At 37.3% G+C, this 72089-nt stretch overlaps 3 protein-coding genes and 1 long non-coding RNA gene across 4 annotated transcripts; 3 read left to right on the top strand and 1 right to left on the bottom strand.

Annotated features, from left to right (window-relative positions):
- Nucleotides 1-46331: 46331 nt before the first annotated feature.
- Nucleotides 46332-47827, top strand: LOC131011359 (zinc finger BED domain-containing protein DAYSLEEPER-like). The gene is made up of 3 exons (XM_057939155.1): nucleotides 46332-46688; nucleotides 47279-47600; nucleotides 47689-47827. The coding sequence occupies exons 1-3, from the start codon at nucleotides 46368-46370 to the stop codon at nucleotides 47763-47765; spliced, it is 720 nt and encodes a 239-aa protein (XP_057795138.1). The 5' UTR covers nucleotides 46332-46367; the 3' UTR covers nucleotides 47766-47827.
- A 1628-nt stretch (nucleotides 47828-49455) lies between these two features.
- Nucleotides 49456-52832, bottom strand: LOC131011358 (zinc finger BED domain-containing protein DAYSLEEPER-like). The gene is made up of 4 exons (XM_057939154.1): nucleotides 52715-52832; nucleotides 52162-52265; nucleotides 49683-50004; nucleotides 49456-49594 (listed from the first exon to the last, which is right to left on the bottom strand). The coding sequence occupies exons 2-4, from the start codon at nucleotides 52249-52251 to the stop codon at nucleotides 49518-49520; spliced, it is 489 nt and encodes a 162-aa protein (XP_057795137.1). The 5' UTR covers nucleotides 52252-52265; nucleotides 52715-52832; the 3' UTR covers nucleotides 49456-49517.
- Nucleotides 52833-56344: 3512 nt separating this feature from the next.
- Nucleotides 56345-57954, top strand: LOC131011357 (zeatin O-xylosyltransferase-like). The gene has a single exon (XM_057939153.1). The coding sequence runs from the start codon at nucleotides 56388-56390 to the stop codon at nucleotides 57753-57755; it is 1368 nt and encodes a 455-aa protein (XP_057795136.1). The 5' UTR covers nucleotides 56345-56387; the 3' UTR covers nucleotides 57756-57954.
- Nucleotides 57955-60326: 2372 nt separating this feature from the next.
- On the top strand, nucleotides 60327-66747 carry LOC131011356 (uncharacterized). The gene is made up of 5 exons (XR_009096871.1): nucleotides 60327-60500; nucleotides 60836-60958; nucleotides 61318-61364; nucleotides 65905-65968; nucleotides 66508-66747. It is a non-coding gene; the product is annotated as an uncharacterized LOC131011356 (long non-coding RNA).
- Nucleotides 66748-72089: the final 5342 nt, after the last annotated feature.

Here is a 72089-nt window from a genome sequence, read left to right as displayed (position 1 = left end):
GATGATGATATGGTCTAGTTAAGGTGCCAACTATTAATTTCCTTTGTCAAAAGGTTAAGTTGACATGGATGGAAATTAAATAACTAGGTAAATAGTCTGGTTAAGGAGTTCGTGTGTAAACGTCCACCCAACGTGGCTTGCACATGGAATTCTTTGAGCCGTTGGAGGTTTCATTAATATTGTTTTATCAAAAGGTTACAATATTATTGTTACGAACTATATGCGTTTCATGTTCTTACATGTTTATTTGTTTACTTTCAGATATGTCTATGTCTCCGATAATTAACATTCTAGCAAACAATCCTCTCATCGGTCCTAATTATACCGAATGGAAACGCCATATAATGTACATACTTGACGCTGATGAGCACAGTTTTGTGCTTACCACTCCACGTCCCGCGGCCTTAACTGATGAGTCGACTGATGCGGAACGAGAGGCGCATAAAAGGTGGCACAAGTCGAATAATATGGCCAAGTGCTATATTATGATGACTATGTCGCAAACTTTGCAACTCCAGCATCAGGTCATGGATGACGCAGCGACCATCATGTTAAACCTCAAGGAGGTTTATGGGGAGTCCGAGAGGTCTGCTCGCTTTAACTTGATGAGAGAAATCTTATCTTGTAGGATGAGCGAGGGCAGTCCTGTGCACGATCATGTCATGCATATGACAAATTTGTTTGACAGGCTTGATCTGCTAGGAGGGGGTATCGAAGGCGAAGCCAAGGTCGATATCATCCTCAACACTCTCCCCAAATCCTATGAGAACTTTCGTCTCAACGTCGTTATGAGCAAGGCCAACTATACTCTCAATGAGTTATTGAATGCTCTAGTTACGGCGGAGGGAGTCATGGGCACGCGCAATGGGAAAGAGGTCCTTGCTGCTGCCAAGGGATCTGCTTCTTCGTCGAAAGACGGGAAAAAGAAGTGGAAAGGTCCAAAGGGCAAGCATGACCATGAAGCTAGTGGGAGCGGTAAAGCCAAAGTAGATGGCCCTACCGGCGGCGTGAAGAAGCCAACGGCCAAGGGAAAGTGCTTCAAGTGCGGCAAGGTTGGGCATTGGAAGAAAGATTGTCCAGTGCTCAAGGCAAAGGGACAAGGTACGTCACAAGTTTTAGTAACTGAAACATGTTTAGCTTCGTTTTCTACTCATTCGTGGGTAGTGGATACGGGGGCAACTGACCATGTTTGTTACACCTTGCAGGGCTTCAAGCCAACAAGGGAGCTAGCAAGTGATGAGATCACCATCTCCATGGGCAATGCGTCGAAGGTCGCAGCTGTTGCTATTGGAGATTTATCTTTATGTTTTGGTGATGACATTTTAGTTTTGAGAGATATTTTGTATGTGCCGGAGTTTCGGCGGAACATAATTTCTGTTTCAAAATTGTTTTTGAATGGATATTCTGTTATTTTTGATAGGGGTGTTTCTATCATGAAAAATAACAAGACTATTTGTTCTGGAATTTTGAACAACTCTCTCTATACTATTACATGTCCAATTAACAACTCTGTCCATGTTGCATCTACATCACAAATCCTTCCAAATCCGAATAAGAGGAAGCATTATTCTCATGAACAATATACACATACTTGGCACCTAAGATTAGGCCACATCAATCTAAATAGGATCCAAAGGCTCGTTTCAAATGGAATCTTGAAAGATTTTCAAGCGGTTCCATTTAGAACCTGCGAATCCTGTATAGAGGGAAAGATGACGGCAAGGCCTTTTAAGGCAAAGGGGAATAGGGCCTCGCATGTGTTAGAATTGGTTCACTCTGACTTGTGTGGACCGATGTCCACTAGAGCTCGTGGAGGGTATGAGTACTTCATCACTTTCATTGACGATTACTCAAGATATGGGTATATTTACCTACTTCAACGCAAGTCTGAATGCTTTGAGAAATTCAAAGAATTCAAGGCGGAGGTGGAGAAGAGAACGGGTAAATCTATCAAGTCATTGCGGTCTGATCGCGGTGGCGAATACCTCGGGAACGAGTTTTTGCAATACTTGTCAGATTTTGGGATTACATCCCAATTGACTGCACCGGGTACTCCCCAACAGAACGGTGTAGCAGAGAGAAGAAACAGGACTCTTATGGAAATGGTACGATCTATGATGAGCTATGCATCATTGCCTATTTCGTTTTGGGGATATGCCTTGGAAACAGCGGTTTATTTGCTGAATCGGGTACCGTCCAAATCGGTTCCTAAAACTCCTATTGAGTTATGGTCAGGGCGTAAGCCCAGCTTGAATCATATAAAGATATGGGGTTGTCCTGCATACGTGCTAGACAAGGAAGCGAGGAAATTAGAGCCGAGATGCGAACTAATGCTGTTTATAGGATACCCTAAGGAAACGAAAGGTGGTTATTTTTATAATCCGAAGGATCAGAAGGTGGTTGTTAGCACCAACGCACGATTCATGGAACACGATTATGAAAATAATCACAAGTCTAAGTCCGAGATTGTCCTTCAAGAAATCGAAGGCAATGGACAGGCGATTCCATCACCCCAGCCAAGTGTGCAAGTGAATGCACCACAAGACACTGCACGAACCATTGTCACAGCTGTACCACGACCGCTTCGTCATAGTGGGAGGGTTGTAGTTCAACCCGATCGATTTATGTTCTTGGGAGAATATTCGGATCTACTTCCTGTTGATGAACAAAAGGATGTCGACCCTGATAACTATAGACAAGCGATGAAAGATCAAGATGCAGATTCTTGGTACGAGGCCATGGTTTCTGAGATAGAATCCATGGGTGCTATGGATGTATACGAGAAGACCGAACTACCAGATGGCTTTTTAGCTATAGGTAGTAGGTGGGTATACAAGAGAAAGAGAGATTCGGATGGCGAAGTCGCAGCTTTTAAAGCTAGATTGGTGGCGAAAGGTTATACCCAGGAACAGGGTATAGATTATGATGAGACCTTTTCGCCGGTTGCCATGCTCAAGTCTATCCGAATACTCCTTGCCATAGCAGCCCACATGAACCTTGAGATTTGGCAAATGGATGTCAAGACCGCTTTCCTAAACGGTTTCCTTGAAGAAGGAAGGGACATCTATATGCAGCAACCTGAAGGGTTTGTGAAGAAGGGCGAAGAGCATCTTGTGTGGAAGCTTAAGAAGTCCATTTATGGACTTAAACAAGCTTCGAGGTCATGGAACAAATGTTTTGACGAGGTCATTAAATCCTTTGGATTTACTCATTGTGAGAACGAAAGTTGCGTGTACCGTTTAGATGCCAATGGTGACGTGGTTTTCCTTGCACTTTATGTAGATGATATCCTCCTCATTGGCAACAATGTTGAGATATTATCGGACATAAAGAAGTGGTTATCCGAACAGTTTCAAATGAAAGACTTTGGAGATGCAGCGTACATCCTGGGGATCAAGGTTGTTCGTGATCGCCAGAAAAGGATGTTGAGCTTATCTCAAGCGTCTTACATTGATACTGTGATTGCTCGTTTTAGCATGCAAAATGCCAAGAAAGGCTTGCTACCTTTTAGACATGGCATTCCTCTGTCGAAGGACATGTGTCCTAAGACGCCTAGTGAGGTTGAGGAGATGAGGAAGATACCCTATGCTTCCGCCGTAGGTAGCCTCATGTATGCGATGCTATGCACGAGACCTGATATTTGCTATGTCGTTGGCATGGTTGCAAGATATCAGTCGAACCCTGGACCAGGACACTGGACTGCGGTAAAGCATATTCTCAAGTACCTGAAACGGACTCGAGATTATAGGCTAGTTTACCAGTCAGACAGTCTATTTCCTTTGGGTTACACCGATTCGGATTTCCAGGCTGACCGGGATGAGAAGAGATCTACCTCTGGTTATGTGTTTACCTTGGGAGGTGGAGCCGTATCATGGCGGAGTGCAAAGCAGAAGTGCATTGCAGACTCCACCATGGAAGCCGAATATGTAGCTGCTTCGGAAGCTGCTAAGGAGGCTGTATGGTTCCGGAACTACCTCTTGGATCTAGGAGTGGTCCCTAATTTGCCTAAGAGTATCATAATTTATTGTGATAACTCGGGTGCAGTGGCAAATTCTAAGGAACCCAGGAGCCACAAGGCGTCAAAACACATAGAGAGAAAGTACCACATCATACGAGAAATCGTAAACAGAGGAGATGTGCTAGTAGAAAAGATTGACACATTGGAGAACCTAGCTGATCCTTTCACGAAAAGCTTACTGCAAAAGACCTATGAGAAGCATGCTCGAGGGATGGGATTGCGGTTGATGCCACCCACTTAGAGAAAAACTTTCAGTATAAGTGGGAGAGATGAAGTGAAGTTTTTGTAATAGCTAGTATTTAGACACATTGTATACTAAAAGTTTTGCTTTAGTATAAGTGGGAGATTGTTGGATTTGTATACTGAAAGCAAGAACTTTATGCTTGTATACAATGATTCCTGTTTTCACTATTCTTATCTCCTATCTGATTGTGTTCATGATTGCATATGTATGTTCTTTATCTCTGTATAAGTAGATTATATGGTGTGTTGTAGATCACAGAAGACCATATAATTGGAATAACCTTAAGAGATATAATATGATCACAGCCGAAATAACTCTAGGACAAGTTATTGGTTTAGGCTGCAGTATAGATGGAAGTAGTTTGTCTTGGCTACTTGTCTATACTGGTACGTCATTACGTATTGATAGGACCACAGTTTGAGATGTATTCTTCTATCTGACTTAAGTGAAGAATCAAGATCTCGGTGACTTATAAATCTTAATACTAATAAGTATTCAGATATATATGTTAACTCGTATATCACTTTGACTTACTATGGGTGAAAGTTATATACTAACTCGAGTACTCTGTATCTTGGGTGATAGCGGTTAATATATGATACTTGATTATCTGTATTAGTACCCGTATCCGGTATAGGATAATGACATCCCCTTAAGGAGCTCAATAAGGTTTATTACGCTAAACCCTGCAGGTTGATTAAGTTCAGGCGTAATAATAAAGTTTGAGTGGTACTGCTTAAGGAATTATTAAGAGATTAATTAATTTAAGCTGTCAGAGCTCTAATTAATTAATGGATGTCGGATATTTTAAATACGGAGATTTAATAAGTCTAAATACAAGCCCCGACTCATCACCGGCAATAAAGGGGTAAGTCAGTATCGGTTCTCTAGTGGAATGAACTGATATTTATAAATTAATTATGGTCTGGACTGACCATAGATAAATTAATTTATTTGAGGCCCATCAATGTCTCCTAGCCCAAGTAGGGCAGATTTTCGGCCCTCACATAGAAACTGGCGCCCCCTCTCAGTTTTCTGTATTATTAAATACAGCTGTCAGCTCTCAGAAAAATACACTGATAAAATTAGGGTTTTTGAGAGCAGAGAGAGGCGCAGGAACATGAGGTGATTTTTGTCTTGGGAATTTCCATAGCTCGTTGTCCATCCAACGTTGGGAATTTAGCGGGATACAGTCGAGAAGATCAAAGCTGGAGTCAGATTCTTTCGACACGATCATTAACAGCTTGTGCATCCGATTCTCAAGTAAGTCTTTCCTAACACCTATGTGCAGCTGTTAAATTCATAGGAGCATATTAGGATTTAATCGTTGTATGATGAATTAATTATAATCCAAGAAACGATCATCGGGCAAACGGAGTATTAATTCAGTTTAATATTCCTTCAGAGCTGACTAAACTCGACTGAGCTGACTTTCACTCGCCAGAACTAGCAAGGCCGACAGAGCTTGCATTCATTCGTACAGAGCTCAAGTTCCAGAGCTACCTACGCCAGCACTGGCCATAGTCAACACAATTCCAGAGCTGACTTCCAGCTCTGCCATGACTCGCCAGAGCTGCCAAGACTGTTCCAGAGTTGACTTCCAGCTCTGCCATAACTTTCCAGAGCCGCCTACTTCTTCAGAGATACAACTCCAGAGCTGACTCACCAGAGCCGTCTACGTCTCCAGAACTGCCGTTACTTGCAGAGCACGCTTCCAAATCTGACTTTCCTTTGCAGTTATGATTCTTTTCCAACCTGACTTTCCTTTGTAGTCTTGATGGATTTTAGGGTTGATAAAGGCTCTATAAGAAGGGATGAACGTGCATGATCAAGGGACACTCTTCTGCCTCCGGCATTCAGTTAGACAATCTTTTCTGCTTCCGGCACTTAGTTAATCTTAGGCATCAAAATTACTTTACGGTTTTTATTGCTTTCATAGTTCTTTAAGTTTTCCAGATTTCGTTCTAGTTAGATTTCAATTCCAATTTTAGTTAGTTCTTCGTTTAGGGCTGTAATCAAGTGACATATTGCTTCTCGAGACTATTTATGGTATTTCGTATTTAAGTTAATTTCTTTGCCTCGTTTTAAATTGTGTTTTACTTTCAATTATGCAATTTCATTTATGCCTAGTTAGATTAGAAGCTTTTAATTAAAGTTATTTAAATTCAACTCGCCTAGTTAATTCCTTTATTTTATGCTTTTAATCATGCTTAGGTTTAATAGTTTAATTATGCTTAAGTATTTATGGTTTGTTCTTTTCTGCCTAGTTAATGATTCTTTCTCGCCTAGTTAATTTAAGATTAAGTTTTAGTTAAGTTTAATTTAAAAGCATTAGTTTAATTCCTTTTCCGCCTAGATAATTCTTTAGTTTAAGTTTCTAGTTAAGTTTTAATTCTAAGCTTTAGTTAATTTTACAGCTTTCAATCTGATCTTTACTGCTTTCTTGTGATATAATTAGAAGCCCTTTAAGATCTTCCTTGAGAGACGACATTGGGTCAACTTACCATTGCTAGAGTGTCCTTCTCCTATTGCAAGTCAATCTAGAGGTGTTTTAGGTTGAGTCAAATTTTGGTTGATTTATGCTTAATTGTTCGTATTTTGGAGGTTTGATTGCGCTAAATTTGAGTTAAATATTCTGGAAGTTGGTGCGTTTATGGTTTGTTTAATGCTTTGTAGAAGATTTTGATAAAATAGGATGAAGAATGCCAAGTTGGAGTTTTTGGATAAAAAGTCGCGTATTTAGACTCAAAGTGGCGTGCAGAGCTGACCTGTGTAGGGCTGACTTGTGCAGAGCTGACCTTGTCCAGAGCTGACTATCTTCAGAGCTGCTACTGCGACAGAGCTGACCAGAGTTGACTATTTCCAGAGCTGGCATTCATGTGACCAGAGCTGACTATCTCCAGAGCTGACTTTCACTCGCCAGAACTAGCAAGGCCGACAGAGCTGGCATTCATTCGTGCAGAGCTCAAGTTCTAGAGCTACCTACGCCAGCACTGTCCAGAGCTACCTACGCCAGCACTGGCCAGAGTCAACACAATTCCAGAGCTCCAGCTCTGCCATGACTCGCCAGAGCTACCAAGACTGTTCCAGAGTTGACTTCCAGCTCTGCCATAACTTTCCAGAGCCGCCTACTTCTTCAGAGATACAACTCCAGAGCTGACTCACCAGAGCCGTCTACGTCTCCAGAACTGCCGTTACTTGCAGAGCACGCTTCCAAATCTGACTTTCCTTTGCAGTTATGATTCTTTTCCAACTTGACTTTCCTTTGTGGTCACGATTCTATCTCTTAGGCCTAGCTTGGCTGGGCCGTTCTTGATGGGCATTTAGTTAGACAATCTTTTCTGCTTCCGGCACTTAGTTAATCTTAGGCATCAAAATTACTTTACGGTTTTTATTGCTTTCATAGTTCTTTAAGTTTTCCAGATTTCGTTCTAGTTAGATTTCAATTCCAGTTTTAGTTAGTTCTTCGTTTAGAGTTGTAATCAAGTGACAGATTGCTTCTCGAGACGATTTATGGTATTTCGTATTTAAGTTAATTTCTTTGCCTCGTTTTAAATTATGCTTTACTTTCAATTATGCAATTTTGTTTCTGCCTAGTTAGATTAGAAGCTTTTAATTAAAGTTATTTAAATTCAACTCGTCTAGTTAATTCCTTTATTTTATGCTTTTAATCATGCCTAGGTTTAATAGTTTAATTATGCTTAAGTATTTATGCTTTGTTCTTTTCTGCCTAGTTGATGATTCTTTCTCACCTAGTTAATTTTAAGATTAAGTTTTAGTTAAGTTTAATTTAAAAGCATTAGTTTAATTCCTTTTCCGCCTAGATAATTCTTTAGTTTAAATTTCTAGTTAAGTTTTAATTCCAAGCTTTAGTTAATTTTACAGCTTTCAATCCGATCTTTACTGCTTTCTTGTGATACAATTAGAAGCCCTTTAAGATCTTCCTTGAGAGACGACATTGGGTCAACTTACCATTGCTAGAGTGTCCTTGTCCTATTGCAAGTCTATCTAGAGGTGTTTTAGGTTGAGTCAAATTTTGGCACCGTTGCCGGGAAAGGTTTTAGGCTTTTTAGTTGTGTCACATTTCTTTTCGTTTTTACTTGTTTTATTTTTCATTTTTCTTGTTCTGGTTACTTTTTCTCCCGCCGGTGCGTTTAATCCGTGTGTTTAGTGTTGTGTATGCAGGGACGCCGTAGTCTGAAAAGAAAACTAACGTCTCCTCTGGATAACACTCGCACGCGTGACAGAGCAGACGAATTCTACTCTGACTCTGGCTCTGGATCGAGCTCTGTCTCTGACTCTGTCCATACAGAGCAGACCATAGAAAGGAAGGAACAAGCCGATTCTGACTCTGACTGTCCAGAGCAGACTTTAAATCAGGAAGAAGAAGAGATGGCGTAGAATATTCCACAATACATGGGAGACTTCACCAGGCCCGTCATAGAGGACATGAACACCTCGTCTATTGTGCTCCCTACCGCCGTCAGAAACTACAACTTGAAGCCGAACGATTCAAGTTTGTTACCTCTTTCCCACGGGATGCCGAGCGAGGATGCCCTGCAGTTCATCCGCGATTTTTGCACTCAAGTGCAAACCATCCCACTGCTGAATCTCATGGAGGATCAATCAAAGCTCAAGTGCTTCCCTTATGCACTTAAAGATCGGGCCAGGACGTGGTTGCTATCTCTGCCACCCAACTCCATCACCACTTGGGGAGAAGCTTGTGAGAAGTTCATGCTGAAATACTATCCGAGTCACAAGACACAGGAGATCAGAGCTTAAATCATGGAATTCACCCAAGGAACGGACGAGCCTTTTCATGAGGCTTGGGAAAGATTCCAAGAACTCCTCCGCCAGTGCCCGCAACATCAATTTACCAATGTGATGTTGATGCAATTTTTCTACGATGGGCTGTTGCAAACTGCCCAATTCATGGTGGACAGCACTGCAGGAGGGAACATAGCTAGGAAGACTGCAGACGAGCTAAAGAAAATATTCAAAACTCTAGCCGAAAGCTTCCAGCAGAAATATCTTCGTGGAAAGAAGGTTAAGGCCAGCGCTGTATCACAGACCGGCGATCTGCAGAAATAGTTAGCTACACTGAAGCGCGAAGTACATCAGCTCAAGATGAGCAATATGGAGGGTGCAGCTGAAGTTTATACGGCGTAAGGATTTCAGAGCAGACCGCAATTTGGGCAGACTTACGATCAAGGCCAACACTTTTCCCAACAATATCCACTGAGGTACCAGCAGCACGGGAATTTCCAGCTTGCTCAACAATTTCAAAATGCTCCACAGTACCAAAAGCAACACTCGGGACCTTCTTTAGAGGAGACGATGCAATCGTTTATGGAGATGAGCAAGCAAGCTATGGAGGCTCAAAGTGCTACCATTAAGCGTTTTGAGACTACGGTGGGGCAGCTATCGGGAACTCTGAACCAGCTCCAGCAGAAGCAGCAGTAGCTTGGGAAAACAAATCAAGCTCTGGCCATTACTGCTTCGCCAGAGCAGACATCACCGCTAGAGCTGACTAGAGCGCCAGAGCTGACTAGAGCGCCAGAGCTAACCAGAGCGCCAGAGCTGAATCTTCATAAGTCTACTACGCCATATCGACCACCAAAAGCTGTCCAACGTCCCAGCCCGCCTCTGCCACCAATGATTGTAGATCCAACCAAACCACTACCGAAGCAAGGAGATCCAGGGAGCTTCATCTTTGGAATTGGTTTGGGTAGAGCTGGAGAGGTCTCGGGCATGTTAGATTTAGGTGCGGCAGTCAATTTGATGCCGTTTGCTATATTTCAGAAATTGGGCAGGAACGAACATAAGCTTAAATGTACTAATATGCGACTTCAGCTAGCTGATGGTGCAATTTGCAGCCCCCGTGGACTTTTGGAAGATGTCGAAGTCACAATGAGAGGAATCAAGGTGCTGGCAGACTTTGTGCTGCTCGATGAAGGGAAAGGCATTACAGGAGAGAACGACCATTTTGTGTTGCTTGGTCTGCCTTTTATGGCCACTACCCAGACTCGCATTGGGTTATGGAACTTTGTGTTTGGCCAGGTCAGGTAGATCGGTAATGTTTTCTATTTTTGATAAGAAGCCGGCTGTTTCCACTTCTGTTTTGCATATCTGTTCATACGCTGAAATTTCTGACCTTGTGGAAAAAGTGGAAATTTTCAGTGCTGACAATCTTTTGCCAGCTCTGCCCAGTGCGCCAGCTCTGCCCAGTCCGCTAGCTCTGAACAGTCTGCCAGCTCTGCCCAGTCCACCAGCTCTGATGAGCACTTGCCAAAACGTTGCTGAGGAGAAATTGATGAGCACCAGCCCGGAAGAGGACGAAATTATGCAGAAGTTTCTTGATAACCTGCTAGATGAGGAGGCCATTGAAGACGAATTTTTGGCCAAGCTTCCACTCGACGTTAATGCAGAGCAAGAAGTACCGACTAACGTGAAAGATGATGCAACCGTTGAGAAAGAATGGGCTGATGTGCTCAAATGTAATGATGGTGTCGTGTAACGAGTGCAAGGTGTAATGCTCGTGGAGGAGAAGAAAGAGGAGAGCTTGCGATCCTGCTATTGGATGGAGAGAATGTTGAATGTGATGAGCACTGCTTGCTCATTAAGAGGACCCGCAGCTGAAATGGAGGAGGACGTGTTTTCACAAGGATTAATTCAGCTGACGTTTCATAGTGATTTTGGTTAAGGGTTTCTCTAAGTCAGGGTGGCGACTTTAAAACTAGCGTTGCATGGGAGGCAACCCATGTTGTTTTTCTTAGTTTGCTTTTCGTTTGTTTTTATTTTATTGTTTCTTTGCTTTCTTTTGTGTTTTGTTTGTTTTGATGCCTTTGGTCTGGAGTGTTCTTGTTTATGTTAGGCAGAAGAGCCATTTTCCAGCGCTGAACTTACTCTCTAGCGCTGAACTTCCACTCTAAGCTGCCAGCGCTGAAGAGAGCCACCAGCTCTGACGCTGTCGCCAGCACTGCCGCAAACCCTACTTTTCGCCGCCTTTCACCGTGCTTCTGCTTTTCATCGCCAATGATCAGGGACGTCTTCTAACTCTTTTTATTTTGTGCCCTGAGGACATGGCATACGTTAAATGTGGAGGGGGGGTGTCTTGTTTTGTTGCATGCTTTCGATTGGGCGATTGGTCTCTCTATTCTTAGCTTATTCTCGGATGCTTGCTAATTGTTATGAATTTGTGGAAGAGAAGATAGTTTTCGATGTGAATTTCAGATGTTTGTTTTTATTTTATTGTTTCTTTGCTTTCTTTTGTGTTTTGTTTGTTTTGATGCCTTTGGTCTGGAGTGTTCTTGTTTATGTTAGGCAGAAGAGCCATTTTCCAGCGCTGAACTTACTCTCTAGCGCTGAACTTCCACTCTAAGCTGCCAGCGCTGAAGAGAGCCACCAGCTCTGACGCTGTCGCCAGCACTGACATTTCCCCTCTGCCGCAAACCCTACTTTTCGCCGCCTTTCACCGTGCTTCTGCTTTTCATCGCCAATGATCAGGGACGTCTTCTAACTCTTTTTATTTTGTGCCCTGAGGACATGGCATACGTTAAATGTGGAGGGGGGGTGTCTTATTTTGTTGCATGCTTTCGATTGGGCGATTGGTCTCTCTATTCTTAGCTTATTCTCGGATGCTTGCTAATTGTTATGAATTTGTGGAAGAGAAGATAGTTTTCGATGTGAATTTCGGGTTAGTGATTGAATGGTGGTTATTCTTATTTTACTATTGATATATGTTTCTTGATTGTGCAAAGAATTATGAGTTTTGTTGCAACACTGTGGTAAGCAATTAAAACGTGATTTGTCTGGTAGATGCTAGAAGTAGTGTTGTCATTGTGATTGCCTACGATCATATCCTTATTTAAGAAATGTGTAAAATGTTGGACGAATTGTCAGCTCTGAAAAGGCCAACTCTGAACTGGCCAGCTCTCAAAACGACAGCGCTGAGTCTCTGCTCCTCTAGTTTAACTATGAGCATGGGAAACCACGTGAAAAGACTTTGGATTGCATCCAAATGGTTTTATTTCATGAATTATGGCTCAACTGTCGAAATTTAAATGATTAAGCACACAAAGTGTGAAAAATTGAGATATTGATTATAAAGGCGATCACTTCTAGCGGAGAATTGGGTCTGATCGAATTATTTGCATTACCTAAATGTTGCTTCTTAAACTTTAAATTACTTGCATGATCCAAGAGATGTGTATTGATTGGAAAATTTGAATCGACTTGTGAATGTTGAATGGAAATAATCATCGTTGAAACGCTCTTTTCCTAGGATTCATACTAATTTTGCTTGAGGACAAGCAAAAGGTTAAGTGTGGGGGGGTTGATTTATGCTTAATTGGTGTTATTTTGGGGGTTTGATTGTGCCATGTTTGAGCTAAATATTCTGGAATTTGATGCGTTTATGAGTCTGTTTTATGCTTTGCAGGAGATTTTGATCTTTGGAACAAGATTAGCTTCGACCTTAGGCAATCAAAACAATCTTAGTTTTAATTCTCGTTTTAGATAACTCTTTAGTTTCGAGTTTTAGATAGTTCTTAGTTAGCTTTCAATTCAACTTTTAGTTAGTTCTCCGTTCGAGTTGTAATCAAGTGACAGATTTGCTTCTCGGCGATTTCGATATTTATTTTATTTACGTTTATTTACTTGCTTCTACTTTAATTATGTTTTGCTTTCAATTATGCAATTTTGTTTCTGCCTAGTTAATTCCTTTACTTTATGCTTTTAATTATGCCTAGGTTTAATAGTTTAATTCTGCTTAAGTATTTACATTTGTTCTTTTCTGCCTAGTTAATGATTCTTTTCCACCTAGTTAATTTTAAGATTAAGTTTTAGTTAAGTTTAATTTACAAGCATTAGTTTAATTCTTTCTCCGCCTAGATAATTCTTTAATTTAAGTTTATAGTTAAGTTTTAATTCCAAGCTTTAGTTAATTTTACAGCTTTCAATCCGATCTTTACTGCTTTCTCGTGATACAATTAGAAGCGCTTTAAGATCTTCCTTCAGAGACGACATTGGGTTAGCTTACCACTAGAGTGTCCTTGTCCTATTGCAAGTCAATCTAGAGGTGTTTTAGGTTGAGTTAGTTCCTCGCGTAACGTGCAGGTGTAAATCTAATTTTAATATAAAATCAAACATTATATAATGACAGTCTAACGCGATAAGAACATAATCATACCGTTTAAATTGTTGCCACCGAGAGCTAAGTTCTGAAGAGATGTTAAGTAGCCTATTTCTGGAGGTATCTCTGCCCACGAAAGGAGTTGAAAGAGAGTGACAAAGTCGCAAGTTGTTGGTAGTGATGACCAATTATACACGTAAGCATGGGAGTGAATGTCAACATATATGTTGAGGAGGGGCTCGAATGCAAATAGTGGTGGAGATGTTAGTTTTATAACTAACTCAGCAGCTGTGATACACATACATATTATGTTGTATATATAGCTTATTAAGTAAGCCAAAGAAAGCTGCTGCTAGTTTTACTTCTTTTGCGTGAGTTTGTTTCACTGGTTAGCTGAAGAGAAAAAGAGAGTGAAAGAGAGTAGTTTTCTGGTTTTCATCTTCTTTGAGTGAATCATTGTATCTTGTAAACTTTTTCAGTTTCATAGTGAATCGGGGTGACTCTGCCGTGGATGTAGGTTCAATTGAACCGAACCACGTAAATTGGTGTTTCTAGCTTAGGTGTTTAATTGTTGTTTGTGTACACGATCTGTTCTTGATTTCTGGTTATTGATCGAAGTCGGCACAACAGATTGGCGCCGTCTGTGGGAATCGCAGCCACGATGAGTACACTCAAATTCGACACCGAGAAATTCAACGGCAAAAACGATTTTGCCTTGTGGAAGATCAAGATGCGTGCCATGCTGGTGCAGCAGGGACTGGCAGGAGCTCTTGAGGGAGAAAAGGGTTTCTCTGATGACATCAAGAAAGCAGAGCGCGATGAGAAAATGCAAAAAGCGCATAGCGCGATCATTCTTTGCCTCGCCGACAAAGTGCTCCGGGAAGTTGCGAGAGAAGAAACAGCCGCCGCGGTGTGGAAGAAGCTGGATTCCCTTTATATGGTAAAATCTCTAGCAAATCGCCTTTATATGAAGCAACGTTTATATTCATATAAATTCTTGGATGATAAAGCGATTGGTGATCAACTTGACGAATTCAATAAATCTATAGATGATCTCGAAAATATAGATGTTGAATTAGATGATGAAGATAAAGCGATACTTTTATTGAATGCATTGCCAAAGAGTTATGAGCATCTGAAGGATGCGATGTTATTTGGAAGAGAAAACTCCATAACTCTTGACGAGGTGCAAAATGCATTGAGAGCGAAGGAGTTGCAGAAATCCAATGAAGGGAAGCAGGAGACATCAAATGAAGCTTTGAATGTCAAGAAGTTCAAAAAGAACAAAGGCAAGAAAGCTCAGTCAGATTGGAAGAAAGGAGGAAAGGAAAAAGATAAGGACACCGATGCAAAAGAAACTCGCAAGTGTCATTATTGTAAAAAGGCTGGACACCTCAAGAAAGACTGCTTCTCCTGGAAGAAGAAGCAGCAAGCAGACAAAGCTACTCCCAGTAACACCACAAATACAACTGAAGAATTTGACACTGCAGAAGTGTTAAATGTGATGGATGGTGATGTAAATCATCATTGGATACTGGATTCTGGATGCAGCTATCATATGTGTCCAAACAGAAGCTGGTTTACAGATTTTCAATCAAAAGAAGAAGGATCAGTAATGTTGGGGAACAATGAAGTGTGCTCTGTGAAGGGTATTGGAAATATCAAATTAAAAATGCATGATGGATCCATTAAGGTGCTATCTGAAGTACGATATATTCCCAAGCTTAAGAGAAACCTAATATCTTTGGGTACTCTTGAGCTGAAGGGTTTTAGTTGGAAATCAGAAAGTGGAAAGTTGTATGTGATGAGAAATTCTGAGATCATCATGAAGGGGGTCAGAAAGTCAAGCCTGTATTACTTGGTGGCTGAAACTTTGATTGGAGAATGTGAGTCTGTGGTTAAGGAGGATTATATGAAGTGGCATGCCAGGCTTGGGCATGTGGGAGAAAGAGGTTTAAATGAGCTAATCAAGCAACAAATGATAAGCTGTGTTGGCAAATGTAAAAAGAATAGCTGTGAGCAATGTATTCTTGGTAAGAATCATAAGCAGCCCTTCAACACTGGGCAACATTTGTCAAATGCACCTCTGGATTATGCATATGCTGACCTTTGGGGGCCAGCGAGAGTTGAAAGTTTAGGTGGAGGTAGATACTTCTTATCTATCATGGATGACTATTCAAGGAGAGTTTGGGTTTATGTTATCAGAAACAAGAGTGATGCTCTGGAGAAATTCAAAACCTGGTGTAAGTATGTTGAAGTTGAGAAAGGGTGCAACCTCAAGTTCTTAAGGATAGATAATGGCCTTGAGTTTCTATCAACTGAGTTCAATAACTACTGCAAAGAGAAGGGGATTCAAAGGCACAAGACAGTACCGGGGACACCCCAGCAAAATGGAGTTATTGAACGCATGAACAGAACACTATTGGAACGAGTCAGATGCATGCTTCTAAGTTCAGGAGCCCCTAAGGAATTTTGGGGAGAGGCAGTGACAACTGCAGCCAAACTAATCAATAAGTGTCCAAGTTCTGCCAAAAACTATCAAATACCAGAGCAATTATGGCACAATAGACAACCAAATTACTCTAGAATAAGAGTATTTGGATGTCTGGCATATATGCATTCAAAGCAAGATAAGCTTGGAGCAAGGGCTCTGAAGTGCACCATGTTAGGATATGAAGATGGTACAAAAGGTTACAGGCTGTGGTGTGGAGAAGATGGCATGAATAAGATACTTATCAGCAGGGACGTTGTCTTCAAGGAAGATACGATGCCATTTCTCATGAAAGGTGCAACGTCTGATAGAAATTCTCAGCCAAAGAAAACTGATGGTACAGGAGTTGAGGTGGAGCATATCCACAAAGCAAATGGGAATAAACTCAGAAATGAAGCTGATCAGGAGATACACCAGATATCATCAGAAGATGAAGAAGAAGAGCCAAATACTAGTTATTTGAGTGATTACATGCTAGCAAGGGATAGAGTCAGAAGAAACATTCATCCTCCAGCAAGGTATAACAATGAAGATCTCATAGCCTATGCACTATCTGTGGCAGAGGAGACTGAGTATCAAGAACCAAGGAACTATAAAGAAGCAGTGGAAAGTGTGGATAAGGAGCATTGGCTCTTGGCCATGAGTGAAGAATTGGGATCACTCGAAAGGAATGGTACTTGGGTTCTTGTAGATAAACCCAAGAACAAGAAGCTGATAAGTTGTAAATGGGTATTCAAGAAAAAGGTTGAACTGGTGAATGGCAAGGAGACATTAAGGTTCAAGGCTAGACTTGTTGCGAGGGGGTTCACACAGAGAGAAGGGATAGATTTCAATGAAATATTCTCTCCTGTAGTGAAGCATTGTTCAATCAGGATCCTGCTGTCATTAGTAACTCAAAAGGATCTGATACTTGAACAGTTGGATGTTAAAACGGCATTTTTGCATGGAAACTTAGAAGAGACTATATACATGTCACAGCCAGAGGGGTTTGTTACTCCTGAAAATTCTCAAAAGGTTTGTCTTCTAAAAAAGTCACTGTATGGATTGAGACAGAGCTCAAGACAGTGGTATAAACGTTTTGATGAAGAAATGGTGAGAATTGGGTATGAGAAATCCTCATATGACAGTTGTGTATATATAAAGAAGCAACACAACATCATAGTGTCATATCTACTACTCTATGTAGATGACATGTTGATTGCAAGTAGCTGCCAAAAGGAGATAGATAGGCTCAAGAAAGAATTGCAGAAAGGTTTTGAAATGAAAATGCTTGGTGAGGCCAGAAGGATACTAGGCATGGACATATTCAGAGACAGAGCAAAAGGTGAGCTATGGTTATTGCAGAAGGATTACATATTGAAAGTCTTGAAGAGATTCAGGATGAATGAATCAAAGTCTGTTACTACTCCACTTGGTCAACACCTGAAATTAAGTGAAGATCAGAAGCCTAAGAGTGAAGAAGAAAGAAGAGAAATGCTTAGGATACCATATGCAAATGCTGTTGGAAGCATAATGTATACAATGGTATGCACTCGACCTGATTTATCTCATGGACTGAGTGTTATCAGCAGATATATGTCAGACCCAGGAAGATACCATTGGGATGCTCTTAAGTGGATTTTCAGATATCTGAAGGGAGCTGCAGATTATGGCATATTATTCAAGAAGTCTGATACACATGAGAGGCATCCATTGAAGGGTTATGTTGATTCGGATTATGCTGCAAATTTGGATACAAGAAAGTCTCAAACAGGTTTCATCTTTTCTCTATATGGCTCTGCAGTTAGTTGGAAGTCCATGTTACAGTCGGTTGTAGCTTTATCTACAACCGAGGCTGAATATATGGCAGTGACTGAAGCTGTTAAAGAAGCTTTATGGTTAAAGGGAATGTTGTCAGATTTGGGAGTAAATCAGGATGTGGTGGAGGTACATTGTGACAGTCAAAGCGCGATTCATTTGGTTAAGAACCAAGTTTTTCATGAGAGATCGAAGCACATTGACGTGCGATATCATTTTGTTAGAGATATAATTAACAAAGGAGAGGTGAAGGTCGTGAAAGTGTCTACTGATGAGAATGCTGCTGACATGTTGACAAAGTCTTTGCCGAGTGCCAAGTTCAAATATTGTTTGGATTTGGTGCAAGTGGTGCAATTCGTTTGAAAAGGGAGGAAGCCCTGTAATGGGGCTGTTATGCAGAGGAACCTAGATGCTGTAGCTATGTACTGATAATTGTGTCAAAAAGGTGGAGATTGTTGGTAGTGATGACCAATTATACACGTAAGCATGGGAGTGAATGTCAACATATATGTTGAGGAGGGGCTCGAATGCAAATAGTGGTGGAGATGTTAGTTTTATAACTAACTCAGCAGCTGTGATACACATACATATTATGTTGTATATATAGCTTATTAAGTAAGCCAAAGAAAGCTGCTGCTAGTTTTACTTCTTTTGCGTGAGTTTGTTTCACTGGTTAGCTGAAGAGAAAAAGAGAGCGAAAGAGAGTAGTTTTCTGGTTTTCATCTTCTTTGAGTGAATCATTGTATCTTGTAAACTTTTTCAGTTTCATAGTGAATCGGGGTGACTCTGCCGTGGATGTAGGTTCAATTGAACCGAACCACGTAAATTGGTGTTTCTAGCTTAGGTGTTTAATTGTTGTTTGTGTACACGATCTGTTCTTGATTTCTGGTTATTGATCGAAGTCGGCACAACACAAGTCGTGAGCATTGAGACAGATTTTTCGGAATCTCACCACTCAATTTTTTTCCGGTAAGAAATATCCCCGCAAGAAATGGAAGATTACTGCACATGTCTGGGTGCAAGACTTCCACTCAATTCGTTGTACGTGAATGCTATATATTGAAGGGTGGATATGTTAAATATGGCTGATGGTATACCACCGGAAAGACCATTGTATTCAACCTCCAAATCTTGTAGACTACCAAGTCTCCCCAACTCTTCTGGAATTTCTCCACTTAGAGAATTGGCATATAAGGAAAGAACTTGTAGGTTTGTAAGGTTTGAGAGGGATGGAACCTATGAAAGTGAAACTGTTATTGCCTAAGTTCAAATACTCTAGTTTTGATAACTGACTGAAGAGTGGAGGGATGTCTCCGGTGAAGTTGTTGAGCAGCAGCGACATGAACTCCAAACGGTGAAGGAGAGACAACTCATAAGGCAGAATTCCACTGAAAATATTGCTGGTGAGGTCGAGGGAGACGAGGAAGGAGAGTCGTCCGAGTTGAGGTGGAATGGTGCCGCCGAGATTCATGAAAGAGAGATTCAAGGCTGTTACTCTTTGGTGTGGCAAACTGAAGGGTTATATACTTAAAGCAACACTTTTATGCTTGTATATATTGATACCTTATTCACTACTATTTTCCTATCTGAATTATTGTTATTGCATAATCCTATTATAGTCCAATTTATCTCATACTATAGATTATATGGTGTGTTGTAGATCACAGAAGATCATATAATTGGAAAAAGTTGAGATATAAATTGAGTTCACAATCGAGGCAACTATGGACGAGTTGCTGGTTTAGATTGTAGCATAAATGGATAAATAGTTTGTCTTGGCTATTTATTTATGCTAGTACCTTCGTGTATTGAACAGGATCACAGTGAGATGAATTCTTATATTCTGACTAATTAAGAATCAAGATCTCGGCGACTTAAATAGTCTTAACCTTAGTTGGATTAATCGGTGTGAATAATAGATTGACTATTGCTTTGATTTATCATGGGTGAGAGTTCTCTTGAAGCTCAATATACTCGATACTTTGGGTGATAGCAATTATTATTTGACATGCGATTATATTGCAATAAGGAACCGTGTCCTGCTAATAACAGGATGATAATATCCTCTTGAGGAACTTAATAAGTTTATCGTATTAAACCCTGCAGGTGGAATTAGTTCCGATACGATAATAAGTTTAAGTGGTAGCACTCGAGATGTCGTTTATAATTAAACGACTAATTAATTAATTAATTGATCGTCAGAGGAATTAATTAATTAATGGATATTCGATATCTTAAACACGGAGATTAATTAAGTCTAATACTAGCCCCGACTCACCTAAAGAATAAAGAGGTAATTCAGTATTAATTTTCTAGTGGAATAAATTAATACTAGTGTCTCGATTTATATTCTGGGCTGAATAAGAAAAATCGAGCACTGGGAGGCCAAACTTTATTCGAGCTAGTAGATCCCCGATTGGCCCAAATTAAGGCTTAAATCTCAAGAGGACAAACAATTCATTATCTCTAGATTCTTTCTCATTATTATTATCTTTTGCTATTTTAATCAAAAGTAAAATGGCAAACATAATAATTGCTATTATTTTTATCTTTTGCTATTTTAATCAAAAGTAAAATGGTAAACATAATAATTGCTATTATTCTTATCTTTTGCTATTTTAATCAAAAGTAAAGGAAAAGAAAAGTATGTGATATCATTCTTAAGAATGAATCACGTAGCAATTTTTTTGACACAATTTTGAGAAAGAGAGAAATTGAGAAAGAAAGAGATTGAGAGTGTTTGTTCATTGGAGTTGAGATAGGATTCGAAGATCGTTGCCATCCAACGTCGAATCTTGCCGTGGGAACAATTCGGAAGATCAACTCTGGAGTCGATCACTTCTCGTTTCGCAGGTATACTTCTTTTACTACCTTGTAGGATTATGGTTTTTGTATGTACTTGTTAGATATCCGAAATGGATCGTGGGCACACGAACCGTATATCAAAATATGGTTCCTACAATTGGTATCAGAGCCAAGGTCCGGACATTTCGGCTCTATCGGATTAATGAGTAGTAAAACAATTAGATCTTGGTAGAACTTTGCTATATCAATATGCAGATTTTGTATATTGTTCGTCGTCTTATCGTGGATCATTTATTTGATTTGTCGATCTTGGCCTGTAATCTTAAAATCACGACAAGCTATGCGTGATTAGATTAGGATTTCCATTTGTATTTTTTTTGTTGGTTTATCTATTGGAGAACAATAGAAATCAAGAACAGAGGGTGATAGAATGCAAAGTGGAGAAGCTCAGAAATTCCGGGCTCCCGCTGGTCGCCCGGCGCCGGAATCCAGCTGGCGTCGCCGTGCTTCTCGCAGGAAATCAAGTTCTGGCAGTCTCCGAAGAACAGCTATAACTTCCTCCACAGAAGTCCGATTGAGGTGAAACAGGTGGTCCCGGAAAGCTCTTTCAAAGACGAAGAAGTCGTATTTCTGCATAAAATACGATTGGAGGTCGTTTGAGGGGTCAAACGGAGCGTTGAAGTTGGCTGACCTGTTCAGCGACAGATTGACGAATTGGGCCTATCTTTTGGACTTCTATGATTTAATTCCATTGGGCTCTCTTTTGGGCTTCTTAAATTAAATATATTGGACCTATTTAATTAAATTAAGTTAGGCCTATTTAATTAAATTAATTTGAGCTTATTAATTTGGGCTCTTTTATTTAATTAATTTGAGCCTCTTTGATTTAATTAATTTGGGATCTTTTATTTAATTTGGGCTACTTAATGGATGGAGTGTTTCGCGGACGACGAGACTTGCCAAAAGACGAAGAAATCTATTATGTAATAGATTAGAATTTAATTTCCCTTATTTTATTCATTTGTAATAAAATAGGCAGGGAAGAACAGGTTCCAGGTTTCCACGATAAGACGACAATTTTTTTTGTCGGGTTTCTTTTATGTCGTGGAATTTAATCACCGTTAAGGTGTTTTAATAGCATGATGTTTTTTGCTCTATGTGGTTTTAAATGCGCATAGTATATCATGCTAGGTGTTATCACGTTTTCTCTAAGCATGTTTTAGAATTTCAAGCAAGCATGTTTTACTTACATGTGTTCTAGAACTGCATGCTTAGGTTTTCCGTGTTAACGTGATTAACCTGTAAACCTGCAAAACCTTTTGAAGTAAAAGACTAAGCGGATAATTCAATTTTTTTAATAAAATTGATATAGACCTCCACAGTTGATTTAAGACAAAGTAAATTGATAATTGGTATAAACGTCCACACGAACGTGGCTTGCACTCGTTATTAATTTGCAGCTTTTGTCGGTTAAACTTCTAAATTAAAAATATTTTAATCTTGTGAATAAGTGGGAGTTTTTGCATGTAAACGTTCACACTATCGTGACTTGCATGTATTAATTTCTGCGAGTTATTCTAGAAATGATTAAAATTAATTATTTTAACCTTGAGAATAGTGGGAGCTTCTCGTGTAAACGTCCACACGAACGTGGCTTGCACGGGTTAGTCTTTCATGGATTATTCTAGGAGGGGTTAAAATAAAAGATAGTCATAAAGTTGACTAAACTGTGGTCATAGCTTAGGCGTTTATTTCAAGTACAACTCCCCAACGGAGTCCCTTCTTGAAATTGCGTGGTCTAGACAAGGTCCGTTTATTGGTCCCATTTTTTCATAAGGATAAGTTGAAAATGGAATGAGACCAAAGACTGGGTGTCTGGTCAAACGAAGAGTGCGTAAACGTCCACACGAACGTGGCTTGCGTGTAATTCGATTGGGCTAACGGAGGTTTCAATAATATTGTTTTATCAAAAGGTTACAATATTATTGCTACGAATCTTTATGCAATAACGTGTTTTCTTATTTGCATTTGTTTGTTTAATATTTCAGATATGACTATTACCCCGCTTTTGAATGTTTTATCTGCTAAGCCGCTTACTGGTCCGAATTTTTCGGAATGGAAGCGCAATCTGGGATTTGTCCTAGACGCGGAGGAGTATAAGTTTGTGCTTACTACTCCCTCTCCCGTGAACCTTACTACTCGGTCTTCCGAAGAGCAAAGGGAGGCCCATAAGCCGTGGCATAGGGCGAATAATATGGCGAAAGCTTATATTATGACCACTATGTCTTCTGCGTTGCAGCTGCAACATCAGTCGTTGGAGACTGCGGCTGCAATTATGAGGAACCTCGAGGAGCTCTTTGGGGAATCAGACCGATCAGTCCGTTTTGAACTCATGAGGAAACTCATGTCTTCAAAGATGACGGAAGGTTCGTCTGTGCGCGAGCACGTGCTTGGAATGATTAATCATTTCAATGAGCTGGACGTGCTCGGTGGAGGAATCGAGGATGCCATTAAGGTAGACATGGTTCTCCACACTTTGCCCAAATCCTACGAAAACTTCCGACTCAATGCCGTAATGGGCAAGAAAAAGTTCACTCTAAATGAACTGCTTAATGAGTTGGTAGCGGCCGAGGGGGTCATGGGAAAGAGTCCACAGGCTTTGGCCACTGCCACAGGTCCCAGTTTTCCACCGAAAGGTAGGAAGAAGAAAGGGCCCCATGGAAAGAAAGGCCAAGAAAAAGGTGGGAGCAAGAAGAAGCTAGGCCCGACCGGAGGCGTTGGCAAGCCAAAGGGGAAAGGGAAGTGCTTCAAGTGTCAGAAAACTGGACATTGGAAATCCGACTGTCCCTTGATGAAGAAAGCTCAAGGTATTTCTATTGCTCTAGTAACGGAAACATATTCAGTTTCGAGATCTTCCCATCAATGGGTTGTTGACTCGGGTGCAACTGATCATGTTTGTTACACCTTGCAAGGGTTCCTGCGGACAAGGGAGCTTAGTATAGGCGAGCTAGCACTCTCCATGGGAAATGAAGCAAGCTTACCCGTTGTTTCAATTGGAGATGTGAATTTATTAATTGATGAACATGTTTTGTTTTTAAGAGATGTACTCTATGTTCCGGGTTTTCGGAAAAACTTGATTTCTACCATTCAATTACGAAAGTATGGATATTCTGTTCTTTTAGAAGACAGTGCAGTATTCATTAAAGATGGTCAAGTTTTATTTAGAAGTGCGGCTGATTCTCTTTATACTTTTACGTGTCCATTTGATTATTCTTCATCTGCTTTTACTTTGACTACAAACCAAAAGAAGAGAAACGCTTCTTCTCTACAGAACCAAACTCTTCTTTGGCACCTACGATTGGGTCACATCAATCTAAGGAGGATCCAAAGACTGGTTTCCGATGGTATCTTGGAGTCTCTTCAAGTAGAACCAATCCCAGTCTGCGAATCCTGCCTAGAAGGAAAGATGACGACTCGGCCTTTCAAGGCCAAGGGGTATAGGGCCAAAGAAGTGTTGGAACTGGTTCATTCTGACTTGTGCGGACCTATGTCCACTCAAGCTCGTGGAGGGTACGAGTACTTTGTCACTTTCATTGACGATTACTCAAGGTACGGGTACATTTACTTGTTGCGCTACAAGTCTGAATGCTTTGACAAGTTTCAAATATTCAAGGCGGAAGTAGAAAAGCGACAAGGTAAAAGTATCAAGTCATTGCGATCTGACCGCGGTGGCGAATACCTCAGTAACGAGTTTAGAGCATACTTGTTAGAATCTGGGATTACATCTCAGTTGACTACACCGGGTACACCCCAACAGAATGGTGTGGCAGAGAGAAGAAATAGAACTCTTCTTGAGATGGTTAGATCGATGATGAGTTTTGCTACTTTACCCATTTCGTTTTGGGGATATGCCTTAGAAACAGCTGGTTACATTCTAAACTTAGTGCCTTCTAAGTCGGTTGCTAAGACCCCGTCCGAGCTGTGGTCAGGGCGCAAGCCTTCTCTTAACCACATCCGGGTTTGGGGCAGTCCAGCACACGTGCTGAACAAGGATGCCGATAAGTTGAGCTCTAGAACTGAAGTAAAGTTGTTTATAGGATATCCTAGAGGAACGAAAGGGGGTTATTTTTATTGTCCTAAGGATCAAAAAGTCGTTATTAGCACTAACGCAAGATTCTTGGAAGAGGACTACATAAATAACCATAAAAGTAAGAGTAAAATTATATTCGGAGAGGTCAAAGAAATTGGCACGACAAGTCAGCCAATTCAGCCAACTGTGCAAGATGTAGTACCGCAGGTCTCATCAGAAAATGCACAGAATGTCGATACCGAATCTGAAATAGTGCCACGTCGAAGTGAGAGGGAATCAAAGGGCAAACTGCCCAGTCGATATGCATTTGTCAATAAATCTAAAGATTCAATTGACGATGGGCTTATCGAAGAAGATCCCTGGACTTACTCCGAAGCACTAGCAGATCCGGATGCTCTTGAGTGGGAGGCATGTATGGTTTCAGAATTTAAATCCATAACTGCCATGGATGTATACGAGAAATGTTTGCTACCTGAGGGTCGAAAGGCCATTGGTAGCAAATGGGTATACAAACGTAAAAGAGGACCGGATGGGAAGGTTACGGCCTTCAAAGCGAGACTGGTGGCGAAAGGTTATACTCAACGACCTGGTATCGATTTTGAGGAAATTTTTTCGCCAGTAGCCATGCTTAAATCTATCCGATTTCTCTTGTCCATGGCAGCCCATATGAACCTTGAGGTGTGGCAAATGGATGTCAAGACCGCATTCTTGAATGGGTATCTTGAAGAAGATAGAGATATCTATATGCTACAACCAGAAGGGTTCATCAAGAAAGGTGAAGAGCATCTAGTTTGGAAGCTTAAGAAGTCTATTTATGGACTTAAGCAAGCTTCACGATCCTGGAATAAACGTTTTGATGACGTGGTCAAAACTTATGGTTTTGAGCAGTGTGTCAACGACAGCTGCGTTTATAGGGTCTGTATCGATGGGAGTTTGGTTTTCCTTATACTCTATGTGGATGACATACTTCTCATTAGTGATAATGTGAATGTATTGTCTGGCATTAAGGATTGGTTATCCCAACAGTTTGAAATGAAGGATCTGGGAGAGGCAGCATATATTCTCGGAATAAAGATTGGTCGTGACCGATCTAAGAGAATGTTGAGTTTGTCTCAAGCATCCTACATTGACACTGTTTTGGCACGGTTCAGCATGCAGAATGCTAAGAAAGGTTTTCTACCTTTCAGACATGGTGTTCCGCTATCTAAAGCTTTGTGTCCCACAACACCTGAGCAAATAGCGAGCATGAAGACAGTTCCTTATGCTTCGGCTGTAGGAAGTCTCATGTATGCGATGCAGTGTACCAGGCCTGATATCTGTTTTGCCGTTGGCATTGTGGCTAGATATCAAGCGAATCCAGGTCAAGCTCATTGGACTGCTGTAAAGCACATACTCAAGTACCTTAAACGGACTAAAGAGTATGCGCTAGTTTACCAGTCTCATGATCTGACACCAGTAGGGTATGTAGACGCCGATTATCAAGGTGATAAGGACAAGAGGCGGTCTACTACTGGCTATGTGTTTATGTTTGGAGGTGGAGCCATTGTGTGGAGAAGTGTAAAGCAGAAATGCAATTCACTATCCACCATGGAAGCCGAGTATGTAGCTGCTTGTGAAGCTGCTAAAGAGGCTGTATGGCTCAGGAACTTTCTAGCTGAGATTGATGTGATTCCTAGCTTGCCTAAATGTATTACAATTTATTGTGATAATGAGGCTGCTATTATGAATACCAAGGATTCAAGATGTCATCAATCCATGAAACACATTGATGGCAAGTATCATTACATTCGGTCAGTGGTCAAGCATGGTGATGTTGCATTACTACATATTGCGGGAGTTGATAATCTTGCTGATCCCTTCACGAAGAGTCTTCCTGGTGCGGTGTTCAACAAGCATGTTGAAGACCTTGGAGTTCGTGACCTCCCGATACTAAAATAAACTTTAGTATAAGTGGGAGAATTTGTAATAGAGATTTACAAGCGAGTGGATAGCTAGAAGATATTATCAGTTTATTAGTCACGTTGTATACTAAAAGTTTGCTTTAGTATAAGTGGGAGAATTGAAGGGTTATATACTTAAAGCAACACTTTTATGCTTGTATATATTGATACCTTATTCACTACTATTTTCCTATCTGAATTATTGTTATTGCATAATCCTATTATAGTCCAATTTATCTCATACTATAGATTATATGGTGTGTTGTAGATCACAGAAGATCATATAATTGGAAAAAGTTGAGATATAAATTGAGTTCACAATCGAGGCAACTATGGACGAGTTGCTGGTTTAGATTGTAGCATAAATGGATAAATAGTTTGTCTTGGCTATTTATTTATGCTAGTACCTTCGTGTATTGAACAGGATCACAGTGAGATGAATTCTTATATTCTGACTAATTAAGAATCAAGATCTCGGCAACTTAAATAGTCTTAACCTTAGTTGGATTAATCGGTGTGAATAATAGATTGACTATTGCTTTGATTTATCATGGGTGAGAGTTCTCTTGAAGCTCAATATACTCGATACTTTGGGTGATAGCAATTATTATTTGACATGCGATTATATTGCAATAAGGAACCGTGTCCTGCTAATAACAGGATGATAATATCCTCTTGAGGAACTTAATAAGTTTATCGTATTAAACCCTGCAGGTGGAATTAGTTCCGATACGATAATAAGTTTAAGTGGTAGCACTCGAGATGTCGTTTATAATTAAACGACTAATTAATTAATTAATTGATCGTCAGAGGAATTAATTAATTAATGGATATTCGATATCTTAAACACGGAGATTAATTAAGTCTAATACTAGCCCCGACTCACCTAAAGAATAAAGAGGTAATTCAGTATTAATTTTCTAGTGGAATAAATTAATACTAGTGTCTCGATTTATATTCTGGGCTGAATAAGAAAAATCGAGCACTGGGAGGCCAAACTTTATTCGAGCTAGTAGATCCCCGATTGGCCCAAATTAAGGCTTAAATCTCAAGAGGACAAACAATTCATTATCTCTAGATTCTTTCTCATTATTATTATCTTTTGCTATTTTAATCAAAAGTAAAATGGCAAACATAATAATTGCTATTATTTTTATCTTTTGCTATTTTAATCAAAAGTAAAATGGTAAACATAATAATTGCTATTATTCTTATCTTTTGCTATTTTAATCAAAAGTAAAGGAAAAGAAAAGTATGTGATATCATTCTTAAGAATGAATCACGTAGCAATTTTTTTGACACAATTTTGAGAAAGAGAGAAATTGAGAAAGAAAGAGATTGAGAGTGTTTGTTCATTGGAGTTGAGATAGGATTCGAAGATCGTTGCCATCCAACGTCGAATCTTGCCGTGGGAACAATTCGGAAGATCAACTCTGGAGTCGATCACTTCTCGTTTCGCAGGTATACTTCTTTTACTACCTTGTAGGATTATGGTTTTTGTATGTACTTGTTAGATATCCGAAATGGATCGTGGGCACACGAACCGTATATCAAAATATGGTTCCTACACAAACTGCAAGTGGCGCCAATCCAGCTGCAGACGGAGCTCGAGTTGCTCCAATTCGTTGCAAGCATACGGAAAGGGTCTGAGGTTATGTGCATTTTTAAGGCAAGAAGGGTAGTTTAATTGATCAGTGGCTGCACAATGAGGCATTGGAAAGGTTATTGTGGTGAGGACTGCATATGCAAAAGTGTAATAAAACTTTTTCTCCATGGCTGCAAAATGGAACTGGAATATCCATTAATTTACATAATTCTTATAAATAATTAATCAATTGTTTTTTCAAAGTCTTTGACTTGTACTTATGAGTGTATCTTGAGGTAGGCTTAGGCGTCAGTGACAGTGAAGGGTTGTATTATTTCACTTCCATGCAATTTGTCTTACAGGCCACATATATGTGCAGACATTAATGTATTTGGAAACAAGCTTGAAGTTGATTTTGTATTTGATTAAGTTTTTAATACTTGACTCGAGATCCGGTTTTCTTTTCTTTTTTTTTTTCTTTTTTTTTTTCGAGTAATATGATTGGAGCAAACATGCACCTTTTATAAAATAATTATATTTTAAAATTTTATCTTAATTTGCCTAATATATTCTACTTATGTACATTTTAATGGTAATGATGCTATTTAATATATATATGTATGATAAATTAATTAGTAATTTATTAGGGTCATAATATTCTTTAGTAATTATGTTAATAGTGTTGTATTACCATAATATTCTGGGTTCAAAAAGTTTGTAGGTCATTAAGTTAGGGCGCTTTGCGAAATTAGATCATATTTTTTCATCAAGTTTGCAAATTTAGACCGTTTATTATTAATTTCAGCATAAGTGAGCTACATTTGGGCCCAATCAGGCTATTTTACACGTGAGACGTGCGTGACTTCACAGCTGGAGCCTGAACGCTGATGTGGAATTTTATTTCATTCTTTTATTTGACATATTTATACACATATAAAAGTATATAAATGCGGCTTTTTATAAAAATAAAAAAGGACGAAACCTAAAACCCTTGAGAGCCCAAAGAGCAAACTAAGGGCCGAGCCTCGTTAAAACCACCTTAAGAAAACCCAAAGGGAAAAAGCTTAGAGTGAGAAAAGAGTACCCGTCTAGGGAAGAACCAAAACCAAGAACGAAACGAAATTGGTGGGATACACATATAAAAGTAAATCATAAAATAAAAAACATAAATAAAAAATGAATTAAAAAATATACGTGACTGAAGAGAAATAATAAAAAAAATTGAAAACACATTCGAATTTACCTCATGAATCCAATTTCCCATATTCCCCAAATTATAACCGTCGATCTGAATTCGATGTCATATGTGTTTGGAGAGAAATCATCGTCGGAATATGTGTGTGGAAGAGTAGGGTTTTAACGTCATGACTGACGGAAATCCAGATAGAAGATACTTGGTTTGCCCGAAATCCGTAAGTGGCTTAGTTTTTGCTTAATTTTTGCTCGATTTTATTTTAGTTTTCAAATTTTAATGATGGTGGATTGTGAATTTGTGTTTCTTTATGTACAATTTATAGGATTTAAAAACACAAATATAAAATGTTTGTGTTTCTTTATGTACTATGTGTCGTCAAGCAAAAGTAATTATTTGTGTATTTTTTAATTTTGTTTTAATTCATTTTTTATTTGTGTTTTTTAATTATGTATTATTTTATGATTTATTTTTACATGTGTATAAAATATAAATATGCTAAATAAAATAATGAAATAAAATTTCATGTCAGCGTTCGGGCTCCAGGTGTGAAATTATGTACGTCTCACGTGCAAAATAGCCCGATCAGACCAAAATATGGCTCACTTATGTAGAAATTAATAATAATTGGCCCAAATTTGCAAGCCCGAATAAATGTGGCATAATTTTACAAGAGGTGGTCTTGGGTACACCCGGGTGTACCGTACAACCGGGTCATACCTTCACTTAAACTTTGACCCGCACTCTGATTTGAACCCATATCCTGACCCAACTCATATAAATAACACTATTTTGGATACGGGTCAACCCGGTTGTACGGTACACCCAGGTGTACCCAAGATTTTGTGATTTTACAAAGCGCCCTAAGTTAGTGGCCTACAAAAAATTTGAACTTGAATATTCTTTTATCCACGTGAATTATTATTCACTATATTGTTTAAAAAATAATTTCAAGTTACAACTCATAGTACTTGTTCAATAATTCTAGTGGAAGTTTAGTATTCATCCTATGTCAAGGGAAACATGCATAAATAATTATTACTATATTGAATAATGCAAATTTTTAGGTGAATTTGAGTTTAGGAAATTTTCTAGTATAATTTATTATTGAATAATGCAGATAGGGCTGTAAAATCGGGTTGCAGGTATCGGGTATATCCTCACCCGCCCCGATACCCGCGCGGGTATCGGATACTCGATACCCGCAAATTTAAAGAGGAGGGTCGGGTGCGGGTATCATATCCTCAAAAATCGCGGGTAGAGAGTGCCCGCGGGTACCCGCGGGTACCCGCATTACCCGCAAATAATATTAAAAAATTAAAACTAAATAATTTTATTTAGGAATTGTAGGAATTAACTCCAAAAACTCCAAGCCCTAATTTTATTTCGTAACTTTCTACACTATTAATTTCATTTTGAAACTACCTCTAGTACTATTACTTTATTATTGACTTTGTATTTATTAGACTGTTGGATTGATCTTTGATTTAGCGTTTGAACTTGAATTTTGATCGTTGTGCTTGTTTGTCAGTTGTTTATTTATTATTTATTCGTCACAAGTTTTTTTGTGAAGTGCGAGACAAAATACCCTCTTGCGGGACAAAATACCCTCCCGTGGGACCAAAAACCCGCAAAATTACAATAAAAAAAAAAAAATTGCGGAACTGTGAGAGTACCCTCATACCCGCCGCGGGTATCCGCTGCTGGTATTCGGGTACCCGTAGCATGCAAGAGGGTCGGGTGAGGGTGGGGTTTTGGGCGGTTTTTGTCCCGCGGGTACCCGCATTTTGCGGGTAGGGTACCCGCGGGTACCGGAATTTACAGCCCTAAATGCAGATATGCGTCAATAGCTCATTATTTTATTGCCAGATTTTCGTTGAAATATAAAATAAACGCAATTTATTGCATACGGTTAACCGCATGCTATGCAACCGGGTTTCCCCGACCCATTTACACATCCGGCCCGACCCGCACTCTCCTTACCCGAACCCTAATTTTATGTTCATTGTTCACTCTCTTATCTCTCCCTCTGTCGCCCTTTTCTCCCTCAAACCCCTCTGTCTTCCTCTCTCCCCTCAGCCCCTTCCCCGCTGCCCATACCCACCTGCACTTCCGCTGCTTTTTCCGTCTGCCGCCGCCCGTCCCCACACCCTCCCTTCTATCTTCCTCTCTCTCGCCGTCTCTCGAAGAAGCCGTAGTACTCCACTGAATCCCGATCTGCGGCAAAGAAGGTCAGCCTCGCCGCCACGGCGGCACCTACTCCGACGATGTCTCCACCCCAACCATCGCCGCGCTGAGGAGGTTGCGAGCGAGGTAATGCTTCCAGTGCGAGGCGCCGCCGCACGGCTCACCTCGAGAGCAGCAGCGCCGTGACGTTGAGGCGGCCCATATCCTCCTCTTTCTCCATCGAAATACAGCAAGCTGGCCCCTTCTTCCCCTTTTCTTCTTCGGTGATTTCGCCGGATCTTCCAAACTCTAGATCCCCAAAATTTTCACCCCACTCCCCGAATGTAATAAGTACTTGTTTATTGAAGAGTTTGGGATACGGTGCATATTCTTGTTATTGTGAGTTTGCTGCTTTCTTTGATTGAAGATTGTGGGTTGATGATTTTGTCAAGTTTTATCAAGTCGGAAGAGTTATGCTTATATGTGATGTTAGGAAACATGAATTAGAATGATGATTTTTGTTGTAAAATGAATCCTAATACGTTAGGATTTTTGTAATGTTGATAATCGTTCTATTTGTTTGATGATAACTTGATAAGCTTGTTAGTTCAATGTTTAGCAATATTGATTTGTGGGTGAGTTTTGTAAGATAGTGGGATCTCTAAATTGATTTCTTCTCAAAGCAAGAAGAAATGAAAAATTACATCAATAATGTCAATATTTTTAATTATTCAATTAAGTAAACATTATCTTGAGAAAAAGTAAGCATTCATATGATAAAAGGTAATTTTGTGAAACATTACATTATTTCACAATAATGTTTTTTTGGTTCACGAGAATATTTACTTTTAGCTATTTGATAAAGTAACTATTTTTAAAAATAAAAATAATTATTGATATGAAGAAAAGTAATCTTATTTTCACTTGCTATAATTTTTATTTTTAGCTATTTGGTCAAGTAATTATTTTCATATAAAAAGTAATTATTGTTACAATGAAATGTAATATTTATAAATTATTACATTTGTTCACGATAATTGTTACTTTTATTTTTATTGTTGTCATACAGGATTTAGAACATAGTATAATACTTTGTATTGAATGAATGTAAACACTTATATTAACATAAGTATACATTTATGCTAAGAAATGTATACTTAAGCTTATTATAAGTAAATATTCCTATTAGAGTTTAGGATTTAATGTTAAGAGTTTAGTGTTCAAGGTTTAGGATTTAGAAAATATAATAGTTTATAGTGAATGAACGTAAATACTTATATTAATATAAGTATACATTTATGCTAACAAATGTATATTATATGCTTATTAAATAACGTATAAATAAATAAAATACAGAAAAAAAAATAATCAAGTAATTATTCAAGTAATCATTGTTGTAAGAAAAAATAACTATTAAAATGATGAAAAGTAATATTTCACAAACATTACTTTTTTATGTCAATATTTACTATTTGTCATAATAATAATAATTACTTTGCACTTTTTAATTAATAATATATAAAGTAATACTTATTTTCAATGAAAGTAAACATTACGTTTAGAAAATGTAACACTTATAATGTATGAAAATAGTCATTTATCTGATATTCTAAACTCAATCAATCAAGTGTTTAGGGTTTAGAGTTTAATGTTTAGGGTTTAGACTTTAGTGTTTAGGGTTTAGAAGATATAATACTTTATATTAAATGAAATTAAATCTCCTGATATAATACTTGTGTTTTGGGTTTAGAATTTTGTGCATACAAATGTATATGTTAGGCTTTATAAAAGTAAATATTACCATTAGGGTTTAGTATTCATTATTTAGGGGTTTAGTATTCATTATTTATGATTTAATTAGTATTCAGTGTTTAGGGTTTAGTATTCATTATTTAGGGTTTAGTATTCGATGTTTCGGGCTTACAAAATATTGAATGATAGGAAATTATTATATTGACATAAGTATATATTTGTTCTAAGAAATGTATATATGTTAGGCTTTATAAAAGTAAATATTACCTTTTTCATGGTTTTTTGGCTGGAGCTTGGCTCCTATTTTTCGCGCATGTTTGTTGATGGTACGAGAGAGCTCGGCGACGGAGCCTTACCGGCTGAGTCTCTCTTTACTCGCCACATCTGGATTTTGTGGCTGTTGCAGAGAAGTTTCTGTTGGCTGGAGAAGGGTCTCGGCGACGGCGTATCACCGGCCGGGGCTCTTTTCACGACAGCTCGTGTTTTTTTGTCTTTTTGGCACCTTCTCTTTGGCTGTTCGATGGCTGGAGGAGGGCTTCGGCGACGGCGTATTACCGGCCGGGGACCCTTCTATGACAGACGTCGGTGACTTTTATTCAAACAGTTGGGGGGCGCTCTTTGGGCTGCGTTTCATGGATTTTTGGTGGGAGCTTGTTCCCTATTTTTCGAGTTTGTTGGTTGGGTGGCATTGGGATGGACGTGGCTGCGGCGCTCGCACCACCTGCATTCTGTGGCTGCTGCAGAGAAGGTGCCTTCGTGATGTTTTCAGTTGGTTGGAGGAGGGCCTTGGCGACGGCGTCTCACCGGCCGGGGTTCTTTCCTTGACCGTTCGTGCTTTTTGTTGGATTGGTACCTTCTCTCTGATTGCTCGATGGCTGGAGGAGGGTCTCGGCGACGGCGTATTACCGGCCGGGGATCCTTCTATGACAGACGTCGGGTTTGTTGGTTCGGTTCTTTTTTCCCTTGGGTCTTCTTTGTTTATTTTTGTTCCCGTTGGTGTTGTGAAGCCGGGATTTTCTAGGGGCGATGGTACGGCCGGAGCTTCTGAGATTCTCCCATTTCAGCTTCTAAACACTTTTTACTTTTTCTTTTTAGACGAGTACTCTTTTTCCTCTTCCTGAGGTTTTAACGAGGCTCGGCCCTTAGTCTGCTCTCTGTGCTTTCAAGGGTTTAGGTTTTTTCTCTTCTCTTTTTAATATAATCCTATTTAATAAAAGTAAATATTACCATTAGGGTTTAGTATTCAAGGTTTAGGGTTCACTCTTCAGGATTTAGGTTGCAGAAAATATTGAATGATAAGAAATACTTATATTGACATAAGTATGCATTTGTACATACAAATATATATGTTATGCTTTATAAAAGTAAATATTAGCATTAAGGTTTAGTATTCAAGGTTTAGTATTCAGTGTTTAGGGTTTGATATTGATTATTTAGGGTTCCGTTTTCAGGATTTAGGTTGTAGAAAATATTAAATGATAAGAAATACTTATAATGACATAAGTATACATTTGTGCACACAAATGTATATCTTAGGATAAATAAAAGTAAATATTACCATTAGGGGTTTAGTATTCATTATTGAAGGGTTTAGTATTCGACTTCGTTATATAGGATTTAATTAGTATTTAGTGTTTAGGATTTAGTATTCATAATTACATTTATTAACGTAAATTATACTCTTGATAACTTTATTTATAATCATCAAATTTATATTTTCGTATTTATGAACGTTTACAATTATTAAATATAATTAATAATCTTGATAATTATATTTATAACCATCAAATTTATCCACATAAACTTATACTTTGTTTAATAACTATCTATACGTTAATTAAATGACAATATTACTTTTGTAAGTTAGATGTTACAGACAGAGCAAATCAAACATAAGATGTAATTAGGGATTTAGAAATTGGGTTCCTTGACTACTTGACATTTATTTACGATAATTGTTACTTTTATTCATGAGAATTTATACTTTTTTCTTATTTGATCAAATAATTATTATTACAAAAAAGTAATTATTAATATGTATAAAAGTAATTATTGATATGTATAATTATTTGATCAAATAATTATTATTGTTAAAAAGTACTCCCTCCGTCCGCCAAAAGTAGACCATTTTTACTATATTGGGCGTCCGCAAAGAGTATACCATTTTCCTTTTATGGAAATGGTCTCACCACCCACTTTAATCTTTTATCCTTAGACTACCCACAGTCGTGACACTCACCCAACCCAACCTTACTTCACTTTTTAATAAAATATTCATTTCTCTCTCATCCACCTACACAACCCTCAACCTAACATAATTTTTACTCCCAATGGTGACACCAACCCAACCTACATATTTTTTCTTTTCTCTTTATTTTTAAATTATCTTAATATCTAAAATAAAATATAAATTTAAATTAAATATTTATTTATTATATTTAATAAATATCCACTATTTGAGATGTAGGAATCTGACTTAGATTTGGAGAAAATTGAGATTCATAAAATTGAGAATTTGGTTGATTTTCGAAATTTGGAAAAAAAGGAGGAGTCGGATAAGATGAAAAATTTGCAGAATCTTGAGGATTAGGATAATCTTGGGAGTTTTGATAATTTTGAGAATTTGGATAATAATAATTGAGATAATTTGGATGCATAATGAAAATATAGTGAAATGAAGAAAGAGAGAGTTTTTGGTTGGGTGTAAAAATATAGTGAAGTTAGGCTCTATTTATAGAGCAAAAAATAAGAAAAATTTTAATATAATTTTAATATATTTTTTATAAAGAAAAAACATTATACAATTTTATTTATTCAAATATTTCATCCACCACTCAAAATTTGACAAGTGGCATGAAAGAGATCAAGTGGAGGGGCGTGACCTTGGGGCGGCCGATCCCCCAGGTCAAGCCAATGTCATGACTCTCCATTTTTTTTTATCACTCTATTTTGTCTTTTGTGGGTGACTCTCCCCAAATGTCACCATTGGGAGTAGTCTTACAAACACTTTTTATTTACAAAAAAATCACCCCAAATTCAATCTCAACCACACATCTAATAAAGTGGTGGGACCCTTTCTCCACTACATTAAAATCATCACCAATTTTATTAAATCTCGTGCCCAGCCAAAGTAGTCTACTTTTGGCGGACGGAGGGAGTAAAAAACATTGTAAAAATTCATTAAAAAAAAACGGAGACAAAAAAAGATGAAAAAAAGAAAGGAGAAAGGGGGAAAAACAGGAAAAGAAAACGCAAGCACAAAAAGAGGAAAAAAGGAGAAAAAGAGAGAGAGAGAGAAATGTATGGAAAAAAGGAGAAAAAAGAAAGAAAAAAGGGGAAAAAACAAGAAGAATGAAAATGTAGGCAAAGGGTTTCAAACTCCTGCCATTGTAATCAACCTACAAGTCACTAGTATTGCCTAGGGTTGTAAATGAACAAGGCTACTCGCGAGCTATTCGAGATTCGACTCGAAAAAAGCTCGTTCGAAGCTCGATTCGATAATAAACGAGCCGAGCTCGAGTCTGATTTCGAGCTCGAAATTTTTATCGAGCCGAGCTCGAGCCTGACAGTGCTCAGCTCGTTGAGCTCGCGAACATGTTCGAATTCAATTGTTCGCGAACATGTTCGCGAGCCTGTTCACGAACCTTCAGTCGAGCCTTCAATCGAGTTAGTACATGAGCCTTAAACGAGTCGAACTCGAACTCGAATAACATATTAATTAAAGAAGATTTTCTTAAATTTATAATAAATTCGAGCTTGAACATCATATGTACGAACATCTAACGAGCCGAGCTCGAGCTCAAGCTCGAATTTGACATTATCGAGCATCACCCGAGCCGAACTCGAACCGAGCTCGAACTTAGTATGTGGGTGACGAGCCGAGCTCGATCATCAAGATAAAAGCTCGACTCGAGCTCGAGCCGAGCTCGAACGCCCGAATATTTAAACGAGCCGAGTTCGAGCCTGCTTGTATTCGGCTCGACTTGGCTCATTTACAGTCCTAATATTGCCATTACACCTCGCCATTATTTCAATTTTAGTTACCAAACTTTATACTAATATCAATGCTGATGCGGGTTAGGGTGGACCAACCGCATAGCGGTTGGTTGCACCAGAGACTAACTCTAAAATAAATTTGATTTCAAGAATTGGGAAAAAGCTTAGTTGACTAATAAGAAGGATGGAAACAATTCCAAAATCTAAACTAGCTAGAATTAGCAACTTCAAAATTTGAAATGCTGCATTATTAGAAGCTAGTACCACTTGATTACTCTAGCAATTTCCAAATTGGTGGCTTAATCGACATTATCAACTATAAATCTGGACTAGGAGAATCTATATATCTATATCTATATATAATATAAAAGAGAATTTTTTTTACCTTCACTTTTTCTCTCTCCTCATAATTTTTTCCTCCAAATTTTCTATCTTTTATTTCTTTTTTTATTTTAATTCTTTTCAAAAAATAATTAATTGATTCATGCAATAAATATTCAATATGGACGTTAAATTAAAGATTATGAAAAGACCTTTAATTTGATGTAAAAATTAATAGTATTTTTTTTTGAAATGAATAAGTTATAATTGTCTAAATATCAAAATTACACTACAAAAAAATATATCGAACACCGACGGAAAATAATCCGTTGGTAATCCCCGACGGAACAACGGCGGAATTCCGACGAAGATGTTTTCAAAATTTTACTGACGGAATAACGACGGAATTATTCGCGACAGAAAATAATCCGTCGTTATATATTATTCATTATTTTTAATTATTTTTTTAAAATTTACCGACGGAATAGCGACGGAATATATTCCTTCGCTAAATATTATTTATTTATTTATTTTTATTTTTTTATTTTCTAATTAATAATCCGTCGGTAAATATTATTTATTTTTTTATTATTTTTATTTTTTTAAAATATTTTTATTATTTTTTAATTAATATTCTAATTTATTCTTATTTTTAAATTATTGAGAATATTTTAAATTTATTGTTATTTTCAACAATAATATATATTTTTTTAACTAACTATAATATTAATATTTTTTATTATTTTAAATTCGATCGTATATTTACCGACTACCGTCATTCTTTCGTCGGCACCACAAGTTTTAGATATGACTTCAGCATATTCTGAGGTTATGAATAAATGATATTGTATATTGAAATAGAGTTTAAATGAATTAATAGGTGATAGTTATATCAATAATACGCGTGTTCTGTACTGATGACCACTCGAAAAGAACTTCAAGGTTAAGCGTGCTTGAATTAGAGCACAACTAAGATGGGTGACCCATTGGGAAGTTCGTCTTAACGTATGCAATTAAGTTCAAAATACATTAGAAATACCAAAATACTTGTGGAGAATAAAGCTAGATTGATATATAAAAAAAATATTTTTATTTTTTTTCGTAAAAAAAATAGCGATGGACATGAATTCCGTCGCTAATACCGACGGTCTTTTCCGTCGTTGATTTCAGACGATGCCGCGTCGTCGTGTGCTTACCTACGGACGGTCCGTCGGTACTTCCGTCGCTAATTTTTTTACCTGCGAAATTTCGTCGGTAATTTTTTTACCGACCACTTTTACAGTGACACACGGCGGCCGTCGTTTATCCGTCGGTGATCGAAATTAGCGACGAATTTTTGGCAGTTTCTTGTAGTGTTAATTGTGGTAGACGAGCCAAGTTCCAGTCGTCTCCTTGGCTGAGAGGGATTAACACCATCATCATTCCTTAAAATTTTCTTTAGTAGATCTCGAGGTGTTGATTTGTAAGCCGGAGTTGTGAAGGAGGCTGCAGATTTTCCTTTGTCTTTGATTCTGATTTTGGCCTGGATGGACTCCATCAACTCTTCGAACAATGTTTTCACCAGCATGATCAGTCGTTTGATGAAGATCGATGACTTTTCGATCAAGAATGTGCAACTTCTCATGCACTGGCTGCATTTCTTGCTCGACAAAGGTGTGAAGAGCACTCCCTATCATTTGGTCGACATTCTTTCCGGTGACCAGGGAGGCGATTCTGAGGCGAAGTTGATCGAGCTGTGAGTTGAGTTCCATGAACCTCTCATTCTCCCTGTGACTTGCTTCAGCGTACATCCTTTTAGTGTAATTCATTTGATCAACAAGTCGTGGAAAATTTTGAGTGACTGGTAGCATGGTCTCAATGTGTCTGTGGAGATCCTCCTGTATGGCATCTTATTGTACCACTCAGAGAATCCTTGTACAATACATCGACGAGGAGTTCTACGTGTCGTAGCTGTTGAACTTGTTGTGCTGTATAGGTCGTCTTCTCGTCGAGTTCCCTCCGAAGATCTTTGATCTGTTGTTGTTGTGAGAAGATCATCTTCTTTAGATCAGTTTCTTCAGTTGGCATAAATTGACCACATCCCTGTTTCAGTTTGGATCGTTCCCCCTCAATTGAAGAAGTATCTTTAGCTACAGGACATGTGGAAGTGAAGACTTTAGGGAACTTTTGTTCAGCATCAGTTGAGGAGGTTGTGATGATTGGCATTGCCTCGGAAGTTGCAGCTTCAGTTTCAGTATGCGCATCAGCAACAATCACTTTTGAGGTTCCAGTCAAATCTTCAGCTGCATCATCCACAGTTGACGCATCAGTTGCAGTTATTGCAATCGAATTCTTTGTCATGTCCACATCTTCTCTGGTGGAGGCTTTCTTCAAGGTTTAATTTCTTCAACCTGTGGCGAATCATCAGGCCATTTTCTTCTTCCTCCTCAGCAACATCTTCAGTCACCTTTAAAGACTAGTCGAATGAGCCTTTATGAGCTACATTATCATCATTAGCAGCAGTCTCTGATTGCATAGCTTCTCTTTGCTGATTTTCTTCAATCTCACAGTTTGACTGAAGCTGTCTTGTTTCAGCTGTGGCATTTTCAACAAATGATTGTCGATCCTCAGTCTTTTTAGTTACAGCACCATCAGTTGGCTGTAGTTGATCTATTTCTCCAGTGCTTTTCATTCTCTGTCGTTTAAGAGAGAATGAATTGTGGAGAGCCTTGTACTTCAACGTTTCTTCTTTAGAGAGAAGAGCCCTAGATTTTGAGGATGATGAAATGGAGGGTAGAGAAGTTGAGGTATTCGTGAGGGATACCTTAGAGTATGTCAGGTACACTCGTTTAGGTGGAGGCATTCAGAGCAAATGAGTGGAATGAATATGATGGTCGTGAAAAGAAAAGGTGGAGAAGAGAGTGTGAAATGGTTGCTGTGAAGTTGGGTCCACACAGTCTTTTTCTGACGCCCCAATTTTCTTATTAAATAAAAAGAAGTACTTTGATTAAAATAATAAGATTTTAATATTTAAATAACTAAAATCCAAAACCGACTAAGAAAAGTAAATAAACATCATAAACTGAGTCTTTATTCTAACCGAAAATAAAACATTATTTATTCTTTATTCTTGACCACCATCACACTCCCGCCTTTCATCACCCGAGTCGTCTCATGAAAATATATAATATTTTTTTGGGGTGAGTACAATAAACTCAGTGGGGTACATTTATCCATATTATAAGAATCACAACAAATATAAGTGCAATAAAAACTGTCTGCTCTTTCATATTGCCTGAAGGCTATAACTTTCTGTCTCTTAGCCCGAATGCTATAACTTTCTGTCTTATATAGCTCGTAGGCTATAACTTTCTGTCTCATATAGCCTATAGGTTATGCCTGCATCTCACACATATAATTTGAGTAAAACGTATAATAAGGATAAATGTTAAATGCAACGTTATAACCCACCTTAACCTTTCTTGAATAAATCTTTCAATTAAATAATTAAGTCTCGCGCGCCGTTCCTAAAATGAATTATGAAATCATGATTAAAATACATTTAAATCAATGAATGCACATGGAAATATGTATATAATATATATATATATATATATATAAATATATACATATAAAATAATATAATCTTTTTCTCCCAAAATTTTAGTAATTAAAATTCAGAATACTTTTAAATAACTAATTATAGGAAAATATTATACTCCCTCCGTCCACGAATCATCTTCCTATTTGGTGTTCGGCACGAGTTTTAAGAAAGCTGAAAAAGGTGGTGTAAAGGTGGTGTAAAAGACTAAAAGGGTAGTGTTAATGTATTGTGGTTACTTTTACTAATCTTGCACTAACTATTTGGCATTATTTTATTAGGTGAATTAAATGAAAGCATTTAAATGAATAAATTAGAAATAAATTTTTCAAAAAATAAATAAACTTGAAATTCAGAAAATAAATAAATAAATAAACTGAAAATTCAGAAAATAAATAAATAAATACATAAATAAACAGGAAAATACATAAATTAGAAATAAAATTTTCAAAAAATAAATAAACTGAAAATTTGAAAATAAATAAATAAACTGAAAATTGAGAAAATAAATAAATAAACTGGCAATAAATAAATAAATAAGTAAACAAACTGGAAATAAATAAACTGAAAATTCAAAATAAATAAATAAATAAACTTGAAATTCGGAAAATAAATAAATAAACTGGAAATAAATAAATAAATAAATAAATAAATAAACTGAAAATTCAGAAAATAAATAAATTAACTGGAAATAAATAAATAAATAAATAAATAAATATACTGGAAATAAATAAACTGAAAATTCAAAAATAAATAAATAAATAAACTGGAAATCAGGCAAAATATAAATAAACTGGAAATAAATAAATAAATAAACAAACTAGAAATAAATAAACAGAAAATATAAAATGAAATAAATAAATAAACTTGAAATTCAGAAAATAAATAAATAAATAAACTGAAAATTCGAAAATAAATAAATTAACTGGAAATAATTAAATAAATAAATAAATAAATAAACTGGAAATAAATAAACTAAAAATTCAAAAATAAATAAATAAATAAATAAACTGGAAATCAGGAAAAGAAATAAATAAACTGGAAATAAATAAATAAATAAACAAACTGGAAATAAATAAACTGAAAATACAAAAATAAATAAATAAATAAACTTGAAATTCAGAAAATAAATAAATAAATAAACTGAAAATTCCGAAAATAAATAAATAATCTGGAAAATAATTAAACTGAAAATTCGAAAATAAATAAACTGGAAATAAATAAATAAATAAACTGGAAATAAATAAACTGAAAATTCAAAAATAAATAAATAAATAGACTTGAAAATTCAGAAAATAAATAAATAAACTGGAAATAAAATTTTCAGAAAATAAATAAATTGAAAATTCAGAAAATAAATAAATAAACTGAAAAATTCGAAATATCCTACTCCATTTAATTAACTTCAAAATTGGATTAATTAGACAAGTAATGGTAAAGTGTGGTGGGTCCAATTGGTAAAGTGTAGTAATTTAAAAAGTAAGAGAGAGTATATATGTCCAAAAAGCAGAGTAGGAAGTTAATTGGTGGACAAAATTTTAGAGGCAAACAGGAAGATGATTCGTGGACGGAGGGAGTAATATGTATTTAAAGGAATAAAAATCATTACTCACAGGATACATCTACTATACGAAGAGGTCAAATATATAAATAAACTCATGCTCTTAACTTTAAATAAAAAAAGGGCTAGATCTCATTTAAAAACGTAATTCTTGCATAATATATATAACAGTATGTATATATAGGGTTGGGTTCCGGTGGATCCCTATGCTTATAATAGATCCGTAGATCCAAATCTAGACCACACATTTATGACATGTGGCGCATCAAGATGGTGACACGTGGCAAGGCATTTCAAGGCAAAATCTGGAGAGGGGTAAAATTGGAATGTAATTTTCGAAATTCAAAAAAAAAAAAAATTATATTTTCTCAAAATAGGTATATTTTAGATGCATAAAGTTTCATACGAGAATGCATGAACTTTCATATAAAAATGCATAAAGTTTCATATCAATATGCATAAGATTTCACCCCACCCCAACCCCACCCCCCACACCCCAGAACCCCACCCCACCCCAGAACCCCACCCCCTACCCCCCACCCACCCCCCAAAAAAAAAATTTTTATTTTTTTATTTTTTTAAAAACTTATTTTCTGACCACTGACCCACCCCTACCCCCACCCCCCCACCCACCCCCCACCCACCCCCCCACCAAAATTTTTTATTTTTTATTTTTTTTTATTTTCTCAAAAACTGATTTTCTGACCACTGACCCCCCCACCCACCCACCCCCCCCAAAAAATTTTTTTTTTTGAAAATTAGTTTTTTAAAAAAAAAAATTTGGGGGAGGGGGGGTGGGGGGGTGGGTCGGTGGGGGGTGGGGGTGGGCCAGCAATTAGAAAATCAGTTTTTGAAAAAAAAAATTTTTTTTGGGGGGGGGGGGTGGGGGTGGGGGGCAGGGGGCAGGGGCAGGGGTGGGGTGGCGAAACTACCAGATTTATTAAAATGAAATGCATTTTTTGTATAATTTAATGCATTTTTATGTGAAAACTTTATGCATTTTTGTTTGATTTTATATGCATGTGAAACATGCATATTTTTGGGGGGTGGTAATGGGGAGGGTTGGGGGGTGGTGTGGGCTGGATTGGGGGGTGGTATGGGGTGGGGTGGTGAAAATACCAAAACTGGAAAAATTAAATGCATTTTTCTGTTGAAAGTTATGCATTTCATGTGAAAACTTTATGCATCTTTGTGTGAAACTATATGCATCTAAAATATATCTATTTTGAGAAAATCTAAAAAAATATATATATTTTTTAATTATTAAATCCGAAAATTACATTCCAATTTTGCCTTGGAATCCTTGCCACGTGTCACCATCTTGATGCGCCACATGTCATAAATGTGTGGTCAAGATTTGGATCTAGGGATCTATTATAAGCATTGGGATCTATATGATCCCATTCCTGTATATATATATATATATATATATATATATATATATATATATATATATATATATATATGTGTGTGTGTGTGTGTGTGTGTGTGTGTGTGACTAGAGCTGTCAAAATCGGCCCGGCCCGATGGGCCGGCCCGGTCCGCCCGGGTTTAGGACTGGGTTGGGCTCTAAAACTAGAGGCCCATAAAAAACCGGGCCTAAAAAGCCCGCCCAGTGAGCCCGTCGGGCTTATCGGGTTTTCGGGCTAAAAAGCCCGGGGTTTTCGGGCTTTTTAGCCCGCCCGAAATTAATTAATTAATAATTAAATTATATATTTTAAAAATCATAAATATTAAAATTAAAATCTTAAAAGTTAAAACCCTAGCAGTAACTAATACGGTAATACCCTAAATCCTAATCACTATTGCTAATTTGAAATCAAAGCGCCGCTGTACATTGATCCATCCAAATCTCCTATCTGAATTCTAAACCATTGGCCCCTGCTGCTGCACATACGGTAAGTAATATGGCTTGTTTGAGATTTATGGTTTGCAAAATAACAAATTTGATTTAAAGAAACTTGGTTTCTTGACAATTAAGGTCATGGCTTACGTGTGGAGTTCCTTCCAAAAAAATCTCATCGTGGACTAGTTGTTGCCAACTAAGTGTTGGTGATTATTAAATTGAATAAACTTGTAGCAATTAATAATATGAGCATAGCATTTGTCTATTAGATCAAAAGTCCATGCATGCATCCTACATGGGTGGCCGACACCCTTAAATTATGTGATAATCTTTCCAACAACATTATATCAAATATAGCTAGCTAGAATGTGTTTGATTTTATCATGTGATTGAAATTTCAGTTTGTGATTTATGAAAAGTGAAAGATATTGCAAAATATGATGGTTTGCTTGTGATTTATGGTTTTCTTTTGATTAATAATAATTTTGTTTTTCTATTTAAGGATTACAATAATGGATGGAATTCAAAATTTGGAGAATACGGATGATGATGTGCAAGTGGTGGAATCGGTTAATGCTCCGCCCTCTAAGAGCACTCCACATCCAGGTACTAGTACTACTTCTAAAAGTACTAAAAATGCCAGAGAGAATGATGAAGAAGTTAGTAAGGGAGCTAAAAAACCTAGGTCTGAAGTGTGGAATTTCTTTGATAAGGTCGGCAAAGTAAATGGGGTAGAAAAATGTAAATGCAAACACTGCCATAAGCTATTTACTTGTAAAGTTGAGTCTGGAACCACTCATTTAAGACGTCATACGGATAAATGTTTTAAAACCCCTCAGTATCATGATGTGAGTGCTTTGTTGGATAATCAAGCCACATTATTGAAGAAATGGAAATTTGATAGTAAGGCATATCGAGATGGATTGGCTAAAGCTATTATTGAGCATGATCTTCCATTCAATTATGCTGAATATGATGGGGTAAATGAGGTGAATAAGATTATTAATCCAGAATTCAAGCCTGTTTGTAGAAACACAGCTAGAACTGATTGTTTGAAAGTATACCATTCTGAAAAGGCGAAGCTTAAGTGTTTGTTAGCTTCTCATAATGGGCGAATTTGTTTGACGTCTGATTGTTGGACTGCTGTGACTACACAAGGTTATATGAGTGTGACTGCACATTTCTTTGATTCAAAGTGGAAGTTGCATAACAAGTTACTTTCATTTTGTGAACTAGATACACCACATTCAGGGCTTGAATTATCTTCTAAACTTCTTGGTGTGCTTAAAGATTGGGGGATAGAATCTAAAATCTTTTCACTCACATTGGATAATGCAAGTTCTTGTGATAGTATGGTGAGAATTTTAAGAGATAGATTGAATTTGCAAGATGCCTTATTATGTCGAGGTGAGTTCTTTCATGTGAGGTGTAGTGCTCATATTTTGAACTTAATTGTTCAAGAAGGTTTAAAGGCTGTGGATGATGCTTTGAAAAGAATTAGAAATAGTGTGAAATATGTGAAGGCATCCGATGGGAGGTTGAGGGATTTTCAAAAATGTGTAGAAGAGGTGTACTTAAGTAATGTTGGTGGGAGTTTCTTAAGGTTGGATGTGTGCACTAGATGGAATTCGACATATATGATGCTTGAAAGTGCTATCAAATATCGTAAGGCATTTACTACTTTGAGTTATAATGATCCCAACTACAAGTTTTGCCCGAGTGATGAAGAGTGGGAAAGAGCAGAAAGGATTTGTAAATTATTAGCCCCATTTTACACTATCACTAACTTGATATTTGGATCATCTTATCCCACCTCTAATTTGTATTTCAAGGAAATTACAACAATTGAGATGAAGTTGAATGATTTTCTAAGTTCTAATGATGAGGTGATCAAGGATATGGCGAGAAAGATGAAGGTTAAGTTTGATAAGTATTGGGAGTCATACTCCACTACTCTTGCACTTGGATGTGTTCTTGATCCAAAAAGGAAGTTGGCATTCTTGCTCTATGTGTACAAAAAGCTTTACCCCAATGACTATGAAGCAAAGTTAAAAATTGTGAAGGACGCATTGTATAAACTTTTTGCTGAGTATGAACGAGTTGGAGCTTTAAATTCACGTATGACTCCAATCACAAGTTCATCATCTATAAATGTAGCTCCTGATATGGATGTAAGTCTTCTTGCTTTAATTTTATTACACATTTTAAATTCACGTATGACTATTAATCGCATTTATCATAGAATATAATTTATTACATGACAAAGTAGTCAAATTCTTGAATAAAGGGTCTGACCGTGCGTGTGAGGCTGAACTCTCTTCCTTTTGTTTTCTAATATTTTATCACATAAATTTTATATGAATTTGTTTTAGGAGGTATCCTTAAATAGTGCATGTGTGCATTCTTATAAATACTAATGCCATCATGCATCTGACCATGTCGTTTATCTGTTCTCACCTTTAAGTTGTTTTAGTTTTTTTTTTTTTAAACTAGAAATATAACTTATCATATATACTACTTCATGGGAGTCATGTGATTAAAATGAAGAAACAAAACTTAGCAAGAAGAATAAATAACTGCAATAGCAAAAAGAATTATTTAATAATGTGACTCCTTGTCCATTTCATGTAAGAATGAGAGAAAGTAAGGCAGTAAGGTCTTTCGCATCCTTATGTTCATATTTTTCTTAGTGTAGTTTTTTTTATCTCATTATTAAATTTGGCATTGTTTACGATATATATGTATATATATTTCTTTGTAGGAGTATGATAAAGAATTTCTACAACAATCAGCTTGCACCGATGAATCTGAGCTTGATTTGTATTTGGAAGATAAGACTACTTTAGATGTCATTGATTATTGGAAATTGAGTGCTAAACGATTTCCCCGGCTTGCAATGATGGCTTCTGATATCTTAAGTATTCCAATCACAACTGTGGCTTCAGAATCAACATTTAGCATTGGTGGTCGCATCTTGCACAAGTATAGGAATTGTTTGCTTCCCGAAAATGTACAAGCACTCATTTGCACTCGAAATTGGTTGCATGGTTTTGAAGTTGCTGCTGGACCTGGTGATGATTCTGGTAATAATATTTATCTTACTCATTATTTATTTATATTTTGTTCTTTAATTTCTTATTATTTTTTTTATTTTTTTATTTTGTAATACAGATGAGCAGGATTCTGAAGAAAGTCGATTGTCCAAGGAAGATTCAAACATTGTCGATGTTGAATCATTGGAATCTTGATTCTTAAGTCTATTTTGTATTCTACTTTTATTTTGTTTGGATTTGTTGGTGACCTCTTATCAGATTATTTAGTTTAATTAATTTCTATTTAATTTTGTTTGGATTCGTACAACTTTTTAAATTCATGGAGTTATTTATTTCTACATAATTTTGCTTTGATTCGTTGCTTCACAAGTGGTATGTATTTAATAGACTAATAGTAATAGGCTATTTAAATTCATGAAGTTAGTTAATCTTTCTAATTTAAATTATTTTTATAACAATTTTTTTTTTTAAAAATATGGGCGGGTTTGGCCCGACCGCCCGATGGCCCGATAGGGGCTGGGCTGGGCCTAGAATTTTGCAGCCCGATTTGATTTTGGGCCGGCCCGGCCCGGCCCGATAAAAGTCAAAGCCCGGTGGGTTCGGGCCGGGCCGGCCCGACCCGTACCGTTTGACACCTCTAATAGGAACACATTGTCGAACGCATATAGCCTGGGTTTGAGCATAATCACAATTCGCAAAAATAAATTCGATTAACATCCATAGAATACCTGAACAGGATACTTAACAGCGAGGCTAGCAATAGAATCGCTGCGGGAGAGGTGGTGAGAGACGGAGAATTTTGAAAGGGAATCATACCTCCAAAAGGTGCTAGAGCTAGGTTTTCTGACCATGTCTCGAAGCTTCCACCGGGAAATGAAAGCTTGAATCGCATCTGGCTATCGAAAGGCCACCAGTTTCCAGAGAGATAGACGCAAGCGGCGCAGGCAAGAGACCGGTAACAATTAGGGAAAAAGAGAGGGGTCGCAATTTGGGGGTTAGGGATTTCAAATTTCGGCGAGTGCCCTAGCGGCGGCGGCCGAGGATGGGGTTAGACGATGGAGAAGGCTCAACAGTGGAGGCTCTGAGGTAGGGTAGTGCGATTGGAGAAGGTGGGGGCCGCGGCTAGCGGCGGACGACAGAGAGAGTAACGTTTGGGGGATGTGTGGTTTGAATTGAGAATTAGGAGTGGGGAGAGAGATACAGACGGTGGCACCGGTGGATAAGTAGAAAACGATAAAGGGGAAGAACCACCACGATCCTCGTTGCGCCGGAGGCGGCGAGAAAACCGGCGAAATCATCGGAGAAGGAAGAAGGAGAAAGACGTGAAAGAGAGATAGAGAGCCTCAGATGAAAGAAAGAGAGAAAAAAACTGATTTTGAAATTGAGGGGTATTTAGTTTATTTTAAAATTAAAATTAATAACAAAATAAATAAATATAAAATTAATAAATAAATAATGTTTATATATAACGATTTTCTTAACGTTAAAATAACAGTTATAAATAGAGGTGTCAAACGGTACGGGTCGGGCCGGCCCGGCCCGAACCCACCGGGCTTTGACTTTTATCGGGCCGGGCCGGGCCGGCCCAAAATCAAATCGGGCTGCAAAATTCTAGGCCCAGCCCAGCCCCTATCGGGCCATCGGGCGGTCGGGCCAAACCCGCCCATATTTTTAAAAAAAAAAATTGTTATAAAAATAATTTAAATTAGAAAGATTAACTAACTTCATGAATTTAAATAGCCTATTACTATTAGTCTATTAAATACATACCACTTGTGAAGCAACGAATCAAAGCAAAATTATGTAGAAATAAATAACTCCATGAATTTAAAAAGTTGTACGAATCCAAACAAAATTAAATAGAAATTAATTAAACTAAATAATCTGATAAGAGGTCACCAACAAATCCAAACAAAATAAAAGTAGAATACAAAATAGACTTAAGAATCAAGATTCCAATGATTCAACATCGACAATGTTTGAATCTTCCTTGGACAATCGACTTTCTTCAGAATCCTGCTCATCTGTATTACAAAATAAAAAAATAAAAAAAATAATAAGAAATTAAAGAACAAAATATAAATAAATAATGAGTAAGATAAATATTATTACCAGAATCATCACCAGGTCCAGCAGCAACTTCAAAACCATGCAACCAATTTCGAGTGCAAATGAGTGCTTGTACATTTTCGGGAAGCAAACAATTCCTATACTTGTGCAAGATGCGACCACCAATGCTAAATGTTGATTCTGAAGCCACAGTTGTGATTGGAATACTTAAGATATCAGAAGCCATCATTGCAAGCCGGGGAAATCGTTTAGCACTCAATTTCCAATAATCAATGACATCTAAAGTAGTCTTATCTTCCAAATACAAATCAAGCTCAGATTCATCGGTGCAAGCTGATTGTTGTAGAAATTCTTTATCATACTCCTACAAAGAAATATATATACATATATATCGTAAACAATGCCAAATTTAATAATGAGATAAAAAAAACTACACTAAGAAAAATATGAACATAAGGATGCGAAAGACCTTACTGCCTTACTTTCTCTCATTCTTACATGAAATGGACAAGGAGTCACATTATTAAATAATTCTTTTTGCTATTGCAGTTATTTATTCTTCTTGCTAAGTTTTGTTTCTTCATTTTAATCACGTGACTCCCATGAAGTAGTATATATGATAAGTTATATTTCTAGTTTAAAAAAAAAAAAAAACTAAAACAACTTAAAGGTGAGAACAGATAAACGACATGGTCAGATGCATGATGGCATTAGTATTTATAAGAATGCACACATGCACTATTTAAGGATACCTCCTAAAACAAATTCATATAAAATTTATGTGATAAAATATTAGAAAACAAAAGGAAGAGAGTTCAGCCTCACACGCACGGTCAGACCCTTTATTCAAGAATTTGACTACTTTGTCATGTAATAAATTATATTCTATGATAAATGCGATTAATAGTCATACGTGAATTTAAAATGTGTAATAAAATTAAAGCAAGAAGACTTACATCCATATCAAGAGCTACATTTATAGATGATGAACTTGTGATTGGAGTCATACGTGAATTTAAAGCTCCAACTCGTTCATACTCAGCAAAAAGTTTATACAATGCGTCCTTCACAATTTTTAACTTTGCTTCATAGTCATTGGGGTAAAGCTTTTTGTACACATAGAGCAAGAATGCCAACTTCCTTTTTGGATCAAGAACACATCCAAGTGCAAGAGTAGTGGAGTATGACTCCCAATACTTATCAAACTTAACCTTCATCTTTCTCGCCATATCCTTGATCACCTCATCATTAGAACTTAGAAAATCATTCAACTTCATCTCAATTGTTGTAATTTCCTTGAAATACAAATTAGAGGTGGGATAAGATGATCCAGATATCAAGTTAGTGATAGTGTAAAATGGGGCTAATAATTTACAAATCCTTTCTGCTCTTTCCCACTCTTCATCACTCGGGCAAAACTTGTAGTTGGGATCATTATAACTCAAAGTAGTAAATGCCTTACGATATTTGATAGCACTTTCAAGCATCATATATGTCGAATTCCATCTAGTGCACACATCCAACCTTAAGAAACTCCCACCAACATTACTTAAGTGCACCTCTTCTACACATTTTTGAAAATCCCTCAACCTCCCATCGGATGCCTTCACATATTTCACACTATTTCTAATTCTTTTCAAAGCATCATCCACAGCCTTTAAACCTTCTTGAACAATTAAGTTCAAAATATGAGCACTACACCTCACATGAAAGAACTCACCTCGACATGATAAGGCATCTTGCAAATTCAATCTATCTCTTAAAATTCTCACCATACTATCACAAGAACTTGCATTATCCAATGTGAGTGAAAAGATTTTAGATTCTATCCCCCAATCTTTAAGCACACCAAGAAGTTTAGAAGATAATTCAAGCCCTGAATGTGGTGTATCTAGTTCACAAAATGAAAGTAACTTGTTATGCAACTTCCACTTTGAATCAAAGAAATGTGCAGTCACACTCATATAACCTTGTGTAGTCACAGCAGTCCAACAATCAGACGTCAAACAAATTCGCCCATTATGAGAAGCTAACAAACACTTAAGCTTCGCCTTTTCAGAATGGTATACTTTCAAACAATCAGTTCTAGCTGTGTTTCTACAAACAGGCTTGAATTCTGGATTAATAATCTTATTCACCTCATTTACCCCATCATATTCAGCATAATTGAATGGAAGATCATGCTTAATAATAGCTTTAGCCAATCCATCTCGATATGCCTTACTATCAAATTTCCATTTCTTCAATAATGTGGCTTGATTATCCAACAAAGCACTCACATCATGATACTGAGGGGTTTTAAAACATTTATCCGTATGACGTCTTAAATGAGTGGTTCCAGACTCAACTTTACAAGTAAATAGCTTATGGCAGTGTTTGCATTTACATTTTTCTACCCCATTTACTTTGCCGACCTTATCAAAGAAATTCCACACTTCAGACCTAGGTTTTTTAGCTCCCTTACTAACTTCTTCATCATTCTCTCTGGCATTTTTAGTACTTTTAGAAGTAGTACTAGTACCTGGATGTGGAGTGCTCTTAGAGGGCGGAGCATTAACCGATTCCACCACTTGCACATCATCATCCGTATTCTCCAAATTTTGAATTCCATCCATTATTGTAATCCTTAAATAGAAAAACAAAATTATTATTAATCAAAAGAAAACCATAAATCACAAGCAAACCATCATATTTTGCAATATCTTTCACTTTTCATAAATCACAAACTGAAATTTCAATCACATGATAAAATCAAACACATTCTAGCTAGCTATATTTGATATAATGTTGTTGGAAAGATTATCACATAATTTAAGGGTGTCGGCCACCCATGTAGGATGCATGCATGGACTTTTGATCTAATAGACAAATGCTATGCTCATATTATTAATTGCTACAAGTTTATTCAATTTAATAATCACCAACACTTAGTTGGCAACAACTAGTCCACGATGAGATTTTTTGGAAGGAACTCCACACGTAAGCCATGACCTTAATTGTCAAGAAACCAAGTTTCTTTAAATCAAATTTGTTATTTTGCAAACCATAAATCTCAAACAAGCCATATTACTTACCGTATGTGCAGCAGCAGGGGCCAATGGTTTAGAATTCAGATAGGAGATTTGGATGGATCAATGTACAGCGGCGCTTTGATTTCAAATTAGCAATAGTGATTAGGATTTAGGGTATTACCGTATTAGTTACTGCTAGGGTTTTAACTTTTAAGATTTTAATTTTAATATTTATGATTTTTAAAATATATAATTTAATTATTAATTAATTAATTTCGGGCGGGCTAAAAAGCCCGAAAACCCCGGGCTTTTTAGCCCGAAAACCCGATAAGCCCGACGGGCTCACTGGGCGGGCTTTTTAGGCCCGGTTTTTTATGGGCCTCTAGTTTTAGAGCCCAACCCAGTCCTAAACCCGGGCGGACCGGGCCGGCCCATCGGGCCGGGCCGATTTTGACAGCTCTAGTTATAAAACAAGTGCTCATAGATAACGTATAACTTAATGGTTCAGTAATATCGTTATATATATTATTAATAGATAACACAAATATGTAACGCTTAATTTGATACTGTTATAAATACATTTGGATAACAATATATAGATAACAAAGTTTTGTAAAATCATTATGTATCATTAAAAGTGCACTCATACATAACTGTTTTTGACCAAAACCGTTAGTTTGAAACCCTTATCCCTATTCTTTTTTTTAGCAGTGTATTATATTATTAATTGGTCCTCAATTCGTGAAGTTTTGGATTATTTAATTCGTTCCCCCACATCTCTAGTATATTTTATACACAATTTATATGTTTTTCCACGCTATTATATTGTCCTCAATTATTAATTCATTTTCTCCCCGTCAGTTCACCCATTTCCTCTAAGGCAATGCGACACTGCACCAATTTGTAGCCATTGTTTATTTGTGTGATGGGTTAAACCCCTGTACAAATCTCGTGAAAGAGAAAGATAGCTCTGGTCATGGGTGATTTGGAATTTGATTTTTTAAACTTAATTTTTTAAATGGATATTTTGGATAATCAAATAACTGAATCGGGTAACCGAAGCGGTTAATGGGTAACCGAACTCCTAAAACGGTTCGGGAACGGTTAGTGAAATATGGCAATTTCAGGTTCGGGTAACCGAAATTTCGGGTACGAGTAACCGAACCCGAACCGATCGACAACTCTATTTCCAAGTATATTTATGAAATACCCACTTTTTATTTTTGCTACACCCCATATTCATTCTATTTTTTTAATATTTCCTTATCAGAAAAAAAAGCTGTGTTTTGTGTCATTCATGTCATTCAGGGACGCCAATGATTGGGTGTTGAAATATAATTTGAAATTTCGTGTACTGCACAATGTTCCCTTATTTGTAGAGGTCAATTTTTGCCGCATAGTTGTTATATATGCGCAATAACTATGCGCAAAATTATTGTTTGTGCGCATAGTTGACGGGGGTTAGATTTGCCGCATTTGTTGTATTCTATGCGCAAGAAATCTGGTGAAAATGACTCATTTTGCACAAAAATGGAATCTGCGCATATGTAGTTTAATGTGTATATTTGTTTCCCATTAAATTTGGATTTCATTTTTTGCGCAATTTGTGATTAATTTATTTTTTGTGCAAGAAATAAATTAATGTTGTATTCATAAATTAATCTTGCGCAATTGTGATTTTTTTTTGTTTTGAGCAATTGTATTATTTTCTTGTGCAATTGTGATTTTTTTATTTTTGCGCCATTATGATTTAGTTATTTTTTTGCCCAATTGTAATCATAAAATTAATCTTGTATTACCTTTTTGTACTAATCTTAATTTGATGGTCATTTAGTATTAATTATTTGATGGACATATAATTATGAAACTAATTAATCTAATTAATCTAAAAAATACGAATCAATTGATGCACTTTCACGTGAAGAATCTGATGCGCAAAAAAGTTCTATTTGATGTACTATGGTTATACAATTGATTCACTTTCACGTGAAGATTTATAGCTATAGCAGCTATACTAAAATTCTTGTGATTGATATGTACAAAAAAAAAAAAAAAACGCACAACTAGTTCACGGGTATACTAAGTTAATTTGACCATATATTGGTTTGGTGAATGAGCAAAAACAGAACAAAATTTTTCTCAAACCTACAAAACTCACAAAAAAATTGTCTGGGACTTAAGAAACACTAGAAATTTGAAGTTTGTTTGTTCTACAAAGGAAAGTTTGTCCGGAACCAGGTATATTTTCTTAATTAATTTTTATTTTATGCTAATTGTATTCAACATATATGTTGGTTTTATTGTCTCGTAAATTATCTGAATTATGGTTTAATTGTGTTTTGTGGGAGTGGTTGACTGCTCAACTATAATTTATGCGCAAAGTAGTCTTTATATTGCTCAAGCGCCACTTATGACGAATTCTAATATATGTTGGATTTATATTTATGCGCTTGGTCATTCGTCTTCAAGGCTGCGCAGGCGTGTTATCTCTGTGATTTCCACGTTCTGGCTTATCGCCTTGCGATCATCATAGTCCTGCACTGTGTTAGTTTAATCACATAGACTCATGTATATTTTCGTAGGTCCTGCGCTGATGAGATCCTTACTCCTCATCACTTACATTTAGGCCTTCTTCATTGAACCTTGGCCTATATATATATATATATATATATATATATATATATATATATATATATATAAAGAAAGGTTCAACATAGAATGCTAAATATTTAGAAAATAGAGAATTCGTGAAATAAAAACGAACAGATCTATAATTTTGATGAACAAATCAATGTACCGCATGAACAGAAATTTGCCCCGGATTCGAATCCTGCTGGTGGTGAGTTTTTCTCTATCTTTACTAAATACGTCCGTTAATTATTTATGTTGATATGTTCGTAAAATGTATAGATGATGAACAGAAAAATAATTCTCTATATAACTCAATATATATATATATATATATATATATAGGGGAAGGCTAAAATAAGAACGCTTCTTAAAATATAAATTAGGAACCATTTTCAACCCTTAGATCATCAAGATCTACGGTTGATTCATCATCTTGTTGGATAAATTCATGGTCCTGAGTTCGAATCTCAAAGGTAGCAAAAAATTATTTTTTGCAATTCATACCTTTATACAGTTTATTCATGCGTGTTATATATAAAATTCATGCATTTTTTATGGTTCGTAATTCTTAAAATAAGGGTGGTTTATTGAATAACTGCCCCCTATATATATATATATGAAAATGATTTCGAGGCATCATACGTGTTGGAAATGTTAGTATAATAGTATAATGTATATATCTCTTGCATCGGTCAAATGATATACTGGTAAAAATATAAGTACAAATTTCCTAATTCTAATCTTTTTTTTTTTTTTTTCCTAATTCTATCTTGAATGAACATAGATTCGTGCATCGGTGAATTTGGTTTTTTGTATATTCCAGGTGCCTACTTTGACTAAACCTACACTACAAACATCTCGAAGAAAAAGTTTATTAACTTGCTAAACTAAATCCACAAATATCTTGGTGAACAAGTTCATCAACTTATGGAACAAGAATGCTCTTTTGAGAACATTACGGATCGAGAAATCAAACCGTATCAATTTCGATCTCCCTCTCTTTCTCACCCTATATATATATATACGGCATGCCATCTCAGCCACCATGCACAACAACTACTACTCATCATATCCCTTACAAATTATTAACACACACACTAGCTATATGACGACCAACAATGAGCGACAATCAGCTGCGGTGGCCGTGATCGCGGTGCCGCTGCCTGCACAAGGCCACCTGAACCAGATGCTGCAGCTGTCGTCCCTCATCTCCTCCCACGGCGTCCCCGTCTACTACGCCGGCTCCGCCCTCCACAACCGCCAAGCTCGATCCCGCATCAACGCCCTAAACCCTCAAGAAGTGGCCAGAATCAACTTCCACGACTTCCCCATTCCACCCTTCCTCTCTCCTCCACCCAACCCCAACTCCACCAACAAATTCCCCACGCAGCTGGCGCCCGCCACGGAGGCCACGCTCAGCCTCCGCGGCCCCTTCGCTGCCTACCTCGAGCAAATGGCCCACAAGTTCACGAGGGTCGTCGTCATCCACGACCCTCTCATGTCGTACGTGGTCCAAGACGTTGCCGAGATTCCAAACGCCGAATCCTACCGATTCGTCTGCATCTCTGCTTTCTCTCACATCTCCTTCATCTGCGGAGCCTTAGGGTTACCCTTCCCTGTCCCACACCCCAAAGAGCTGCCCCCTTACGAGGGATGGACGTCCGAAACGGCCCCCAAATTCTTCGCCATACAAGCAAAGCCGTCCGAAATTAGGTCTGGGAATATCTTCAATACATCCAGATTGATCGAAGGGCCTTACATGGAGGTTATAGAGAGAGAGGAGCTCAAAAAGGGCAGGCCCAGTTGGGCAATCGGACCAATCCTTCCAACTTCATCGCGTTCCAACGACAGCCATGAATGCTTGGAGTGGCTCGATAAGCAGGAGGAGAAATCAGTGATCTACGTTTCTTTCGGCACCACGGTTTCTTTATCCGACAAGGAGATTAATGAGCTCGCTCACGGGCTAGAGCGGAGCAGGGTGAAGTTCCTTTGGGTGCTGAGGGACGCCGATAAAGGCGACGTGTTCGACGGGGATGTGAGAAGAGCCGAGCTGCCGGAAGGGTTTGGAGAGAATGGAATGGTAGTGAGAGAATGGGCGCCGCAGCCGCAGATCTTGGGGCACCCGTCCATCGGGGGGTTCATGACCCACTGTGGATGGAATTCTTGCGTCGAGAGTGTCACCGCGGGAGTGCCGATGGCGGCGTGGCCTATGCATTCCGACCAGCCCAGAAACGCCGCGTTGGTTGCGGATATTTTGAAAACGGGGATTGTGGTGAGGGAGTGGAAAGACAGATTTGAATTAGTCAAAGCGTCAAGGATTGAGAATGTTGTGAGAAGATTAATGGCTTCGGAAGAAGGGAAGGAGATGAGGAAGACTGCGGAGGAGCTGAGCGCCGCCGTAAGGCGGGCCACGGACCTCGGCGGCGCTTCGCGGATTGAGTTGGACTCCTTCATTGCCCATATCACTAGATAGGCCAAATGGTTTCTTTATTTCCAACGCAGAATTCGTATCATGTAGTTAAGCTTTATCTTATATTTTCTTGATCGTCTAGAGAATTTCAGGTTTTCTATTGGTCTTTTAGGCAAGCTATATCAGCTACAGTGATTTTTTTTTTTTAATTATTAAAATTGAATGTTTTCACTATATTTTTAATATTAGTCCTCTGCTCCCACAGTATTTTATCTCATTTTTAATTTTACTTGTTACAAAATATTTATATACGAGATGACTAGGCTATAAACACTTCTTAAAATATAAAATAACTAGCTAAAATATACGAATTCTACATAGAACTCTATGCACGTAAATGTACGAATTGCAAAAAATAAAATTTTTGTTATTTACAAGATTCGAATACAGGTCTACTAAATGCTTCCAACAAGGTGATTAGTGATGAATCAACCCTAAAGAATGATGATCTAAGGGCTAAAATAAGTCCTATTTATATTTTAAGAAATATTTTTATTTTAGCATCCTTCTATATATATATATATATATATATATATATATTAGATACAATAAATCATTATTAATATTTATTGTTAAAAATTAAAACTTAAAAAATTACTCCCTCCGTCCACGAATTAAAGCCCTACTTGCACTTAAATTTTTGTCCACCAATTAAAGCCCTATTGTGCTTTATGTACCTTTTTACTCTTCTTCTTTTCCTATATTTACTACCATTTGCCACTAATGGACCCACCTTACAACAACTTTATCATTTTTATATTCTATATTTATTACACTTTATCACTAGTGGACCCACCACACAACACCTTTAACACTTTAGTCAACTACTTTATCAGTTTAGTCAACTACCCTTATATTTCATCCACAACACCTTTTTATGCTTTCTTAGTCTCCGTGCCCACCCTCAAACGGGGCTTTAATTCGTGGACGGAGGGAGTATATCATTTAACTTTAGGGGGTTGTATTGTTTGAGATTCTATTGGATTTTTTTTTTTTACTTTAAAAAGTTTATGGATTTTCGTGGGTTTAGAAAATCCATAGACTCTATGCAGAGTTTGGCTTTATTATTATTATTATTATTATTATTAATTTTCATGGATTTTCATCGATTTGATAAAAATTAGGAAGACAACTTTTTATTCATTTTTGTTTTAGTAACTCACATTTTCTTTTTATCTTATTTTGCATGCTTACTTTTTATATAGTAATTAAATCTGATGAATGAATAAAAATTACGTATATGCACAATCAAGAATTGTTTAAAATAAATTAATATTGATGAAATCAACAAAAGTAGTGCTAATATAAACAAATTACGAAGTAACGATTATAAGCATGTATTCAGTATAGTGTCGATAAGCAAATTAGCAAAACAACTCTAAAGTACTCTTTATAGTATTGAAGCATATAATTTGAATTTGTTTGTGAATTAATACGTTTTTAAAATATAATATTTTTGTTTTTAATTCATAGTTCTATCTAATTTATTAATATCAATTGAATATAGTATTTACGAATATACGTGAAAATCTAGTTTTCATTTAATTTTTTAAACTTAATTGAAAAAGATGACGAAGAAGACAAGAAGAAAAAGAAACGACCACCTTAGTTTGAGTGTTCTTTTTTGTTCCAGACTCCAAAGTATTCAACATATACACATAAGCAAACAAAATTGATTTCTCAAATCAAAGCCCAAACCTTTACTTTTCGAATCAAGATATCAGACGACAAAAAAATTGAAAATTTCATTAGAAAAGTTTTAATTGCTAAAGAAATTGAAAGATTTGAGTACTTATCTGCAACGTTTTAAACATCTGATTAAAATTATGAATTTAAAATGAAAACCATCTCTATTCATTTCAAGGGCAAGTTGGGAATTGGGATATACTCCCTTTGTCCCACGAAACATGATACGGTTTTCTTTTTGGTCTGTCCCACGAAGCATGACACGTTTCTAAAATTACAAAAAATTTATCCTTTATTCACATGTTCACCACACTTAACACACAAAATACCAATTTCTTAATTCTCGTGTCAAAAAGAAGTGTGTCATGCTTCATGGGACGAAAGGAGTAAGTTTTTTTTACAATTGGTACAATGATGATTATAAATATGAATATTGGTGATCGTTTTTACATAGAACTCGTGGACAGAAGAGAGGTGAAAGAATTCACAAAAATCTCGTGTGATGAAGTGAGATTTTCTCTATCTGTATTTTTTAAGGAGAATTCATGAAAATCGATAAAATTTTAAAATCCACAGATTTTTGGATACCTAAGGATTTTTAAGACTTTTTAAAATTCATTATATTTTTAATGACTTTTAAAAGTCTGGATTGAATACACAAACTTTCAAAGTCCAAAAAAATCCTACAGACTCTATAACCAATAGTACATAGTAAATCCTTATAATCAATTATTAAATTAAAAATTGGAAAATAAATATATCAAAAATTAAATTTTAACGATATATATTACTGTCTCAAAATTTATAAAAAAAACTACAAAAAAAATAATAATAATACAACGATGAATTTTGTCCGTCTCAAAAAAATTGGGAAAAAAATATCAAAATTTAATTTTCATCAACGACGGATGTTCCGTCTTAACCTGGAAATCTTTAATTGAAAAGGAGCAGACTTCCGAAACATCTAGGCTAAATCCTCTTCGTCGTCGTTCTTTTCCTCTCGCCTTGCCGTCGGCTTATTTTATCTCGTCTCCCGTCGAAATCCGGCATCACAAAGGCAAGGTATTGGTTGTGTTGTTTTGTTGAATAATGGTTTTGATTTAGCAAGGTTTTTGAACATCTCAGAATCGTTATTTTTGATTGATTATTGCTAGTCTCTGAGATAAAATAAGTCACGAAATTAACAGATTCTGAGCTAATATTTTTTAATGCAAAAGCTTGATTTATTTGAAAATAGGGGATTGTAATGATAAGGTAATTTCGGTATCTGGAGGTTGTATTTGTCTGGTAAAATTCATTATAATTTGTTTCTTATTCCATTGGAAGTGGGAAAGAAGAATCTGAATGCTGAATTTATATCTGGTACTTAATGAATGGCGCGGGACTATACATTGCAGGAAAGAATAATGCTTGAGCTCTATGGATGCAGCGATTATGTTGTGGCCTCAACAAAACAGAATCAGTAGGAGCAGCAATATGAATACGGAAACTACCACCTCCAACTTTGTATCTCATAATAGGTCACTCCGATTATGATTCTCTGCTACTAAACTCCTAACTATTCAAAAAAAAAAAAAAAGACACCGGGCACGCACGCACGAACATACATATATATTATACCGTTCATTGTTGTCTACTGTGGTTTGAGCAAGCCCGAACCAGTTGCAGGTGAAATTTTTTTCCATGCTTACTTAACATGTGAAAAGAGTGGAAAAAAGGTTAAACTATATATTTTCCAATCTTTTCCATCAAAGAGTCGTATTCTAAAATGTGACGAAAAAAAATCGGTCTTTTCTTATTCTTTTTCTGTTTTTAATTTCTCTTTATAATAAATTTGCAATCAAAGAGAATGCACCCTAAATTAAGTCTACGAGTGCAGGTTTTGTTCCCTCAAGTTCTGCAAATCTCAGGCTCTCGGCGGCCAAGGTCCACCATTTCTATTTCTATTTCAAGTTCTACTTATTTAATTTCATCTCTTGATTTCCACATTACAACAAAAATTGGATATGACATCACACATACGACGCTGATTTTTGTTAAAGTCTGTGGTCATATGGATTTTGTCTGTGGTCTTTTAGCACAAAAATGTGCTTATAGACACCGAACTTATGTGTCTGTGTGGATGAATATATATTTTCTGTATATTTAGATAACTCAGTAAACGCTGCTACATATACAAATAATCACCGCCTCTCACGATTTGCTCTTCGTGTGTGGACTGATTACATCGACAAAAAGGTACCACTATGTAACATTGTTGGGAACCTTGTGGAATATCCTAACCCTTGTTTTGATGATACCAAAACTCATAGGACTTAAATGTAATAGACTAGAATCGTTTTGAACTCAAGTGTTAGAGTTCGTTTCTAGTTTAGTTGCGGTGTCGAAGACTGAAGACTGAAGACTGAAGAACGAAGACTGAAGACTGAAGACTGGAGTTACCAACTGAAGTGTCAGTTGAAGAATCAGTTGAAGACTGATTATTTAATGCGCGCCATAGACTGATACTAAAGTCAAGTATCAGTTGAACATTCCTCCTAGGACTGATCTTCCAACGTTCAGAGGAAGCCACGTACGCTCAAGTACAGCCGCATTAAATGCAGAGATATCTCAATATCTTATCTCTGCAGAGGTCATTCCTATCTGGTGGCTACTTTTCAGAGATGTCACATCTCCTGTCCTTCAAAGAGAGCCGTTTCCACACAGACAAGGAACCTCGAAGATTGAAGCCTCAGCCCAAATTCGAATTGCTCTCCAACGGAAGAAATCTTGAGGACGATTTACGCCAACGGATCTATTCAAGAGTTCTCCTACAAATAGCGCTCGAGGATCACTTCAATCTTCACCGATTCAACGACATAAGCTGAAGCTCTGCCGAAATAGCTACTCAGCCTAAAGCTTAACCGCTCAAAGCTTGAATCGAAGAAGAGAATTCCAAAGCCAAAATCAGTCACTGCTGATTACATACATTCTCTTAGACCCTAGGCATATATTCTGTGTACCCAGAAGCCAAAGGTCAAACTTGCTTCAAAGAACTTGTTCTTTGTAAGTATAGTTGGCACTCGTTTAAACCTCTCCCCCATAAGAGTGTTTGAGTGACTCGGAGATTCAGGAAGGTACTCTGAACTCTGAAAGGGAAGTCTGAGCACGAGGTGTGCTTAGCAGGGAAATCCTACGCGAGTTGTGTAGGTGCTGAAATCCAGCGCGAGGTGTGTAGGTGGGGAAACCCTACGCGAGGTGTGTAGGTGCTGAAGAGAGTTTATCTTCAGTTTACGGTTTGCAGTGCACCAGGCAAGCACTTGCGGAGTGGATTGTTGGTCTGATCAACCAGCCGTGGATGTAGGAAAGAGTTTTTCTGAACCACGTAAAAGTCTCTGTGTTATTTGCAGCTTTCAGTTTTACATTCATAACTGTGTTATTTCATTTGATAAAACTGAACACTGACTAACAGAAAAGAGAAACCTTAATCCAACTATCTGCTCCACCGAGGCTATTCGAAACTAAGTTTAATTTCCGCTGCGTATGATATCAATCTGACTCACTATCCTCTGATAGTAAGGAAGAGAGATATCATCTTCATCTTTGCAAACACGACTGAAGCCCTTACGTGGATCAGTTAAGTTCCAGTGACTTAACTGATAACTCTTTACTGAAGAGCTTTCAGTATCAGTCGTCAACCCTGTTGGTCAATACTTATTTCGGTTAAACAGGTGTCTGGTTTGCATGCAAAGTTTCGTTTCTATCTCTGACTGAGATCCCTCTGATTGAGGTTGGTAGATAGTCATAAAAATAGCCTATAGGTGTATTCCCTCCCCCCCCATACACCTATTCGAGACCCCCCGGACCTAACAAACACCCCGTACTTTTATGAGTAGTAGTAGTGCCGAGACACTACAGAGAGTGTACTACGGTACTGAGATATAAGATTATAATTAAGATGAGATGGAGTTATGATGATAAATAGAGATATTGAGCATTAGAGTTACACTTTTTGATGAGACGAGTTATTATTCTAGATGGAGATATGAGTCTGATAATATTTTGATGTTTGAGAGTGTTTGATGAACTTTGGGAATGAAAAAGTTGATGAATTTTCGAGTTTGCTCTTGTCTGCACTGTTCTGTCTTGAGTCTTGCTCTACTCAGCCGAGAATTCATTCCTCTGCTCTGACAGAGAAATCATTCCTCTACTCAGCCGAGAATTCATTCCTCTGCTCTGACAGAGAAATCATTCCTCTGCTATGAACTGAGAATTCATTCATCTGCTCTGACAGAGAAATCATTCCTCTGCTCTGACCCGATAAATTTTTCCTCTGCTCTGACAGAGAATTCATTCCTCTGCTCTGACCGAGTTATTTAGCTCTGCTCTGGCCGAGTCTTTTAGCTCTGCTCTGCTCTGGTGGCAGAACTGAGATCGAGTATCTGTGAGTTTAATTGTCCTATTGCTAATAGGAACATCTGATTAAGAATAGAATTGAGATAAGTGAGTGAGAAACCCTATAGAAGGGAGAGTCGATCTGAAAGATGATTTAATTGAGAGATGATTACTGATTGCTTTGATGTGAATTGTATCCGTGTTTTATCTAAGATTGTTTGAGTGATTGTCTACGTGACTACTTGTTACGTGTGTTTGTATGATGATGTGACTATGATTTGTTTCGTGTTATGTTAACACGGATTATTTTTGAGATTTTAGAGAACGAGATTATTTTTTTTAAAATCGGGAAATAGCATACAGTTATTATTATTTTTGCATATCAGTATTTTATGAGAAATATTTTATTGAGACATGCGATGTGATATTTTCGAGTACACTATTTTCGGTGTTACTATTATTTTATTTGATTTTATCACATGAGTAAATAAAGTGTAGTTGTATTTTATCAAGAGAGAGATACATAATTACATTAATTCCACTAATACTACACTTGAGATATTTTTACCACATGCTTATATCTTAAATGGCAAGTGGATAAGGAGGTTGGCAAGGGATTAGTGTGTAGAGTTATGAGAGAACCATGCATTAATTAGGAATAGTGCTTTGTCCTTAATCACTCTTCCTTAACAAGACAAGCATCTCACTTCTCCCTCACACTTCAACTCTCGGCCACCTTCAATCTCTCTTTCCCTCTTCCGATTTTTCTCCAAAGATCACCATAGATGCACCTCCAAAGCTTCCTAAACACACATCAAGATCAAAATCATCCACCAAATCAAGCTTAAACACTTCCAAATCTTGAAATTTCCAAGAGAACCGTGGAGCTTGATCATGAAGAATGAAAGAGAAAAACTTTGATCTTTGTTTAATCTTGGGTAAGTGATCTTTAGTTGCATAGATCTAGCTTCTATGATGTGCTATGTGAGTTTAGATGGAAGATTGAAGCATGAAAACTTCAACTCTTTGGTTTTCTTAATTTTCGAAAGTTTGGAGGAAATTCATGAGTTCTTGAGTTGATTTGAAGATTTGAATGGTTATATGAGTTCTTGAGCATGCTATGATGTTAAGTGATGGTTTAGATTGATGATTAGAAGTGATGAAATGAGTTGTGGTATGAGTTTGTTGTTGAGAGTTATGATGTTATATTCAAGTTAGAGATGTTTTTGAGATATATGATTTTTGAGTCCAAATTGGAGAAATTTCGTAGGCCTACTGACCTACTGTGATTGACGGTTTATCGATGTCTAATAGCTTTGAAAATTTTATATCAAGTCCCTACGTGAGTCTTGAGTACCCTGGTAAAATTTCAAGCCATTTCAACTTCGTTTGATATTTCTTTAAAATGCAAAACCTAAACTGTGCATTATTACCGAGAATTTCAGAGAACAGGGGAAAGAGTCATTCATTTTAGTAGCTGCCTATGAGATCTAGCTTTCCAAATTTTTATGGTATCAACCTTATTGTGTTAGCTAGATATCCACCAAAGTTGAGCCCAGTTTGACAACGTTTACTATTTTTCAAAAATTGTAACTTTAGGTTGCACAAAACTGCCAGAAATGGTAGGTCGTGGTAAAAACGTCATATCTCTCAAACCACTTGGAGTTTTCGACTCTACCTTTTTTTAAATGAAACTAGACTCGAAGATCTTTCTTTCGGTATGAGTCTCGAGTCCAGGAAATATCGGAGTCAGAACAGTTTAAATTTTGAAGTTGAGTCAGTGTAAAAACAGAGCATGTTTTGTTGATGTTTGATTGTGATTTCTTATGTGCCTTATGTGATTGTGTTGCCTATGTGTTTGAATGAGATTAGACGAACCTTATATGAGAGATAAATCGAGACTTAGAACCATGTTTTTCTTGAAACCTATCCTTGAACTTAAGGATGTGAGATGAGTGGAGAGTTTATATAGAGTTGAGTAAGGAGATAGAATTTGAGATAGAGCATGAGTTAAGGCTTGAGAATTAGTCAATGAGTTTCTAATCGAGATTCATTTTATGACATGAACTTTCAATGATGATGATCCCTGAAGACACGAGCAGAGCAAGGAAGTAAGTAACTCCACTTTGACGGGAGATTTTGAGTAAGGTCTTCAGGTGGGCATTATTTTGAGTATACAATTTAAGAGCTTTTCTAAACTGTTTTAAATGATGATGAAATTATGAGATGTTTGATGTTTTGAGATTATGATGATGTTTGAGAATTTTTGACTTGCCAATATTTTTATGATGATGTTGAGCTTGTATGTTTACCCTCTACTGATGAGTTGAGATGAGACGATCGGGTCCTAGGCAGTTGATAGCTATCCTGTCAGGGCTAGTGTACACTGAGGTGACTGTGAGCCGTCTTCGGGTCGGCCGGTCACGGTGCTTGAGAAGGAGACCTACTTCTCAGTACCTTGATGATGATGAAGAGTTGTAGATGTGGTTCATACATGTCGAGTACTTGTCTGCAGACACTTAATTATGATGTTTATGGTTAAAACTGCTTGCACAGGTTCTTTTAAGATATAATTCCTGTGTATTGCTGAAATGTGGCAAGTTCAATTTATAGCTCTATGAGCAGCTTTGTTTCCGGCGATATGTCCACTGAGTATTTATGTACTCACGCCCTGCATGTATTTCTAAACGTGCAGGATAAGCGGAGGGGGAGTATGGTGCGGTGCTGGTGGGGAATGTTTCGGGTTGACGTTTTCTTTCTCTGTCATATGACTGTTTTGTCGATAGAGTTTTGATATGAAGTTATGTTATATTAAATCAAACATTTTACTCACGATTATGTGTCTTCATACATATAGTCGGTTCACCTTTTGTTATCACACTCTGAATATTTTGACTCTACATAAAAATTGAGCTATACTTGTTTTGCTTTTCATGTTGAGATTCCTGATGTTTATCGAGTTATGACGATGTTGACGAATATACCCTTTTGATGAACTATGAAGATCTTTCCTTAACATGTTTTTTTTTGTGGGCTTCCGCTGTTGATCTATGTATTCTTTCTATCTTCCCCCTTTCTGTTATTAGTCGTATCGATACTCGGTCCCCGCTATTACTCGTGTCGGAACTGGGCTGCGACAGAGTGGTATCACGGCCGCCGCCTCCCCTTTCCCCACCCTCCGCTGCCGCTACCTGACCAAATCGAGAGGCCCTTCTCCTGTCTTCCTCTGCTGGCCTCTCTCCTTTGGCCCCTCTCCAATTTGAGAGGCCATCTCCGCCAGCCCCTCTCCAAATAGAGAGAGTTGCTACTGTCGGCCGATGTTGAAACAGAGGAAAGTGAGTCATTTTTGTCGTCGAAAATCGGAGGGAATGGGGGCTAGAATTTGGGGATCTAGAGTTTCTGTCGTCGGAAATCGGAGGGAATGGGGGCTAGAATGTCGCCGCTGCCCTGAGTCGCCGCAGGAGGAGAGGTGGGTGTACCGAGTTTTTAGAGGGAGACGGAGATGGCGGCATAGTTCTGAGGGAGACGGAGATACCGAGAGGCTCTCTGTGTGTCACGGCGACGGAGGTGGCGGCGTAGTTCTGAGGGAGACGGAGGTGCCGAGAATCTCTTTGTGTGTCGCGGCGACGGCGGGTTGGGGGAGGGAAGGGGGCGGCGCCGGCAGGAGGGAGACGACAGCTTGTTGGGGGGGGGGGGGAGGATAAGGGTTTGAGGAAGATGATGATGATTTGTCAATGCCAATAATATACTATTAAACTAATGTAATAGTTCAGACAGCAAGCTAGAAATTAAAGTGGGAGGAGTTCTTTAACTACTTAGGTTTCAAGATCATTCCACCAATCTCCAAAAGCAACCAGTATGTTAATGTTATCGGCGATGATGTTGGTTCTTCTACATTCTTACAGGACAAATGTCTATATATATTTTAAATGTTTGTCGTGTTATGCATCTTCAAACTAATTATACATAATGCCTATCAATTGATTCAATATTTTCATATTTACATTCATACAAACATAATATTGCTTGACTGATTATAGTTGATTAAATATATAAAAACAGCGTACAACATATAATTAAGAACTGAATAAATAGACATTATTGCGGTTAAGCAAACAGATTTTAAGATTTGAAAATGTGGAATTCGAAGATAAAATTGAAGCAAAATAAAATATTTAGGAAAAATAAAATTTCATGAAGGTGCACGGGCCATGAAATATTTATTTTATTTTAAAATTCTAAATTATATAAAAATTTCATCATTTATGAATTAAATTAATTAATAACAAAAAATTATGTTAATTTAAATATTTGTATTTGATTTAAAATAGTGTATCATAATTATTTTATCAACTTAATGAGTAGGAGTATAATTTTAAATTAATTGAGTATTGTATAATAATAAATAAATTTACAGATAATTTTTTGTTATTTAATTATTATTTTCTATTAAAATTAAAATTAATAAATATTTTTATAATATTGTCTCGATATTTGTTGATAATAGTGTATCCTATTTTTTAATTATAATTCTTAATTTAAATATTTTTATGTTATGTTTGATAAAATAATTCAACAAATAAACTTAATATTTTTTTTATATATCAAAGAAAAAGAGAAGAGAAATAAATTTTGTAGGAGAAAGAGATACAAATAGAGATAATATAATAACAACTTGAGCTGAATAAAGAGAAAAAGAAAATGTAGAAAAAGAGAGGAGAGAGAAAATTAATTATTTTAAAATTTTAAATTATAATAACTTATTTATTTCAAATTCATATTTATTGAATTTGACATCAAATTGAAGATCTTGTCACGATCTTTAATTTGAGATACATATCGAATATATTTTCATAAATCAAATATGAAGATTTTTAGAAAATCAAAGAAGTATGAAAAATAGAATAGAAGAGAGAGAAATTTAGAATTGGAATGAGGAAAGAGAAAATTTGAAAAAAGAATGTAGATTTGTGTTCTCTTCTATTTATGCTCTTATTTGTACGTAACTTCTATCTTAGTTATTGTTTTCTCTCTCATCTCTCCCCTCTCTCTTTTAATTTCTAAAATATTGTCATCAATTCATGTTGTAACTACAAAAATACCATAAAATTGGTGGAAAAAAAACTGGTGTTTTATACTCCCTCCGTCCACGAAAGAACTTCCTATATTTCCTTTTTGGGACGTTCACAAAAGAACTTGGGAGAAAGACATATGCAACCAAAGTGAGATAATTTAGGACTTATATAGCCAACAATATAAAAGCATGACTTTGGGGGTCAAAAACTATTGAAAAGACAAAATAACCCTTACTAATTACTGAATAAAAATAAAAGAAAATTAAGATAAATATTAACATATAAAATATAAAATAAAACAAAATAAAAATATGAACTTTGACTTAACAATTAAAAAAAAAACCCTAAATTAAACAAGGTAACAGCCATTTCAAATTCACTCATTCTCTCTAGTTCGTCTAATCGTCGTCTCCAACCCTTTCCCAGCCATTTTGATTTCCGATAGCCTCTCTCAATCTCTCTCGCCGGTCGACTCTCTCTCTCCGCTCGCCTCTCTCTCTCTTCGCGGTTCGTCGTCTCCAACCCTCTCCTAGAAATCTCCCAGAAATCGGCGGTCGCCTCTCTCTTGCCGCTCGCCTCTCTCGCCGGTTCATGAGACGCCGCCTACACCACCATACCCTTAATCTCTCTCTCCTCACGTTGAAATAGAATCACCCACACATAGAAATACAGCAACCGTCGCACCCTTGCACCGATTGATTCCTGAAATCCGGCGAGAAGCCGTCTCCATCCCTTTAAAATGCCGCCGCCGTTGACCGCCTTTGTCGGCAGCAAAAGCTTTAGTAGTTGGTTCCCCTTCCTCTGAACTGCTGCGACGCGGAGCCAACTCAACAGATCCCCGCCGACCGCTCTCGCCGTAGCTCCGGTAGAAGGTCTGCCCATACAAAACATTGACAAACGCCACCGCTGATTTATGCTTAATTGTTCTAATTTTAGGGGTTCGCATGTGCATATTTTAAGTTAAATCTTCTGGAAATTGGTGCGTTTTATGGTTTATTTTATGCTTTGCAGGAGATTTCGGTTTTCGAGTTGGAAGAGTGCAATTTTGGAGAGAAGTGGCGTTTTTGGTGTTCTGGTGTGCAGAAGCGAAGTCGCCAGAGAAGTCGCTGGTCAGAGCAGTGAAATCTGCTCAAGCCAGAGAAATCGACAAGCCAGGCCGCGGAAGCCAGAGCAGAGAAATGCACTAAGTCAGAGAAGCAAAGCTCCGTGTCAGAGAAATTGCGTGCGCCAGAGAAATCACCCGCCAGAGCGGAGAAAGCGCCAGAGCGGAGGAAGCGCCAGAGGAATCAAGGCGCCAGATGAGTCAATATGCCAGAGGGTAGAGATACGCCAGAGGAATCAATACCAGAGAGGAACCCATTCCGCTGACAAGATCAGAGAAGTCATCCGTTCCTCTGGCGATAGCCATTCCTCTGGCGAGAGCCGCGATTTCCGCCCGAGTGGAGATTACTTGCTGAGCGCGTCATAGCTGGAGTTACCTTATCATCTACGATTCTATTCCTTTTAGAGTCCGGCTTTGCATGATAATTTCCATGGTGATCCAGAAGGAGTTGAAGTCTATAAATAGGGCCATAGTTTTCATTGTATAATTAATTCTTGCCCTAGTTTTAGAAGCCATCTTAGAGAGCTGTTGGCATCCGAAGCTTAGGATTTAATTGCTTTCTTAGTGCTTTCATAGTTTCGAGTTTTCATTGTTCTAGTTAGGTTTCAATTTAGTTTTATTTAGTTTTTATGCTTGGATTGTGATTGAGTGACACAATTTCATATTCAAGACGTTTTTACGGTTTTTCGTATTTAAATTCAATTTACTTTGTTTCATCATGTTTATGCTTTTCGTTTATGTTTATGTTTTCTTTTCATGCATGCATTTTAAATTATGCACTTTAGTTTCACGCCTAGATTAGAAGTCTTTAAATTCACAAGTATTTTATTTCATAAGTAGGTTTAATTTAGGTTCTTTAAAATCTTGCCTAGGGTTTAATAGTTTAATTCGTCTAGTTGAATTTTATAATTCGGTTTTTAATTAAGTTTTTAATTCTAAGTCTTAGTTTAATAATCAATCTCTTTATTGCTTTCTTTACTGTTTTCTAACGATACAATTAGAAGCCCTTAAAAACTTTCCTTGTGAGATCGACTTGGGTTAGCTTATCACTGCTAGGATGTCCTCGTACTCTTGCGAGTCAACTTAGAGGTGTTTAGGTTGAGTCAAATTTTGGCGCCGTTGCCGGGGAAAGTTTTAGGCGTTTTAGTTGTGTCGTTTTTAATTGCTTTATTTAATTTCTGTTTTTCTCGTTACTACTTTCCTTTCCCTTCCACCCGGTGCATGTAATCCGTGTGTTAAGTGTTGTGTATGCAGGGACGACGTAGTCTGAAAAGAAAACTAACTCCCCCGCTGGATAACACTCGCACACTTCCCAGAGCAGACGTGCTATACTCTGACTCTGATTCTGAGGCGCACTCGGAAGCCAGCTCTGACCGTATAGAGCAGACTTTAGACACGGCAGATCACAAGGTAGAAAAGGAGGAGGAAGCCGCTGGTTCTGAATTTGACCAACCAGTGCAGAACACACACGAGGAGAAAGAAGTCATGGCACAGAACATGGAATACATGGGAGACTACACCAGGCCGGTTATCGGTGATACCAACACGTCAGCAATAGTACTCCCTGCTGCTGTGAGAAACTATAATCTCAAGCCGAATGACTCGAATTTGCTGCCGGTATTTCACGGGATGCCAAGCGAGGATGCGCTGCAATTCATCCGAGATTTTTGCACGCAAGTGCAAACGATTCCTCTGCTTACTCTCACGGAGGACCAACTCAAGCTCAAGTGCTTCCCCTATGCACTTAAAGACCGGGCAAGGACGTGGATGCTATCTCTGCCGCCCAACTCTATCACTACATGGGGAGATGCTTGTGAAAAATTCATGCTGAAATACTACCCAAGTCACAAGACACAGGAGCTGAGAACAAAAATAATGGAGTTCACCCAAGGAGCGGACGAACCTTTGCACGAAGCTTGGGAAAGATATGAAGAACTCCTCCGTCAATGCCCTCAACATCAGTTCACTAATGTGATGTTGATGCAGTTCTTCTACGATGGGTTAGTACAAACTGCCCAATTTATGGTGGACAGCACGGCAGGAGGAAACATAGCTCGGAAGACTGCGGCAGATCTGAAAGAGATTTTCAAGACCTTGGCC

The sequence above is a fragment of the Salvia miltiorrhiza genome, chromosome 2, assembly GCF_028751815.1.
Source record: "Salvia miltiorrhiza cultivar Shanhuang (shh) chromosome 2, IMPLAD_Smil_shh, whole genome shotgun sequence".
NCBI lineage: Eukaryota > Viridiplantae > Streptophyta > Magnoliopsida > Lamiales > Lamiaceae > Salvia > Salvia miltiorrhiza.
This window is presented reverse-complemented; position numbering and strand designations above follow the sequence as displayed.

Bases quoted from the DNA above. Each gene is read 5' to 3' on its own strand.
- LOC131011359 (XM_057939155.1), top strand. From the start codon at position 46,368: ATGAAGTTGAATGATTTTCTAAGTTCTAATGATGAGGTGATCAAGGAT. The intron at 46,689-47,278 runs GTAAGTCTTCTT...ATTTCTTTGTAG, and splicing joins ATGTAGCTCCTGATATGGAT to GAGTATGATAAAGAATTTCT. The intron at 47,601-47,688 runs GTAATAATATTT...TTTGTAATACAG, and splicing joins TGGACCTGGTGATGATTCTG to ATGAGCAGGATTCTGAAGAA.
- LOC131011358 (XM_057939154.1), bottom strand. From the start codon at position 52,251: ATGGAATTCAAAATTTGGAGAATACGGATGATGATGTGCAAGTGGTGG. The intron at 50,005-52,161 runs GTACTAGTACTA...ATTTCTTTGTAG, and splicing joins TAAGAGCACTCCACATCCAG to GAGTATGATAAAGAATTTCT. The intron at 49,595-49,682 runs GTAATAATATTT...TTTGTAATACAG, and splicing joins TGGACCTGGTGATGATTCTG to ATGAGCAGGATTCTGAAGAA.
- LOC131011357 (XM_057939153.1), top strand. From the start codon at position 56,388: ATGACGACCAACAATGAGCGACAATCAGCTGCGGTGGCCGTGATCGCG.